The sequence below is a fragment of the Canis lupus genome, chromosome 2 (genome assembly GCF_011100685.1).
Source record: "Canis lupus familiaris isolate Mischka breed German Shepherd chromosome 2, alternate assembly UU_Cfam_GSD_1.0, whole genome shotgun sequence".
Classification (NCBI taxonomy): Eukaryota; Metazoa; Chordata; class Mammalia; order Carnivora; family Canidae; genus Canis; species Canis lupus.
In genome coordinates this window covers 64,574,988-64,647,076 of record NC_049223.1, presented here as the reverse complement: position 1 = coordinate 64,647,076, position 72,089 = coordinate 64,574,988, and the positions used below count along the sequence as shown (strand labels likewise).

The 72,089-nt window shown below is 42.9% G+C and overlaps 1 protein-coding gene, 1 long non-coding RNA gene and 1 other non-coding gene across 3 annotated transcripts; 2 read left to right on the top strand and 1 right to left on the bottom strand.

Annotated features, from left to right (window-relative positions):
* Positions 1-12,306: 12,306 nt before the first annotated feature.
* On the bottom strand, positions 12,307-64,245 carry LOC487290 (nuclear receptor coactivator 5-like). Its single transcript, XM_038531090.1, has 9 exons — positions 64,024-64,245; positions 29,829-29,909; positions 26,706-26,788; positions 26,430-26,556; positions 22,358-22,557; positions 19,294-19,587; positions 17,991-18,182; positions 15,090-15,236; positions 12,307-12,599 (listed from the first exon to the last, which is right to left on the bottom strand). The coding sequence occupies exons 2-9, from the start codon at positions 29,834-29,836 to the stop codon at positions 12,544-12,546; spliced, it is 1,107 nt and encodes a 368-aa protein (XP_038387018.1). The 5' UTR covers positions 29,837-29,909; positions 64,024-64,245; the 3' UTR covers positions 12,307-12,543.
* LOC119870338 lies at positions 34,777-37,398 on the top strand. The gene is made up of 3 exons (XR_005355819.1): positions 34,777-34,821; positions 35,681-35,807; positions 37,011-37,398. It is a non-coding gene; the product is annotated as an uncharacterized LOC119870338 (long non-coding RNA).
* Positions 40,255-40,460, top strand: LOC119870580. Its single transcript, XR_005356244.1, has one exon. It is a non-coding gene; the product is annotated as a small nucleolar RNA U3 (small nucleolar RNA).
* Positions 64,246-72,089: the final 7,844 nt, after the last annotated feature.

The window sequence follows — 72,089 nt, the reverse complement described above, 5'->3', positions numbered from 1 at the left end:
TGCCAAGTGAGCATGAGAGTCTGTACTGGGAAAATAATTCAACAAAAACTTAAATGTGTCCAGGATAGTCTATAAGCAGCTCATGCAATGTATTTTAACACTCTGATGTATAGCCAAGTGAGGCAGATTTTAAGGAAAACTTCAAAATAAAATGCAAGCAATGCTTCTTTGGAATCTTATTTGACATATCCGCTTTCTTTTTTTCCTTTTGCAAACCATTTGCTCATAGGGGAAGAAAATTAACCTCAATCCATCTTGAACAGAGAAATCACAGAATGTTAATTAAGCATCTACTATATATACATGGCAGGATGCTAGACAACAGCATAACTTCCAGCTCCTTAGGTAGGGCACATGATCCAAGACTAACCTGGGAAGCAAGATGAAAGGATATCTGGTGTGACCACAAGCTCCTGGGCATAGAAAAAAAAATCACTTGACAGAGTATATTATGCACCTGTTAGGTTCCAGGCATAGAAAGGCAGAGGGTTCAGGGCACTTGGGTGGCTCAGTCGGTAAGCATCTGCCTTTGGTTCAGGTCATGGTCCCAGGGTCCTGGGATCAAGCCCCACGTTGATCCCTCTTCCTCTCCCTCTGCCTCTCCCCTTCCTTGTGCTCTTCCTCTCCCTCTGCCCCTTCTCTTCCCTGTGCGCTCACTCTCTCTGTCAAATAATTTTTTTTTTTTTTTTTAAAGAAAAGCAGAGGGCTCAGGCTCAGGCCTGTCTCCTGGGGGTTCAGTCTGCTGCTGAGACAGACAGACCTTTGATGGCATCAATGAGATAAATGGTGTCGTCAAAGGCATTCCTGGAACAATAGAAACTAGGAAGGTGTCACCTCTGAGATGTCTGAGGAGGCTTCCAAGAGGATGGAACATTGTGTTGAGTCTTAAAGATGGAAAGGAATTGAGTGGGTATACTAAAGACTAAGGGTGGGGTAGTAAGGGTGGAAGTTCTACCATAGGATTCATGGGGCCAGAGACTGGGGAGGTGAATATGAGCCTACACATGGCGGTCTCTATAAGCTGGGTGTAGGAATCTGCCTTTAGCTCATGACCTAGGGCTTCTCAAAGCTCACACAAAGACATACACACACAGACACACACAAACACACACATACACACACACTCTGAGGAAAACACTGCATGAACAGTTAAACCCCTATAACTCTGGATGTTCTCTTGGCAACAAAGCCAACCAAACAGAAATGCAGGCACTTAAATCGCACAACAGGATCAGTTATAAAGTAGTGATCCAGATAATCTAGTGTAAGTTTATATTAAAAATGTCTTGAAGATTATCATGAAAACTGAAACACAAAATCAAAATATCCTCATAGAACTCACAGTCATCTTGGTACAATTTTAAAGACCCCCAGGAGTCTGTGCCCCTAATTTGAAAAACACTCCTATGGGCAATGAAAGGTTTTAAGTATATAATTGGGGTGGGGCAACGTACAAGCGGAACTGGATTAGATTTCCACCATTTCTCTAACACTGACTCAGTGTTATAGAACACTGCAGCTGACAGCAGCCTGGAGGGCTGGAGTGAAGGCACTGGTGTGGGGGTGCCTGTAGCCTCAGAGGCAGTGAGAATAGGAAAGGAGAATACAATTTCTAGACATCTTCTATGTTCAAGGTCAGGAGCTACCAAGGATCTAATAAATCATTAAACAAAAAAGTCCATCAACAGACAAATAGACAAAGAAAATGTGGTATATATGGGCAGCCCGGGTGGCTCACCAGTTTAGTGCTGCCTTCAGCCCAGGGCCTGATCCTGGAGACCCGGGATCGAGTCCCACGTCAGATTCCTGCATGGAGCCTGTTTCTGTCTCTGCTTCTCTCTCTCTCTCTCTCTCTCATAAATAAATAAATAAATAAATAAATAAATAAATAAATAAATAAATAAATAAATAAATAAAATCTTAAAAAAAAAACAACAAAGAAAATGTGGTATATACACACATATATATTTTTTTTCCTTAAAAAAGGAAACGCTGGGGCGCCTGGGTTGCTTAGTCCATTGAACATCCGACTCTTGATTTCAGCTCAGGTCATGATCTCAGAGCCGTGAGATCAAGCCCTGTGTCCGGCTCTGGGCTCAATAGGGAGTTTGCTTCTCTGCTTCTCCCCCTCTCCCTCCCAAATAAATAATCTTAACAAAACAAAACAAAACGGAGATCCTGCCATTTGCCACAATAGGGATGAACTTGGACGACATTATACTAAGGGAAATAAGCTAGTGCAGAAGAGCAATTACTACATGATCTTCCTTATATGACAAGTTTAAAGCAGAAGCTGGGGGAGGGGGAGTTGGGGAGATGTTGGTTGAGGACACAAAGTTTCACCTAGGCAAGAAGAATAAATCTTGGAGATTTACTATACAGCATAGAGCCTGTAGTGAAGAACACTGTATTGAATACTTACAAATTTGTTAAGAGGGTTGATCTTATGTTAAATGTTCATTTCCAAAACACTAAAAAAGAGGGAAGGAGTAAACTTCTAGAGGTAATATGTAAGTTCAGGGCATTGTATATGGTGACAATTTCATGGGCCCTTATTTATCTTCAGGCCCATTAAGACATGCACATAAATATGTACAGCTTTATTTTTTTTTTAAGATTTTATTTTTATGTGTTCATAGACACAGAGAGATAGAGGCAGAAACACAGGCAGAGGGAGAAGCAGGCTCCACACAGGGAGCCTGATGTGGGACTTGATCCCGGGTCTCCAGGATCATACCCCAAGCTGTAGACGGCACCAAACCGCTGTGCCACCGGGGCTGCCCTATGCACAGCTTTCTTGTATGTCAATCATACCTCAGTATAAATGCATATATACACATATACATGCAAAAACAAAACCAAAAAGTAAAATGCCCATTAGAAAAAGCAGGATTTGGGGCGCCTAGGTGACTTGGTAAAGTGTCCTGACTCTTCTATCTCAGCTCAGGTCGTTTTTTTTTTTCTTTTTTTTTTTTTAAGATTTTATTTATTTATTCATGAGAGGCCCAGAGAGAGAGAGAGGCAGAGACACAGGCAGAGGGAGAAGCAGGCTCCACGCAGGCAGGAAGCCAGATGTGGGACTCGATCCCAGGTCCCCAGGATCACACCCCAGGCTGCAGGCGGCGCTAAACCACTGCGCCACGAGGGCTGCCCTCAGCTCAGGTCTTAATCTCAAGGTCATGAGTTCAAAGCCTGCAACACCCAGCGGGAAGCCTACTAAAAATAAACAAAAACTAGAAAAAGTAGGATTCTATGAAGGGCAGACTGTCCTTCAGAAAACAAGTCCACTCTACACAGGAAAGACTTCAAGGTGAGTGAGAACTTAAGACTTTAAAGCCTGGAAAATTGGGACACCCATGGAAACACCATGCATGGAACGTGTTGGCAATCAAAGGAACAGGTCCTGCTTGCAGAGGCCAGCCTCTCTACCTGTCCTCCCAGAGTGCTCACAGAGCTGCACAGTGCATGTTCCCGGGCACCAAGACAGACTCAAGGAAATCTCAGTGCATCTAGGTTTGTTGTCACCCTCCCCCGGGGTCTGGTTTCTAATCCCAGAGAAGTTGCACCTCCTCTGAATGCAGAAATCAGGATGGTTTGGTATCGTGAGACCTGATGATGGTTCTAGCATGCAGACTTTTTCTCCACTCAGAAAAGCAAACTTGGGCAGCCCCGGTGGCCTGGTGGTTTAGCGCCGCCTTCAGTCGAGGGTGTGATCCTGGAGACTCGGGATGGAGTCCGACATCGGGCTCCCTGCAAGGAGCCTGCTTCTCCCTCTGCCTGTGTCTCTCATGAATAAATAAATCTTTAAAAAAAAAAAGAAAAGAAAAGAAAAGCAAACTCTTCGATTGCTTTTAAAGGTTGATTATTTTCCTCTGACTGGATGCTGAAAATAAATATTTCCCTTATGAAACCACCCTCAACTTTTAGTCTATAGATGTCTGCTTTCTCTCTTGCTAGAGACAGGTGGCTTTTTCCACTTGTACCTTCTTATCTGCAACTGAACATCACCGCCCAGCATCCTTCCCTAAGGGCATCCTAACCACGCTCCATAGCTTCCCTTTGGCAGCCCTGGTTGGATTTGAGCCCCAAGCACAAGTTCAGAGGTTGTTCGTACAGACTGGCAGAAAGGGCTCTCCCCACACCAGCCCCCAGAGCTGGATTCCTTAAGACCTATGAAAGGGGCAGAGTTAAGTTTAAAGAATTCCAGAGGGTATGTGCGGGCATGTGCAGATGGCAGTGAAGGGAAACAAGTATCCAGCATTGTGATTCTTCCTGCTGTATAGACTTTGTATCGAGGACTCCCTCCTGCTGCTGGACATGTCTTGAGAACCATTAGCAGCCCAGATAGTTGACTTGTAAGGAAAAGAACATGAGGTTTTAGGGTTGAAGGAGAGAAACAGAGAAGACTCTAACAGGAGAGATCCCTTCTGAAAAGCCAATGCTTTTGAATAAAATGGATGCAATCAAGGTGGAGATGAGAATCGCTCACCTGTCCACTGGGGTTTAGGGACAGTCTCACATAAAAAGGCAAAGCTTAATTATTGCCCAATTACTAATTCTTTGTGTAGAAAAAAAGGTGTAACAATTCTAGCTTACTTTCCCTATGACTGCAGCACTCACAACCATCCTCTGGGGTAGGCAGAAACCTAAGATGACCCCCAAGATTCCTGCCCCGCAGTGTACATGCCTAGCATAATCCCCTCTCTTCGAGTGTAGGCCAGACCAATTAATATTATGGGAGATCACTCTGAGTTCACCAAACAGATTATCTTAGGATCTTAGGTGGGTCGGCCTGACCTAATCAGGCAAGACTTTAAAAGGAAGCCTCCAGGGGCACCTGGGTGGCTCAGTCGGTTAAGCATCTGCCTTCAGCTTGGGTCAGGATCTCTGGGTTCAGAGATGGAGCCCAACGTTGGGGATCCCAGCTCAGTGGGGAATCTGCTTCTCCTTCTGCCCCTCCCCCAACTATAAGCCTGCTCTCTCTCAAATACATAAAATTTCAAAAAAAAAAAAAAAAATCAAGAAGTAAAAGGAAGCCTCCATCAGTCACTCAGTTTTTGTGGATGTGCCCCATGTATACAGGAGGCATACATGTTATTAAACTTACCTGCTTTTCTCATCAAAAAAAAAAAAAAAAAAAAAAAAAAAAAAGGTGAGGCAGGCTTCTCCTTTCTCCTTTGCTGTGCTGCCTGATGCTCCTTTGCAGTTTATTCAGTAAAATTCTATCTCCTCAGTCCTTCCTGGGATAAATTCTTTCACCACCCCCCACTGCGAACCTCCACCCAATTGGCTTGCCCCACATTTGGATCCCACTCAGGGAGACTTTGCCAGCCCTGGGGCTCTCCCTGGATTCTCTGGGTTACCTGGGCTTTCCCTCAGTGGACCAGCTCTAGCACTCCTTGGGGGAAGTGATGACCTCTGGCCAAGATTACCCTTCAGTGAGGATCCCAAGCCCCAGGGGGAACCCATCGGCCCACCCTTGCTGGAAAGGGTGAGGGATTTCCACTACTGCCCTTCAGAGGGGCCTTCTCTCCCTTTCCTTTCTATTTTCAGGCCTTGGGCAGTCTAACCCTAGTACTCCTCAGACAACTGGAGGTCTCTGGCTAGGGCAGCTCCCTGGTGTGGTCTGAAGGTCTGGGGACAAAGAGTTTGGACTGTCCTTTCCTATAAGGGCGAAGGACACCTTCCCTTCCACTCCTACTCCCTCTGCAGCTCCTCGAGGGCAAATCCACACACCTGATGGACTTAGCTAGGACCCTTCCTGATGCTGGCCGACTCTCAACCACCTCACTTCTTTGGGCCTCCTCCCCTGTTACTCCTTTGTTCCTGTGGGTCCAGCTGCCACCTTGATCTACAGGCAAAATACGTTCTTATGCGTCTGAGTGAATCCAACAACTCCACATATGAATGATGATTCAAAAAGGAATCCAACCTGGTCCATCACCCAGCCCAAACTCCATGGACCTGTCCACCAAGGAGTTTCACTCAAATTGCTCTCAGCACATTAATCTACTACCATGCTCTGGTCTCTACCTGCACAGAATCCCTGTTGGACTGACAAGTTTAGGTAGGGAGAGCATGGGCCCCCGACCAGCATGAAGCAATTACTGAAGACTTCACCCAAATTCCAAAGATTTGTCATTGTCTATCTGTCAATGGGGTTGTACAGACTGCTGGCTTGAGCAATGGAAACAGAAGCCTTAATAAGGCAAAAGGGCCCACACTGACCCCTGGGCTGAAAGCAAACAGGCCTATCAGGGTACACACCTCAAAAAACCCATAAGTCCTAGCTGACCAAAGGCCTACGTACAACTGAGCACAAGTACCAAAAGAGTGAAAATTCTAAATATTTCTATATTTCCTTATCTCCCCCGCGTAAGTACAACCCCCCACCAGTGCCTCCTGGCACGGTCTCTCCTTTGCTGTCCTGCCTGCTGTTCCCTTGCATTTTATTCAATAAATTTCTATCTCCTTTAAAAAAATTTAAAAAAAGGTGAACTCTCAAAGGCCTCAGAGGCTTTCCTGGTGACCTGAAGAAAGCAAAAAGCCATGTTATCTGAGGAGAGGCCACATGGTAAGGGACTCCTGAGAATCCCCAGGAGCTAAGAAGTGTCTCCAGCTAGCTGCCAACCAGTAAGAAAATGAGGCCCTCAGTCATACAGTCACACGTTAATTAATTGTCCACAACCAGTGAGCTTGAGGGGTGAATGGATGGCTCAGTGGGTTAAGCATCCAACTTTTAATTTCAGCTCAGGTCATGATCTCAGGGACATGGGATCAAGCCCCACATCAGGTTCCTTGCTCAGTAGGGAGCCTGCTTGAGATTCTCCCTTTTCCTCTGTGTCTACCCCTCCACAATCTCAAATAAGTAAATCTTAAAAAACAAACAAACAACCAGTAAGCTTGGAAGAGGACCCTGGGCCTCAGATGAGACCCACCTTTGCCCATCCATTGCTTTTCAGTCTAGTGAACAGAGGACCCAACTAACCTATACCCAGACTTATCCCTGTGGACACTGCAAGACAAGAAAACGTGAATTGTTTCAAGCTGCTAAGTTGGTGATAATTTGTTACACTGCAAGAGGAAACTAATATACCCACATATCAAAAGACCATGAAAAATCTGGTCAAAGCCTTTAGCCAGGTTCTGTTTTGGCTCACACAATAGCTCAGATGGACCTGCTTTGTTTCCAAGGCATTTGAAACAAAAACCATCATCCCCCCCCCCCCCCCGCCCAAAAAAAAAGAAAAGAAAAAGAAAAAGAAACAAAAATCACAGACCAAAGTGGAAAATAAAAATATATTCAACGGGTTGCAGAAAAATTAGTATTACCAGTTTCAATTTCATAAACTTTTAATCCAAAATCCATGTGGGATAAATTAGGGTCTATCATTATACCCAAAATTTCCTACTGTAAGGCCAGAAAGTATACATCATTAGACCTCCTTTCCAAATATTATCTTACCCTACTAATTTATTTATTTATTTTTAAAGATTTTATTTATTTATTCATGACAGGCAGAGACACAGGAAGAGGGAGAAGCAGGTTCCATGCAGAGGCTGATGTGGGACTCGATCCTGGGTCCCCAGGATCAGGCCCTGGGCCAAAGGCAAACGCTCAACCACTGAGCCACCCAGGTGTCCATATCCTACTAATTTAAAGCCTGAAGATAAGCGTAAATGTTTAGCCACAGTGATACACCTTTATTTGTAAAATTCACAACCTTAGTTTTCTTTATACTCCTAATAGCAAAAACCCACTTACATATTTCCTATTGAGTAAGAATTAGGAATATTTGAAACTGGCTCTAAAACTTGTTGCTTAAGCAGCACAGGATTAGAAATGACCTAAACTGTCCATCAGAAAGATCTGATGAAATAAATTAAGGCAAATCTATACTCCAGGATGATGTAATCATTAAAAAGAGGCAGTGATACATCTGGTTTTATAATTATTTTCAAGATACAATGGAAAATCTAAAGAGGTATGATAGTGTTGACAGGATGTTAGCATTTGTGTGTAAGTCTGTATAAGCTTGCTTCCACGTGGATAAATATCTATATAAATATCTGTGAGAAACTGTTACTAAGTTAAGAAACAGAAGTGAGAGAACTATTTCTTACTGTTTCCTTTTCATTTCTCTTGAATTTTGTATTGTGTATGTATCCTCTATTTTTTAAAATACTAATTTTTAAAAAAGAATAAGCCAACTTCAGAAAAATCTGTGCTTTTAAGAAATACACAAACTGTCTTCAAAACCTGAACACAAGTTACTGTTCTAATCTTGTTCTACTAAATTATTTATGTCACTATAAGAAAATAAAGTCTCCTCTGTAGATCCTAGTGATTCATCTAACAACTCTGATCATCTCCAGAAAGTTTATATATATTTATTATGTAAGGGAGGGCTCAGGTGCCCCTAAGGGAGTCTCTTAAAAGTGGGATGAGAACTTGATGATGAACACCAGCAGGCACATGAAAGCAGACTCACAGGACACAACACAAGGGCTCCACATGGATGAATTTCTCAACCTCCTGTCCCTCTACAATTTGGTATGTGGCCACTGGCTAGGGCTCCTACCTTGCCCTGTGTTACCCACTTGGTGGGGCAGGACCCTAATGTCAAAAAGCAAGCCAAAACACTCCCAGACAGATGTAAGCCTTCACACTCTGTAGGAAAAGACATGAATTCATGTCATCTAGGGAGATTGATGCCTTGAGACAAAGGGAAAAAAGGTTTCTTTTCAATGCTGTGGAAGGAAAAACCATGCACTGGGGACAGATAACATGGAGATACATGAGGAATGACCACCACATGACAATAGAGGGAGATATGGGAGCAATTCTTCTACAAACCAAGGAAAACCAAAGATTCCTGGCAAATGTCAGGAGCTAGAAGAATCAAGAAAGGATTCTCCCTAACAGGTTTCATGGGGGGAAATGGCTCAGCTTGATTTCAGACTTCTAGCCTCCAGAACTGTGGGACAATTTCTATTATTTTAAGTCACCCAGTTTGTGGCACTTTGTTACTAAGGCAGCCCTCAGAAACAAATACACTGGGGCACCTGGGTGGTTTAGTTGGGTGAAGCATCTGCCTTCGGCTCAGGTCATGAACTTAAGAGTCCTGGGATCAAGCCCCACGTCTGGCTCCCTGTTCAGCGGAGAGTCTGCTTCTCCCTCTCCCTCTACCATTCCCCCTGCCTGTGCTCTCTGGCTCTATCTCTCTGTCAAATAAATAAAATCTTAAAAAAAAAAAAAGAAAGAAAGAAAAAAGAAAGAAAAGAAAAGAAAAGAAAAGAAAAGAAAAAAAGAAAAGAAAAGAAAAGAAAAGAAAAGAAACAAATATACTCACAAAAAAGCCTCTGTAAGTCTTTAGTAGCCCATCCCTAAACAGATACTGAAAAAGAAAAAGGTGTTTAACATCATTAGTCATCAAAGAACTGCAAACTAAAATAATGACAAACATTTTATGTTCCTCAAAAAAACTGACAACCAGAGTTCTCAGCCACTGCTGGTGGCCACATAAAATGGTAGCAGCACTCTAACAATTCTTACTAAATTAAATATACATCTACACTATGGCCCAGCAATTCCACTCCTAAGTATTTACCCAAGTGAAACAAAAATATATGTCTACCAAAGGACCTGTATAAGCAAGGTCTATTTATAATAGTCAAATATTGAAAACCACCCAAAGTCTATCATCAGGGGGAATGGACAGCTTGTGGCAAATCCATACAATGACCTCCTGCTCAGCAGCAAAAGGGAACAATCTATGGGCTCATGCGATAGTAAGGGTGAACTTCTAGAACATTCTATTAAGCAAAGGAAGCTAGTCTTAATAAAATGCATACTGCTGAATTCTGCTTTTTATTTTTTTTATTTTTATTTTTTTTTGAATTCTGCTTTTTAAATAAAAAACATGTGTTAAAGATTTTACTTAAATCACTATTAAAGAAGAAATCAGTAAGGTGTTGCAAACAGCTGAAAGAATAATCCAAAGTCACATAGTTATTTATCTATTAAAGATTTTATCTCCCAGGACCCCGGGACCATGACCTGAGACCACAATTTGAGCTGAAGGCAGATGCTTAACCAACTGAGCCACCCAGGCACCCCTATTTATTTATTTTTAAAGATTTTGATTAATTAATTAATTTAAAAAAGATTTTATTGATTTATTCATGAGAGACACACAGAGAGAGAGGCAGAGACACAGGCAGAGGGAGAAGCAGGCTCCATGCAGGGAGCCTCATGTGGGACTTGATTCCGGGACTCCAAGATCACATCCTGGGCCAAAGGCAGGCGCTAAACCACTGAGCCACCCAGAAATCCCCAATTAATTCATTTTTTAAAGATTTTATTTATTTATTTGAGAGAGAGAGAGGCTATGCATGCATGCACACATACGCAAGTGCTGACAGGCACAGAGGCAGAGAGAGGGAGAATGTCAAGCAGACCATATCTGAGCTGAGCACAGAGCCCATGACAGTGAGATCAAGTCCTGAGCTGAAACCAAGAGTCGGACATTTAACTGACTGGGCCATCCTGGTGTCCTTTAAGATTTTATTTTTTAAGTAATCTCTCACCCAATGTGGGGCTCAAACTCACCACACCCACCTACTGAGCCAGCCAGGTGTCCCTACAGTCACATTTTTACATCAGAAGTATTGAAATGAGTGCACAAACCAAAGCAAAACTGGATCCTTCTACACTGGAGAAGGGAAGTCGATAAAACTTCCACTGGAAATAGTTTACTTGAATATCCATAAAAAATATTTCTATTTATTTTTTGTTGTTGAGGTATAATTGATATATTTGTTTCAGTTGTACAATACAATTCAGTATTTGTATACCGATGACTGTGAAATGATCACCACAGTTAACTACATGATTCCACTTACATAAACTAAAAGAACAGACAAAACTAAGATGACAGAAAGTCAGAAAGGGCTGAAGTGATGGGAATGTTTATACTTTGTTTTGGGTGCTGGTTACCTAGGTCTATACAATTTTTAAAACTCAGTAAACATAACATTTAAGATGTTATACTTCATTTAAGAGGGAGGGTCCAATATAATTACTAAATCAGGCAAGAATCATCAAAGGATACTAAAACAATTAGTTAAAGTTTTTGGAGAACGGGATATTTGCTTGATGCCAAAGCATCATGCCGCAAGGGAAAAATGTACCTGCTTCATGGCAGTCACTACCTCCCCCCAAGGAACCAGGATTCACAACATTCCCAGGACAACGGTTATGTGCCTTCTATTACAATGCAATAGGAATTAACACCACATATGAAACATCCTTTCCAAAATGTAGGACTTGAATGTAATCAAGCCTCTAGACCAAACTCCAGGATACAAAAAATACAAGGAACAGAAGAATAGTTAAGTGATACCATGAAGAAAATCAGACTAATCCAGAATGTAGGATATTCTACAAAACAAGTGGCTTAGACTCAAAGTCAGTATCCATGGGGGGTGAAGAGGCAGGGTGTGAGAAGACTGTTATAGATTAAAAGAAACTAGGCACACATAAAAACCAAATGTGGTGCCTGGCTGGCTCAAGAGGTAGAGCATGTGACTGTTGATCTTGGGATCATGAGTTTAAGCCCCACGTTTGGTGTAGAGCTTGCTTAATAAAAAAAAAAAAAAAAAGGAGGGGAAAGGTAAATTATTTAAAAACAAAACAAAAACAAAAAATGTAATGCACAAACTATATATCATAACTATATAGGAAAATGTTCTCATTTTTAGGAGATGCATGCTACAGGCTTAATTAAGTATTTAAAGGTGGGATATCACGAACTCTGCAACTTACTTTCATGATTAAGAACAAGTTTTTATTTACACAGACATATGACATTAAGAAATGGCAGATACGGAATATCAGTTGTTGATACAGAATATATGGATGTTCACTGTCCACATCAAGTTTTCTGTATATTTAAAATGTTTCATAATAAAAACACTGGAACATAATAAAGTTAAAGGAGTCTAAATGCAATGCAATATCTTCCTGAAACAGAAAGAAGACATTAACAGAAAAGTTGGTAAAATACGAGTCAAGTCTATAATATAGTTAGTGTTTCTGTACTAATGCAAATTTCCCAGTAAGATGCCATGGCTTTGTAAGACACCAGCATCAGGGGAAGCTGGATCGAGGGAACTACCTAGACTATCTGTGGGAATTTCCTGTAAATCTAAAATCATTCCAAAATAACAAGTCCTTGAAAAGTGGCAACCAATATGTAAAAGCTAAAAGTTTTATTGTATTTAACATGTATATAATCAAACAACTTCAAGATCCAATTTCTACTACAATGACCTTCCATATATCTCTAGTTTGGCACAAAGAGACTCTGAACAGGAAACAGGTTTCCATGGGACCACATACCAAACAGAAGGGAAGCACATTCGTACCCACTGCCCAGGCACCAGGGCTGCAGGTCCAACCGGGGCCTCGGTCCTTGAAGGAGGGTGAAGCTGCCATCTGGGCAGCAGCCACCTTGTTCTCCTGGCTCCAGGGAGCTTTCCTTAGTTGAGCAGAGACATGGGCTGCACCGCCTGCTTGTGTAGCACCGACAGAAGAACTACAAAGAGGAGGAACAAGCAGCATCAGTGTACGTGCCGTGCCGACTCCACAGAGCCCTCCAGCCGCACCTGCACTGACCTAGCTGCAGCCTCCACAGACGGACATCTGTGCCATGCTTGGGGCATGTTAAAAGCTGTTCGTGCACATTATTTCATTTAATCCTGGTGCCTGGTACCAAGCCTCGTCTGACAAAGGACTATGGGACACCTTCTTCATGGAGTATAAGCCTTCACCCAGAGGTCCCTCTCTATCCACAGGAGTCTCAGTGCCTTTTCTCTCCAGACACCTTAACACCTGACTTCCTCCAAGGCCAGCTCTTGGCTTTATGGCAGCCCTGCTAAACTATAACCACTCCTTCCTGCAAAATTTCTGCAGTGCTTACACAGTGAATGGAATGATATACTTGAAATCCAAGCAAAAATTTGGACTGTGTGTTGGGTAAGAGCACGGAGCATGGAGTCCCATGGTTGGTGTGCAGTCTCTGCCCCACCAGGTACCACTGTGTGGCCCTGGCAGGCTACTCACTGTGAGCCTTAGGTGACTCATGTGGAAAAGGAAGATCATCTCACTACGTAGCTCACAGGGTTGCTTGAAGACTAAGTGAAATTCCCTCAATGTCTGCCACATAATGATAACTCAATGCATAGTAACTATTATGGTTACACTTCACATAGGCATGCTTCATGTTTTCACTTTTTAAAAAAATATTTTCTCTATCAGTCCTGGAATTTGAGGCTTAGAGGCTCCTCAGACATCATAAATGGCCATCTTAGGGGTAAGGAAAATTCTCAAAATTTCCCTAAAATGTGGTCTGTCAGATGAGGATCTTTCAGAATGATGCAGACTGTCTAGGTTTCCAGGAGGGTCAGAGTCATTGACCTATGTCTGTTCCATGTCTTGCCACCATTTTCTAAACATACATCTTTCATACCACAACCACAGCAATGTGTATCTTACAGAATTATGTTTGACTAAAACATAGAGGACTGAAACTTCACTCATTTTTTTTTTTAAATTTATGATAGTCACACAGAGAGAGAGAGAGGCAGAGACACAGGCAGAGGGAGAAGCAGGCTCCATGCACCGGGAGCCCGACGTGGGACTCGATCTCGGGTCACCAGGATCGTGCCCTGGGCCAAAGGCAGGCGCTAAACCGCTGCGCCACCCAGGATCCCTCACTCACTTTTTTAAAAGTAAATTCTGTCTCTAATGTGGGGCTTGAACCCATGACCCTGAGGTCAACCAACTGAACCAGCCAGGTGTGCTCAGGAGTGAAACTTTAAAATGGCAGTAAATATCCTAATATCTCTTGCATGAAGAACAGAGAGGGACAAAAGGTCACCTTCCTAAGAGCGGGGGCTTTGGCACCAAATCTCGGAAGAGAACTCATATGTAACAGTGAAGTAAGAGAAACTGGGCAGTGCCTTTACTTAGGTTCAGTAAGCCTGAGTGACTAAAAATGAAGTCAGCAAAAATGCCTGCTTGGCTGCCTTCCACCCAAGCCAGAGTGCATCTCAGCTCTTACCACCACCTTTGTACCTTAGTGGGGTTGAGGGCAGATTGGGGGCCTCTGGCCTCATCTCTCCCAGACATACAGGAGGAAAGGCAGCATCAGAGAAGAGCTGGCCAGGTCTGCACTGGGAAGGTAGAGGAAAAGCCTCTCTTCCTGTGCTGCCTTGGAGCTAGGGCTGTGTTATCAATCAGTCAGTACCTTAAGTATGACAGGTCAGGTCCTGGGGAGGCTGTGCATCTCCCTGAGTCAAAAAGAAACAAAGCGCACACCACCAAATGCCATCAGGGATACACAGGCACACAATTATAAGACATTCAACCTCATAAGATACTCCCTGTGCCAATTTCTTCCAATACTCCTGAAGAGTCACAGTCAAGGAGGGAGTTTCTAGTAGCGCTGGTGTCCTATTACCACCTCCTTGACCCTTAGTAATCTCTTCTCTTAACCAGAGGGAAAGCAAGCCTTAAGCTCAGAGACTGATACAGGCAATAGTTTCTAGCAGGAATATTCTTTCTGTTCTCTTTATTAGGGTTACCTTCTTTTTTACAGCAACTGACAATAATATCCATTCGTGTTAGAGATATGTTTCCCTTTTTAAGTACATCTGCAGCTTTAAAAAAGGGAGAGAAAAAAACTAGGAAAGAATAGATTTCTACATGGTAAAAACACACTTACCTGCATATTGCTATAGCCTCTTGTCACCTCCAGTAGCCTAGAACTATGCTGACCATTACAGTAGCCACTAGCCACATGTGACTATGTGATCACTATGTGATCATATTCATTTAAATTAATTAAAATCAAACAATTAAAAATTCAGTTGTTCAGTCTTACCAGCCATGTTCCAATAGCCACATGTAGCCCAACAGCTACCATACTAGACCATATAGCTGTAGAATATTTCCTCCATTGCAGAAAGTTCCATTAGACAGCATGAGTCTAGAATACCATTCCCCCACTCACCTGGCTACTCACCTGTTGGTGGTACTAGAAGGCCTGGTTTCTCCCCAAGTAGGGGACGCTTGACACACTTGGGTTGGGGGCACCCCATAGGAGCAGGTCTCTTGGAGATGGCTGCTGGAAGCAGGGGAGGGGCAAACAGACCTTTGGGATTGACCAAGCCTGCAGAGAAAAAAAACCAGAACATAAACAGGAGATATGTGAACCTGGTTCCAGCTGCTCTCCGCAAAGGGACCTTCCCTTAATCTTCAGAAAGGGGCTGAGTGGGGAGCACCTGCCACACACACAAACCCCAGCTCCTCCAAGCTCTACCAAGTCCTCTCTGGGCCCAGACTGGGCCTCAGTGCTTGTCTAGGGGCTGGCAAACTACGGTCTGGGGGCCAAATCCAGCTAACTATCTGTTTTGGTAGGACCTATGAGCAGAGATAGTTTTCTCTCTCTTTTTTTTTGCGCGAGTAGGGGTGAGGGTTCTCATTTTTAAATGTTTACTTTTTAAATGGTTATATAAGTATGTACATAATATCCTTAATTTTGCTTCTTGGTCTATAAGCCCTAAAAATAACATATTGACTATCTGTCTTTTAAGAAGTTTGCAAACCCTTTGTCTAGTCAGTGCGGGCATGCATGCATGTCTTGATTATCCCGGTTCTCCACCCTCACTTTTTCGTAAGTGAGTTTTGTTCCCAGTGTTGTATTTGACACTTGGAATATATTTTCTCAAACATCCAAATCAGTGAGGTTCCCAGACAGGTCATAAAGGCAGATCCAGAACATACCTGAAGCATTCTGTTCCTGAGAATTTAACATCTGTCTGCCCAGAACCTTGGCCTGGACATAGTCACAGGGGTCTCACACATAGCCTAGCACGCTGTCACTCCCTCTTGGGCAGTCAGTCTGCCCTACCCCATTCTTAGGCTGTTGAACAGGGGCTTTTTTTTTTTTTCACAGCTCATGCCAAGGGCCTGAAGCAAGCACCTAGCCCTTTCCGAGGGTCTGAAAGAATTTTGTTTTTAAACTTTCAGCAAGGATGAGAAGCAATTCAGAGCAAAGAGATCTCCTCCTGGGCCCTTCTCTTTTTAATTCATTTACTTCTCACAGGAACCAGGTGGTAAGAATGTGTAAGGATGGATCAAGGGGCTGGGCTGAGGCACAGGGGAACATGGTGAGTGCAGAAGGAAAGGAAGGAACAAACACAGGGTACAAGAAAACCCCAACTATGTATGACGGGAATCCCTGGGTGGCTCAGCGGTTTAGCGCCTGCCTTTGGCCCAGCGCGCAATCCTGGAGTCCAGGGATCGAGTCCCACATCGGGCTCCCGGCATGGAGCCTGCCTCTCCCTCCTCCTGTGTCTCTGCCTTTCTCTCTCTCACTCTATCATAAATAAATAAATCTTTTTTAAAAAAATTGAAACTATATTCTCTCTCTCTCTCTTTTTTGAAACTATATTCTCAATCATCCCCAAAGTCACCAGGTCTGAAAGGGACAGGGGCATAGATATGTTTGTCCTGTGGGCTGTGGATCTTCAACACAGACTGACTTTGCCAATAAAAGACATCCACATGTACAGCGACCAAAGCAAAAGAACACATTCCCTTTATTTTGATCCCCAATATAGTCAAGGTAGAAATACTACTTGTAAGAAAGTAGTGCTTGTAAGAAAGATGATTGTGTAAAATAATCCGTGTTCATATAAAAGACCAAAGTAATATCTGACTCTTATGCACAAATGCATCCCAGGTCCATATGTTCTTTAAGGCCCACGAGAAAAGCCACCTTTCCACAAAGACTTCACTGCCAACTTTGTATTTAACATGGCAGACTGAAAACATGCTTTATCCAGTTTCTTCTCTGCTCCCACTGTTAATACACAAGGAGAACAGGAGAGGAGACAAGCATGTATGAACAATACTGGAAAGATGAGGAACACAGAAAATAGGGACTGAGTAGAAGAAGCTGCATTAGCTGCATTCTAGGTGCCTACAGAGTTCAAAATCTTTACCCTTGGGGCACCTGCGTGGTTCAGTTGGTTAAGCATGTTACTCTTTTTTTTTTTTTTTTTTTTTTTTTTTTTTTTAGCATGTTACTCTTGATTTCAGCTCAGGTATGATCTCAGGGTCATGGGGTCAAGCCCTGTGTCAGGGTCTGCACTCAGCAGGGAGTCTGTTTCTCTCCTCTCTCTACCCCCTCTCCTTGCTCCAATGCATGCACGTGCACTCTCTCTCAAATAAATAAATAACAAATCTTAAAACAAAATAAAACAAATAAATATAAAAACCTCTTTACCCTCAAGAGGCAGGCGAGGCTGTGATATTACACACCCAGGAACCAGAGGCATATGTAGGGTCCAGAACTGGACACTGGGCTTGACTGGAACTCTGTAAGTGGTTAGTCCAAGTTTTGTCCCAGAGGGAAGCTATGGATGTCTGATGAACATCAGAATTGAGCAGGAGGATCCAGTTTGGCTGGAAGTTAGTCAACTCTGGGGATTTTCAGCTATGTAAGCCAGTCAAGTCTCCTTGTTTTAAGCTAACTGAGTTAGGTCGCTGTCACTTACAATGGAAGGGGTCCACAGTAATACAACCTCATTTTAGGCAGATGTCAGACACTATTTAGTGCCAACTACTCAGAAAAGCCTCAAAAACACTATGGAATTCAGAGTGCATATTAAAGGAACTCCATTTAAGCCATTCTAAACGTGGCCACCAACCTTGATAGAAGAGCTCCTCTGTATTTCCCCCTCCCCATATTAAAACTTAAGCCACTCATTCAAGAGGAACAGCACCCACTGAACCCCCAAGTGTCTCTCTTGGTCTCCTAAAATCTTAACATTCAATAAACTGCCCTGCTCTCTCAGAGCAGAGCTTGTAGAGGCAGCAGAGCTACGGCTGTCTCTTATTACTAGAAGGAAGCACTGACCTGGTGGTGGAAGGAGAGCCCCTCCTGGTCTGTCCCCTAACAACGGGGACTTGGCAGGAAGGGGGAGATGAGAGCCCGGGAAGGACTGCTTTCCAGGGGTTGGAAGAAGTGGAGGCAGCTTGCCCACAACAGGGGTGTTCCTGCCTTGAAATGAGGAATGATTGCTAGCCAAAGACTCGGGAGTTTCAAAGCCTGGAAAAATGAAGAAAACGAATGGTCACCAGAAGTCTGCTGCAGAGGTTGGTGAGCTGTACAAAGGACCCAGGGAATTCAAGGAAGACTAGCATTTTTCTGACTTAGAGGTTTCTATGACCAAAGAGACAGGATATTAATTAGATTGTTGCAGTCATCATTAGATATATATACAAATATCAAATCATTACGCTGCAAACCTGAAAGTAATATAATCTGTCCATCATACTTCAATCAATCAATTAATCAGTTAATAAACTACATAAGCACTCAAGAAAAAAAAAACCCTATTGTGTTTTAATTTTAAAACCTTGACAAAGTACAACAAAAAATGTACAAAAAATAAAATATATTCCATATTTAATAAGATGAATGATTTCTTGAAAGCTCTGACATGGCCCTGGAACTTCAGCTATGTTTTCCCACAGGGACAAGTGGTTATTATTTTCTTCTCACCTACTTTAACTCAAAACAAGTAAAGTGAAGTCACCATTTTAAGGAGTTTGGCTCGTATCTGGAATGCTCATTACATCCTTCAAGATTAGGAACTTCTTTATGTTTACCCCACACTTAAAAAAAATCTACAAATGTATCAATTAACAAGCTGAAACTGCAAATCACAAAACTAACCTGATAGGGGAATAGAAACTATATAGAGAAGTCATTCCATTTATATATTAAAAATTGGATTGAAAACAAAGTTTAGTTGCGCCTGGGTGGCTCAGTTGGGTAAGCTTCTGCCTTCTGCTGAGGTAATAATCCCAACATCTTGGGATCGAGCCTTGCTCAGCCGAGAGTCTTCTTCTCCCCCCGCACCCTACTCTTGCATGCTCATGGTCTTTTTCTCTCTCTCTCAAGAAAATAAAATCTTTAAAAAAAAAAAAAAAAAAAAGGAAATTTAGCTTCAAAAGAAGCATTTTAGTCTATAAAGGTTACACATTAAAATAGTCTAGTTCCTACGTGGAATATGTTTCTATCAGATACCTTTATATTACAGAAGAATAGTCTCTCAATTAAATAAAAAGTTCTTATTTTTCTTTCACATACAGATTTTCAGGAAAGGATTTCCTGTGGTTTAAAATGGGGAAGGAGAAGGAACAGTGCCAAATACCTTCCAGCTGCCCTTTCCTGGTTGTCAGGTAGTCAATAAGCAGGTTCAACTCATTCCCATACAGATGCTTTCCCTCAGTCAATAGGAAGAGAAGGTGCTGAATGTCTGAAGGGACAGAGTAGCTGGTAAGGCGCTCCCGAGCCAAGAAGTCATCCACCAGATCTCCAGCCCGCAGAGCAACTCTAGTACGTTCCTGCTGCTCCCGTTTAGAGAAAAACCTCCTGTATTCTTTAGCCACCAGCACCAGGGCATCTTCCAGGGGCATATGGCGATGAACTAGGGATGAGAAAGAGCCTGCTTTATATCAAATGGGTGCCCTGATTCCTTTTAAAATCAGAAAATAACATAGTTAATCAACTACATGTTGTTTAAGCTGTGTCAGCTTTTGGTACAGATTTGACCATCTACTGATCCAACTGGACTGGGACCCTCCAAAGCAGGTGCCCTGTCGATTTCAAAATCAAACATAACATTGTTTCAAAATTATAAAATGTGCAGCTTAGTTTATAGTTTTCATACAGACCCACAGATGAGACAGAAAGGCGGTGGGGGGGGGGAGGGGGAGGGGGAAACAGGTGCCACGTGTACCAATGCGAATTCTTAATGCTAATTATATCTAGCTTAAAAAAAGACAGGATGCAACCTCAACCATCACTGGCTACTAGAAAAGTTTAAGGGGAGAAAAATCCTAAAAGTGAAGGTATTTTAGTTCCAGCAAACTGGGTGGACAACTTGAGATAAGACAGATTCACAGAAGAAAGTGGAAGAACAGAACCTTTAGAGAGGTGAGCAGGTGAAAAATGAGGCTGCTGGTTTTCATTACACACATTGTAGTGTTCATCTCTTCACTCTGTATAGTAATACTTTGATAATAGGCAGACAGACAGAGAGACAGAATGTGGTGCAGACTTCAAGATTATGTCACTGTAGGCTAAGGAGTAACCCACAATCCTCTACCTGGCTCTGCAGTCTTTAGCTCAGGCATATGGGATCTTAAATCGTGTTAAAAGCCTTTCCAGATAGGGTCAGTAGTGCTCTGGGCCCTAAATATTACATATAAAATAAATTCTAGACTCCAGGAATGACTTTTACATAACTTAATGGCTATAGTCAATGCACAGGTGTCTTCTAATCTCTCCTAGGTATACCTACTGAGAATAAGACTTCATAAAAGTTTAATTTTAGATGGGAGGCCCCTACCCTGTCTTGCCATTTTTAACTGACTTCTGAACAAATTTAGGACCCAAAGGACACTATGAAGTTTTAGCAGAGATTATGGTATTTGGTTAAATCTTAAACTGTTTATTAAGGTTACATTTAGGAAGAAATATGAATGTATATTTGCCTACAGGTGTTAAGGTTTCATTGTTTGACTGTCTTAAATGTTTGTCTTAGCATAGAAGCAGCTCCATGGGCTTCTTAATAATGGCTGCACGCAAGGTATAAAACAAACTGTCAGCAATAAAACAATGTGAAAGAGAAGCCAGCAAAGACTAATTTTGCTAAAATTATTAGCTTATAAGAGAAAACAGAGTGTCCTTTTTACGTATCATCTGAGTTCAATAATTAAATTCATGGATGAGAAATGAAATATGAACCTATTAATACTATTCTAGACATGAAAAACCCTTCTCTGAATTTGAAACATGGTAAAAATAGATCACATGCTTTTTTGAACTAGTGCTGGTTTTTACAAGTGTTTTAGTATTTAACAAATTATTCAACCTATCTACTTTTGTAGTAATTTCCTAAATGGTGTTGCACGAATGTAAACATATGTGATTAGTCTTCTGCACAACCTGTTAACTTAAATCATTCCCCATCCCCACCCCCACCAGGTTGGGATTTGTAATTTTGAAAGTATGCCTTTTCTTTCACATTTTCAGAACTTACATGTTACATAAATGTGATTTAGTCTTATTATTTGTTTAAAACACATTAGACATTTTCTAGTTTAGAAAAACCATAGTTTCACACTCTTGGGAACAGTACTGAACAAGAGCTGGCTAGGTGGGTATAGGTGGCTACAAAGAAGCAAAACAAATGGAATGGCAGGAAAAGATGTCCTGGCATCCCCCCAATTGTGGGGAGCCAACTGTTTCTCACTATTGTTTTTTCAAACCCAACATTATAGCTGAATTATAGGATATCCATCTGACAGACTTCTCTGAAGGCTCCAGAAGCCACAGGCAACTACTAGTGCTCCACTAGGTCTCTGCCCAGGGGAATGGTCTCCTGACTTAGCAGTGAGAATCTTACATTGCTATGGAGACTCAAGCTGAGATGGGCCTGTTGGAAAAGCCTGCCTGGCTGCTGCCTACCCAGAGAGGAAGGAAGCAGGGTTGGCTTGCATCTTGTACAGCCTGGCACACATGAGGAACTTAGTAAGTGTGGACTGCACAGAGCAGCATCAAGACCTTCTATAAAGACAAGAGGACTACAGAACTCATGCTCATCTGGGTCTGACTCTAAGGAAGCTACTGAGAGACCCTCCATAAGGCAGACCCTCCTCTCTAAAAGCAACAGATTTGACCAGCAGAGGAAAGATGAGTGTGATCTAGGATGTGTGCATCTGCCTAAGTCTATGTATTTTAGGGAAGAAAAAGGAGTCCATTTTTGTGCATTCTCCATTTTTGTGCATTATTTGAGCCTAAGAATAATGAAATGTTTGAGAGATCACAGGAAAGGCAAAGTCAGCAAGAAAGATAGTCTAAGAAAATGCACGAACATAACATCTTTTAGACTTCGATTGAGGGCAGAAAAGATGGTGGTGAGATTTGGTCAAAAGTTCTGCATAAGAGAACTGACTTGTTACATAATATTTTGGACAAAATATTCTAGATTCTTAAATAAGAAGCAATAAAGATGATTTAAGCTTTAATTACACTAATACACAAGAGAGTACTTTGTGATACCTATTCAAGTCACTTTATTCTCAACTAGATCCAGTTTAGTTACTGACAAATGTGAACCTTCAAAGTATACCAGCATACAAAGAAAAACTATTACATTTTTAAAAGCAGAATCCATTTTAAGTGATAGTTCTAGATTGAGCTAAACTTACTTTTGATAGACTCATGAAGCATAATTACGGTGCAAGAGGAAAGTTTTACATTAGACTGTTCAACAAGAATGCAAAACGGGGACCCGTCATCCTTAACTTCCTGGAGCGCTCGCATAAGGCTCGACTCAGAGGAGAGGTGAATCATTTCCACCACAAGGTCATGATCCTGCAACCGATGACCTATGCCTGTCGCATATTCCCTTAAAAACAAAACATACACCACACACAACACACACGTAAAAGGTAGGTTATTTTCAATTAAACAAAAGAAGAAAAAAAAAAAAGCCAATGTCACCAAGCAGCTGTGGAATAGATATTTTGATGACAAATTTAAGTGACATGTAAGATACTATATTTTTGCTGTACTTGGATAAGTGAAGTAGAAGATACTGTATTTTTTTTTTTAATTGTGCATACCCTGCAACTTGTTTTCATTCTTAGACACACTGAAAACATTAACAATAATACATTATCTCGGGCAGCCCAGGTGGCTCAGCGGTTTAACGCCTGCCTTCAGCCCAGGGCATGTTCCTGGAGACCCAGGATCGAGTCCCACGTCGGGCTTCCTGCATGGAGCCTGCTGCTCTCTCTGCCTGCTTCTCCCTCTGCCTGCGTCTCTGCCTCTCTCTCTCTCTCTCTGTGTCTCTCATGAATAAATAAATAAAATCTTTAAAAATAATAATAATAATACATTATCTGTTTGATGGAACAGGTTAAGAGAACTGGAGGCAACTCTAACCAAAGGAAACTTACTTTTTAAAAAATGTGGTGTTCTCATATGGTTGATTATGTACAGAATTTTACAAAGAAAGCAGAGTACGTCAAAGCCATGTTTTTGTGTGGCATAATACAATGGATAAGCACCACAAACGTGGCCCATGTTTTTCAAGATGGAATCATTCAAGTGTTATTCGATTTATTTCAATTTAAAGACCATGAAAGAAATATAAGATTGAAAGAACAGATAAGATTATCTTCAGAATAATAAGAATGCTCATCTACAACTAGTTCCTAGGACAGACCGATGTTGTTGAGATCACTACCACTGTGATAATTCCTTGCTAACAAGTAAATGGATGAGGGGTGCTTGGCTGGCTCAAACAGTAGAGCATGCAACTCTTGATTTGGGGTTGTTGAGTTCAAGCCTCAAGATGAGGGTACATAAATAAATAAACAAACAAATAATTAAGTAAATGTATAGACAAACAATGAATAAATGGATGATACTGGAGTTAACCATCTATCTCTACCATTATCAACTATCCCTTAACCAACCTTGGATCAAACCCCAGAGTCGTCTCACTCCCAATTTCTCAGCCTTGGTCTTCAACTCCCAAAGAATCTATCCCAGACCTCTCCTTTGGGTTAATGCTTCCCTCCTTGCCCAATACTTGCTTAGAAACCTGCACAGAAACTTAGAAGCCTCAAATGACATAATTCCCTGAAACATTGATTCACCTCCTTGGAGCCTACAATGGTAGTCTGTTCTTCCTCTTATGTATCCTCTGCTTAAAGCAGAAACAACTCTTAGCATATCCCTTCTTCCACTTGTTATTTTTGGATGTGTTTTACCTTACTAGGCTGAATGTGGTACAAAAGAGGAACTGTCAATTATCTGCATGTTCCTCACAGTGCTTAGCACAGAGTTTTACATATGACAGGTACACATTAAATGCATGTTCTGTGAATTAAAAATTAAAATCAGAGCCAGAAAAATGCTTTCCAGGCAATTTAGGAGTATGGGTGATTTCAGAAAACAAATTCAAGAGGTAAACAAGAAAAACAATACCATGGTTCATATTTACACAATGACAGCCCAGGAGTCAAAACTATCACAATAGGGCAGCCCAGGTGGCTCAGTGGTTTAGCGCTGCCTTCAGCCCAAGGCCTGATCCTGGAGACCCGGATCGAGTCCTGGGTCAGGCTCCCTGCGTGGAGTCTGCTTCTCCCTCTCCCTGTGTCTCTGCCTCTCTCTCTGTGTCTCTCATGAATAAATAAATAAAAAATATATATATATAAAAAAACTATCACAATAGGGGTGACTGGGTGGCTCAGTTGGCTGAGCATCTGTCTTCTGCTCAGGTCATGATTTCAGGGTCCTGGGATTAAGTCCTATATCTGGCTCTCTGCTCAATGGGGAGCCTGCTTCTTCCACTCTCTTTGCCCCTCCACCTGCTTGTGCTCTATCTCAAATAAATAAATTAAAATCTTAAAAAAAAAAAAAACCATCAACAGTAATAATTCATGTTGGAGGACACGATTTGAAAATTAATTATTGTTTTGAAGTATAAAGGAATGAATTAGCCAACCAGTGTATCACAAATCTTTTCAATATCAAAGACAACAGAGCAGGCAGCAATGCCTAGTTCTTTGACTCTCTGGCAAATGCATGTGGCAGAGGAATCCCTAAGCTACACCCACTGAGGGTCCTAATCCATGGCTAAATGCCAGAACTGTGAATGCCAGGCAGAGAAGCAGTTTCTGAATACCACCCCAGATGGAAGGGGAGAAGAAAAGCAATCTTGAGGATTCCTCTCCACCACACAACACTGCACTCCAGTCAACATCAGCCAGCCTGACTCTAGAGTTGGGAGACTGGCAAGGGCATGAGGGTGCAGGAGTCAAACAGCCACTGGAGCCCATCACAATTCTAAAAGAGCTATGAGGTACCACAGGTCTGATGTGATGCTACAAGTTCCAAGAAAGCTGATTTAGTCAAAGATTAAAATGTAGTTTCCCTGGCTGATGCAAACTACTATAGCAAAGTTGCTAAATGTTGAGGGAAAACCAAGCCACTATGCATGCTGAGTCTTTACTGCCTCTGGTTCAAAATTGGTTTATATTACCACATGATGAAATTAATCCAGGGCATGTCTGGTTGTCTTTCAATTATTAAAGGGAAATCCCATAATTTTCTAATGTAAAAGGAATTGGCCTCTCCCACCCTCCCCATGCTGTGACTGACCTCATTTCTTCTAGTATTCTGTCTCCCAAGATCCAACCCAAATACCCTCCAAATGAAATGAAGCTATAATTTTGCTTTCACAAACCTTACTGTAAAGATGCTATCTACACATAAGTTAGATGTCTGTAAAGCAAATATCACAGAATAAGAATTCGGAGTCATTTTAAGATTGCCGATTTTCAAATAAAGTGAGAATACCAATGTTGGCTTCATGCTGAGTTATATTTTGTGAGTGCTTGGTCTCTTGTTCAGGAATGATTAGTTATCATGGCTGAGTCTGCAGTATCATGCACTCAGCACCTAGCCTGGAGTAAGTGTGCATGCCTCCAACCAACCATTTGTCTACACATTCTTTGCCAAGCACTATGAAACCTGACAACCCAGAGACACAATTATCGTCACACATCACCCCTGTCTGCCTTCAAGTGCCAGCCAACAGTGCTCAAGATCAGGGCATTACACAGACCTAAAGGATGAGCTGGAGACAGCCATGAGGGCAGGAGACCAGGTTATAACTGTGCTTTAGTGGTCTGCATGAATTACAGGTATTAAGTGGCCTATACAAGTTACACGTTAGTTGGCCTGCACAAGTTACAGATGGAGAACAAGGTCTGAGCATCCCCCACTGAAGGAAAAACAGCAAGGACAAAGGATGAAAGGAATTCAACAAGTAGTTAAGAAATGAGAAAAACCCATCTCTGAAATTATCAGTGAGGCCAACTTGTGGTATCCCACACTAGACTGTCAATGCCCCAAGGCAAAGGTTGGTATGTTATTTTCATTAAAGTATCCCCAGATAGTCCCTGGCATATGGAACCAGGGCTATTTTCAGGTTGGGTTTTTTTCCCCTGATTATGAAATTGATAGATATTCATTGTAGAAAACTTGAGCAATTCAGAAAACTGAGTAAGGTAGTAATCATCAGAAACCTCCCCAGCCACCAGTTTGGTAAACCCAACAGCAGAGTCTTGTAATTCTTAGAGCAATGTTCTAACAGCATTTCAAGAGTCTTTCAACCCTGAGTGACTTTTATGTATGTAAGGCTGAATACTTATTATTCCATTTGTACACATTTTCATTTGGCAAGCTAAAAAAAAATAAATGTACCTCTGTTCGTTGTTGATATAAACAATAACGCAATCTGAAGGCCTTTCTCGATCACGTTCTTTCTGAACCACTTGATAAAAGTGCTGGAAAAGCCCCTCTTTCCGAGTGTCCCTAATGCTGGCATCATCTGAAAAATATTGACATGTTCATGCTCTTGCAAGGGCAAAAACAATCACTGAAGGTTTTCAGAATTTTTACAAAAGTGTAAATGAAAGGCAACACCTCTATAAAGAATAGATGAGGAAAACAGAAGGAGAATCGCAGCAAGACTCTTACCTAACTGAGTGGTCTGGGGTCGCTCATGGTTCTCTTCGTTCCTTTTTGAATAATCAGCCACATTCCGCCATAATTCTTTAATGCTATTGGATGCATGAAAATATAATAGTTTGTGCAAATGCAGTTTCCCTCTAAATGTGTCCCCAAAAGCCAAAAATAAATACCAGGTCACCTGGCACAATATGTATGCACCAAAAGAAAGGCTGTATTTACACAGACGTAGAAAGACGCTCAATAATCCATTCTCATTTTAGAAATATTATGAGTTTCTGGGATGTTTCTGCCCTCTCCTACTCACTTCGTCTTGCCTGTTATGACGAAACGTACTACATGGAGCCACTGATCTTTGTCAAGTCAGACTAAGAAACTCATACTTGAAGGTGTGTAATTTAAAGAAAAGGAGATAATTTTATCAGACATGTATATCTTTTGAAGAAGAGGTGCTTATCTGTGAGGGTCTTCATTGGATATGGGTAAAAAATGAGTCAACGAGGTCTGTTCACTTACTCCTAAACACTCTACAGCTCCTGTGAGCCAGCTATTTTCCCTTGCTAAAGGCATGCAAAATAGTGCACAGATGCTGGGTAATCTATTAGCCATCTAAAGTAGTCCCCTTTGCTGTGATTTAACAGAAGAAAGGGGGAATTCGCTGCACTCTGTACCCTAAATCAGGCATTTTTACTGCACCTCTCCAGCATCCAGACACCAATGTGTCTGTCCATAAGGAGTGTCCTGCCAGGGAGAGAACCACCTCGGCAGGCAGCAATTAGTTCCTTTCTCACCAGAGGCATCACGCTGCATGGCAAAGCAGCCACGGAACACGCTCAAACCATGACTATTCAGCAAGCTGCCAGCAAATGTCGATCCCGTTGCTCTTCCCCTGTATAATTTTCATTTGGGTTCTTGTCCACATCCAATTCCCTGACACAGCAGAGACACAGTTCCAGACTTTTAGAGGCAAAGCTCTTGCCTGAATCTATGCCTCCGCTACTGCCTGACAATCCTGAGCTACACGAGATGTTTCCTTCCCCCATGCAAACTTTATCTTTGTCTACTGTCTCTGACAAACATTAGCCATTGCCTCCAGAGGCCATTCCTCAAGCTGCCTTTCTCTACCTCTTGCTAGGCTGTGTTCTTGCTGGCTTTCCCTCAAACTTTAAATGTTTTCTTTTAATGAAGTAGTATGTAAACTGTTGACCACCACCCTAAGTAATTAGATGGGGATGGAGGGGTGCACCCGAGCCTGGTATGTGGTCATTCAGGAAAGGCAGTATGATGCTGAAATTCTTACTTCCTGGGTATGAATCTCAGTGCTATCACTTAGTAATTGAGTAAGCTCAAACAAGTTACTTAACATTGCTATGCCTCAGTTTTCCCACGCACAAAATGGGGCTATTAGAATCTACACGGAAGTGCTGCTATGAGGATTAAATGAGTTAATGCAGGTAAAGTCCTTAGAATAATGTCTAATGCACAACAAGCCTTCAATAGATGTAAGCCATTATCATCCATCTCTGCCTTTAGACTTCTTTCACACCAGAGTTAAGAAAATCCCTCCTTCAGAAGATCGCCTACTGGTGCAAGTATTCTGAGTCTCACTGTCAGGAAATGTTACCTGAGACAGACTAATCCCCATTAACAGTCACTCCTGAATTCTATACTTCCAAGTGCTTCCGCAGTCGAGGAAGGCATTTTTCAATTTTGAATTATTAATCTAATCTGACACAAATCTCATCTTTAATGCAGGCAAGAGAGAGGCCCTGTCAAGGTTCATACATATAAAAATCAATTCAAATACAGTTCAAGGAAAACTGCTTTTACCAAAACTAGAGGTAGATCCAAAGCAAGAATCCTGAAGTACCATGTTACTTAGTTACTCAGAACTCCACCTTTGAATGTGAAAGAGTAAACAGAGTAAGACCACCTTCAAAACTGGTCTATAAACTGTGGAATCCTACATGGTGGTCAACAATCCTCCATGACTTACTGTTACATGAAAGAAGCAAGTTCTAGAACAATATACCAGTGTGAGCTACTTCAGTTAGAAACAAAGAAGGGGGGCAGCCCTGGTGGCACAGAGGTTTAGTGCCACCTGCAGCCCGGGGTGTGATCCTGGAGACCTGGGATGGAGCCCCACGTCGGGTTCCCTGCATGGAGCCTGCTTCTCCCTCTGCAGGTGTCTCTGCCTCTCTCTCTCTCTATGAATAAATAAATAAATCTTAAAAAAAAAAAAAAAAACAACAAGGAAGGGGTGGGTGCCTGGGTGGCTCAGTCAGTTAAAGGTCTGCCTTCAGCTTTAGGTCATGACTCCTAGGGTCTTGGGATGAGCCCAGAGTCTGGCTTCCTGCTCAGCAGGGAGCCTGCTTCTCCCTCTCCCTCTGCCACTTCCCCTGCTTGTGCTCTCTCTCTGTCAAATAAATAAATTATTTTAAAAGAGGGGGTGAGTGGAACTGGGGAGGGCTCTGAAAGGGATTTTAACTTTTTATTATCAAACACTTTTACATCTGTTTATCCATTCCTGGGGGTTAGGGTAGGGGGCACGTGTGAGAGAGTGGGCGGGAGAACAGGCAGAGAGAGAGTTTCAAATACTCCTAGCTAAGTGCAAGCCCAACACGGGGCTTGAGTTCATGGCCTTGATATCATGACCTGAGCTGAGATCAATAGTCGGATGCTTAACCAACTGAGCCACCCAGGCGCCTCAAATCATTTTTATTTTTGACTTTATTTATACTGGAATACTAATTCACCTCACAACTAAAATAAATTTGCATTTTTAGAGCATATACCCATGGGCAGATGGTAGCACAAAAAAGGTGGGGAGGTGGGGAAGAAGGGAGTTGAGGGCCTGCTGCAGCAGGTCACTCACTCGGAGCTCACAGAGGGGCTCCAGTAGTCGAGTCCCTTCAGTCTGGGTCTGTTTTAGTTAACTACAGTCCAAATGACTATGGAAAGGGACAAGTTAAAGCAGAATGGCTTAATACAATTGAGTTGACCTGAGGGACTTCCCCAAAAGCAAATATTAATAGCATCAATTTTAACAAACACATAAGTCTGCACAGTAAGAATACATCTAAATTACTACTAAAGCTTTTAGCAAATTGAGCCACAACAATAAAACTTTACCTTAGCATGTCTTCACCCTCCTTTAAGTAGCCCTCTTGGGGAGAATAAGAAGTCGGCAGAAAAGGTTTATATGGCTTGCTGCTAAAAAACCAACAAAGACAAAATTACACTTAAGAAGAAATTATTTCCCATAGCCCACACGTTAGCTTCCAACGTTCTGGTATACTCAAAGGTGATTAAATCTTCAGTTAAACTGGATTTTTAAAACTCGAACAGTGCTTTTCTCCAGACTTTTTTTTTTTCCAGAATTTCTATTCTATTTTGTAATGCCTATTTCTATTTTTGTCTAGTTTGTTTGTTCAACTGCTTTTCCAGAGTTGACAACTGAAGGCACAGCTCACAAGAAAAGACCACTATAAATTCACCAGCAGAAAAGGGCTTCAACATAATGAACCAGATTTACCCAAATGAACTGAATTAAACGTAAAAGAAAAGTAAGAATGCAATGCTGACAGTGTTTGGTAATTTTAAAAAGTCTATTTTTTTTTTAAAGCTTCTCTTTGATAGATGCTCTACCAACATCACCATAAATTTTCATTAATTATCTGCCACCTATAATGTATCTGACACTAACTCCACAATGGCGCTTATGAAAGAACGTTCCTGAATGATCTGTGTGCATCGATTCTAAGCACTCAAGGTCCTCGATTAAGACCACTGTTATGTTATATGCCAAACGCATCTGACACATGTCAACACCGTCTTCCTCGTTTAAAAGTTGTGTGGCTAATAAATAACACAGATTGAAATCTAAGACAAAAATCAGGGGCAAAATCTAAGAAGAAAACGTCTCCTCCAAATTGTTAGCTGAGAAACAAGAGGTTGAACAAGATTAATTATTATGAATTTGGACCGAGAGGGTTAAAGAGTTATTAGAAAGCTTTCCTTTTCCAAAAAGGATCAGGAGCACAGATGCTCCACTCGACCCTCTTCTCAATGATCCTAGCCAAGTTTGAAGGCCATGAGAAGGAATAAGCAGATGGTTCAATGTGAGTAAGTCAAAAGGAAGTTGCATTTGCCTTATTCGGCTTCCTAGCAACTAGACTGAATGATGCCAAGAAAGCCAGCCGGCTCTAAGGAGAAACGCTGCAGGACACTTGGAACCCAGCGGTCGGGCAGGGGAGAGAAGGCCCCCAGACACCCTCACCTGGCAAAACAAATCCAGTGCCTACTGACACCCACACTTCCCACCTTATCAGGACCTTCCCCTTCCCTTGTAGTTCTCACTCCAGCCTACCCTGGCCACACTAATGACAGCCACTTGACTACCAGGACAACCTTTCAAACTCCAGTAACATCAGATGAGCAGTCTGGCCCAGCCATCAAAGAATAACTTCCCACTTCTCCATGGGAGAGAAGGCCCAACGCACTCAACACACCTCAGCCAGCTGGACAAAGGATTCTGCAGGCCAAAAGACCCGCGTTCAAACACTGCAGCCCAAGCACTGAGAAAGGCAGACGTGTACGCTGGCTGGAATCCCAGAGACCTGAGAAACATCCCTCCAGAGCCACAGTGTTCCTTTTCTCCTCCCTAAAAACATCCCCTAAGTACCAGGACGCTGGGGGGTTCCCAAATGGGCTGCTTAGAGGAATCACATTCAGGCAGGAATTGTCTTTGTGTAAGTACATAAATTGAAACATGAAATATACCCACAATATGACACAAATGGCCAAAGGAAGGCTTAGAAATTATTGATCGTTGTAAGGTTACCCTAAGCCCTGGCAATACCACTGTATTTTACCATATACTCTGGGCCCCTAACTGGTGGCACCCAATAAAACTTTAGTTCTGGGATCCCTGGGTGGCTCAGCAGTTTAGCGACTGCCTTCAGCCCAGGGCGTGATCCTGGAGTGCTGGGATCGAGTCCTGCGTTAGGCTCCCTGCATGGAGTCTGCTTCTCCCTCTGCCTGTGTGTGTGTCTCTCATGAATGAATAAAAAAAATCTTAAAAAAAAAAAAAAAAACTAACTTTAGTTCCTCTCCTACTCAGTGGGTAGTAGGTCAGTCTCTGTCAAACAGAAAATGGGACTTAGAAATGTATCTTGGGAAATGATTACGGTTCCCAAGATGTTCAATGAAGATGTTTTCAATGTATTATATTTAAGCCTTATAACAACCAAAGCTGGGTATTATCAACCTCCCCATACTTTTTAGAAACAGATGAGGAAACCAAGGGTCATGGCCCCCCGACTTTCTACACAGCTAAGCTATAAAGCACAAATTCAAATCCAGATGTGTCTGACTTTAAAACCCAGGCTCCCTCTAATAACTCCTACACCAAAAACTCTGGGCTTAATGCAGGAGGTCTGCAAGTAAAAGAAACATAGGAAAAGAAATGAAAGGAGGACAAATATAAGGGATAGAGGTGTTAAGTCATTCTATCTCTTTATGGAAAGTAAATTCATGTGGGCATAAAAAACTCGCATTTGAGAACATAGAGAGTATGGCAGAGGGCTCCACGGTGAAATGGCTGTCTGCCCATGCCTCTCCTGGCCATGCTCCAGCAGGCCTTCGCCTCCTGCACACATCTGGGTGGACCACCTAAGGAAGAGCAATTCAAAATTCAAGCCTCAAGACTGATGTGGAGGAACCAGAATTCTTATACACCACTACTATGAAAGTAAAATTGTACAATCACTTCAGAGAATCATCTGGCAGTTTCCTAAAAGGTGAGACACACAATCCAGCCAGTCCATTCCTAGATATTTACCCAATAAAAATGAAAGCACAAATCTACACAAGAACTTGTACATGAACCTTCACAGCAGCTTTATTTGCAACAGTCAAAAACTAGAAATGTCTAACCCACAGGAAGATGGGAAAACAAACTGTGGTATACCCACAGGTCGTAAGCCTGCCCAAGTCACCATAACAAAACACCATTGTCTGGTTGGCTAAAACAATAGAAACTTATTCTATCATTCTTCTGCAGGCAGAAGTCCAGGATCAGGATGTCAGCATGGTCCAGACCTAGTGACGGCTCTCTTCCTGGCTTGCAAAGGCCACCTCCTTGCCGGGCCCTCACACAGCCGTTCAACACTGCATGCGCATGGAAAGGACTCTTCTTCTTACTTTTAAGGCCACCAATCTTACAGGATTAGGGTCCCACACTTGTGACCTTATTTAACCTTACCCAGCTCCTAAAAGCCCTATCTCCAAATAAAGTCACATTGGGGATTAGGGCTCCAACATGTGATTATAGGGAACACAATTCAGTCCATGGCACCATAAAATGGAGTACTACTCGGTAACAAAGAAATGGAAGTACTGATTCGCCCAAACAATACGGATAAATCAAAATAATTGTACTGAAGGAAACCAGAGACTTCTTTATAAAAATATAACTATATGATTCCATTTAAATAATTCAAATCTTATACACAATATATAAAAATTTATAGAAAATGCAAGCTAATCTTTCGTGCTAAAAGTGACAGACCAGTTGTTGCCAAGAGAAGGGGGAATGATAATGACGAATAAGTAAACTTTGGGGACAGCTGTGTTCATTACCTTGACTGTAGTGCCTGTCATCCACATGTCAAAACTCAAGTTGTACATTTTAAATATGTGTAGTGTATTTACTATATCAATGTTACACATCAATAATCATATATTGATAAGGCTAAAAAAATCCAAGCCTTTCTCCCCCAGCTTTGTTTTCTCACTCTTTATTAACATGTATTCTCTTTCTTTCCTTTTTTTTTTTTTAAGTTTACTTATTTACTTTTAAATAATCTCTACATCCAATGTGGGGCTCAAACTCACAACTCCAAGATCATGAGTCACATGGTTTTGACTAAGGCAGCCACACACCCTAACAACAACATGTTTTCAGTGTGTTTCAAGTTTTAGTGTTGGTCAGAAATCATGCAGATTCTGAGGTCTTTACATGGAGAGAACCTTACACAGAACTTACACATCTATGGAAACAGCCCACCGAAACACTTTCTCGTTATTTCATTAAATGTACATGTCAGTCCCAAAGCCTCCAGGAATGCTAGTACGATTATTTTTAACTTGTTACTATTGTATCTCAATTACTTTAACTTATTAGACAGCTGATCTATTAAGTTCTCAGGGTAGGACCCACTGGGGATAAATTTTAAAATTAAAAAGATTTTTAAGAATCTACTCTTAGAAGTTCCATCATAATTTCAAATTTCACTGAAAACAATTTGAATTTTAACACTCCTCTGGAGAAATTTCAATCGAGCCTCCAGAAATAGGAAAAGAGTAGTATCATGGCATTGTCAAAGGACACAAACCAAAAAAATGTCAGATTTCCTCTATGATATTCTAAAAGAAACAAAAAACAAAAAAACCCCACAACTCAGGGTAAATACACAGCTAAACACAGTGTCACCATGCAATTCAGCAATCACACCCAACTGATTTGAAAACGTACATCCACACAAAAACCTCCACATGAATGTTTATATCAGCTTTATTCATAATGGCCAAAGCCTGGAAGCAACCAAGATGCCCTTCAATAGGTGACATAGATAAACAAGCTGGCACATCCAGACAATGAATATTATTAAGTGATAAAAAGAAAAGAGTATCAAGCCACAAAAAGACTTGGCTAAATCTTAAATGCATATTGCTAAGTGAAAGAAGCCAGTCTAAATAGGCTACATACTATATAGTTCCAATTATATGACATTCTGGAAAAGGCAAAACTATAGAGATGGGTGAAAAGATCAGTGGTTGCCAGAGGTTTGACAGGATGGAATTGAAAAGGTGAAGCACAGGGGTTTTTTCCAGGCGGTGAAATTATCCTGCATGATACAGTGATGGTGGATACATGACACTATGCATTTGTCAAAACCCACTGAACTTCACAGCATAAAGAGTGAGCCTTAATGTATGCAGATTTTAACAAATCATTTAGGAAGTCAAGAGAATCCCAGGATGGAATACAGAATGTGACAAAACAATTACAAATGGTCTATGAATGTATGAAACCACCTCACGGAAGGGAGGGAGGGAAAAGGTAGGAGCTCACCTTTGTACAGCTTTGCAGAGAACCCAGTGGGATAGGATTTGGCCCAGGGCTGTAGTTTCCAACCCTTGCTCTAAAGCCTAATGAGGCCCTCAAGTGGTAACTTTCAGAAGCCTGTGAAAGGAGGACCATGTGATGTGGGATCTGTGCCACAGGGAAGAAGGCCAGACCCATGGCTTTGCCTGCATCTGGTCCAGAGTCGATGCCAAAGTCCTGATCCGGACTTAAAAGATACCTAACACCCAGCCCCCACCCTCCCCCAGCCCCCATCCCCGTCTGACCTAATTCTCTACCTGTACTCCTGGGGAGCTCTCCTCATGGCAACTGGCATGCCTTCTAGCTGCTTCCTCCAGTGCCTTGCCCCTTGCAGGTCCCTGTCTTCAACACCCCCTCCCCAAATACCCACATGGCTGGCTCCCCTGCTTCCAGCCAGGGCTCTGCCCAAATGTCACCTTCTCTGTCAGGCTCTCCCTCACCTTCCCCACCACCTGTGCTCCCTGCCCCTCTGATCCAGCTTCACTTTTGTCAGCATCATTCACACACACTCACACACACACACACACACACACACACATTTTAAAAATAAACTTTACTTTTTACAACAGTTCTAGATTTTCCGAAAAATTGTAAAGATGATACCATATAAGAAAGTTCCCATATAACCTACACTTAGTTTCCCCCATTATTAACAGCTTACATTTGGGGTACATTTGTTACAACTAGTGAACCAACACCGATACACTATTATTAAAAGAAGTCCATAATTTATTCTGATTTCCTCAGTTTTTACCTACTGCCTTTTTTTCTGGTCCAGGATACCACATTTCATTTTTTGGTCCTATCTCCCTAGGCTCCTCTTGTCTGAAGCAGTTTCTCAGACTTTCCTGGTTTTTGATGGCCTCGACAGTGTTGAGGAGCACTGGCCACATACTACATATTTTTACTTCTTTGTGTATTATCTCACTCCAAGCAGGAAGGTAAGTTTCTAGAAGACAGGGCTTTTGTCTGTCTGTTTATGGTTTCTCCGGCAACTGGAACGGGGCTTGCCACAATATAAGTGTTCAACAAATAACTGCAGAATTTATGAATTTGCTCAAAGGAATTATTTTTTTCAACTCTAAAACTCTCTAGACTTTCAGGTTTCATAGAATCCAGTCCTTCTCATTTAACACACGAAAACAATTAGGTCTCAAGGGGTTAGGTAACATTCTTTTGTTTTTTAAGATTTATTTGAGAGAGAAAGAGTGAGAGAGTTCATGCAAGCAGTGGGGAGGGGCAGAGGGAGAGAATCCTCAAGCAGATTCCTTGCTAAGTGTGAGCCCAACATAGGGCTCAATCCCATGACCCTGAGATGTCCACCAACTGAGCCACCCAGATACCCCAGGTTAGGTAACTTTCTAGTTACAGGAACCAGAACTAGAACTTCCTCAACCTTTTGTGACTGTCACACCCAGAAAATCCATACTTCATTGTACACAGGACCCTACAATCAGTGTCAGTCCAACACTTCAAGTTGCCCACAGGGAACTTGGGAGCTGATACTCATTCTCAGCAACCTCAAAAGATTTTTCTGCAGAATGGTATTTATTTGGGTCAATGACTCGAATATTTTATTGCATTTTGCCCTTATTATTTTATAAACATTAAGTAAAAAAAATGCCAACACCAATACTTAAAGAAGTCATCTAGCAAGTGACAAACAGGACTGAAATCTTTCAGGTCAAATCAGATTCTTCTGATTAGGTCTTGGCTGATCACCTGAAACCACACCAAGTGCTAGAAAACCTCATGAATGGCAGTGTGTAAATGGAGAGACATGAATAGCCTGTCACATGAGATAGACAGTTCTATTTTTTACTCATTCCTTCCTCTTGAGTATCTTTTCAGGAAAAGATATCAAGGAATCCCCCCATTCACTATACTTGTTTGGCAACTTTTAAACATGTGCTTTAGCAATAACCAAACAGGAATCCAGTAATTGCTAAATAAAATGTAATAAGCATGAACTTCAAATGTGTCCTTTCTCAACTCACCCAGTGCCCAGTATATACTATGCTCTAAATAAATACTTACAGAACACATGAAGATGAAGTGATTCAAAACCTTATTAGAAATGAACAATATGGGGGATGCCTGGGTGGTTCAGTTAGTTAAGCATCCAACTTTTGATTTTGGCAAAGGTCATAATCCCAGGGTCAAGAGATCATGTAGTGTGCTGGGCTCCACAATGGGCATGGAGGCTGCTTAAGATTCTCTCCCTCTCCCATCTGAAAGAAGCGAAGCAAGAGAAGAGAAGAGAAGAGAAGAGAAGAGAAGAGAAGAGAAGAGAAGAGAAGAGAAGAGAAGAGAAGAGAAAGAGAGAAAGAGCTACATAAACATGGAAAATTTATTTCTAGTGCTTCTACTCTTCTATATATCCCATGCAACTACAAGATATTAAAACAAATACTCTTTAGGAAGTATTCCTTGCCAAATCTATATTCTGGGAAAATTTATGAATTTTAAGTGTATCAAACAGATAGCCTTGGGAAAATTTTACTTTGTGTTTTTTATTCTGTCTTCTTCCAAAAACCTTACAGGTGCTACCTAACAAAGTCGACTGACATATGTTAACCTCTCATTAAGCAGTATCATTGGGGGATCCCTGGGTGGCGCAGCGGTTTAGCGCCTGCCTTTGGCCCAGGGCGTGATCCTGGAGGCCCGGGATCGAATCCCACGTCAGGCTTCCCATGCATGGAGCCTGCTTCTCCCTCTGCCTATGTCTCTGTCTCTGCCTCTCTCTCTCTCTCTCTCTGTGTGACTATCATAAATAAATAAAAATTTTAAAAAAAGCAGTATCATTGGGATATTAAGACAGTTCATACACACACACACACAGACACACACATACGCACGTAATGTCAAAGCATTTCACTTTACACTTTTTCTAATGGGCCTTTCTAAAATGTACTAAACTCCCCTTGTCCTTCTTCAACAGCTGAAAGTCTTTCATCCTTTGTCTGTTTGTTGGCTATTCAAGGTCAATTATGACCAACATGACCATATTTTCTCAAATGTAAGACCTGCACTTTTTGTTTTCCATATATGAAATTAGGGATCCTTCTTATAATAATACATACATTTGATGTTGTGTATTTTCCTTTTAAAAGTTACTATTAAGGGGTGCCTCGGTGTCTCACTCAGTTAAGTGGCTGCCTTTGGATCAGGTCATAATCCTGGAGTCCTGGGATCAAGCCCTGCATCAGGCTTCCCTGCTTAGTAGGGAGTCTGCTTCTCCCTCTCCCTATGACCCTCCCCCCTTACTGATGCTCTCGCTCACTCTCTCAAATGAATAAATAAAAAATCTTAAAAAAAAAAAAAAAAGAAGCTACTATTAAGATGAATGATTTTTCTTTCCAATTGGAACTATATCTCAGAATAACCAAACTGTTTACAAGGGGATATTATAGAAGTAGTCCAACTAATAAATAATGAGAAAATAATGGAATAAAAAATTATCAAACATCCTGCAACAACCAGTAAATAAATGGACCTAGACAAAAATCAATGGTTGCTAACAACATATACAGAAAGACAACTAGGCATTAAGATTCTTTTTTTTTTTTTAAGATTTTATTTATTTATGCATGAGAGACACACAGAGAGAAAGAGGCAGAGACACAGGTGAGGGAAAAGCAGGCTCCATGCCGGGAGCTGGACGTGGGACTTGACCCCAGGTCTCCAGGATCACGCCCTGGGCTGAAGGCAGTGCTAAACCGCTGAGCTACGGAGGCTGCCCAGCATTAAGATCCTTTTCAATAGAAGTGCAGATCACTTTTGGAATGAATTATGTTGCCAAAAAAAGAACATGAATCCTGTCACAACTCTAGACCTGTCTCTAATTTGCTGGAAATACAAGAGGGAGAAAGACAAGTTAAATGACTCCACAAGGTGTGCCTTCATGGCTCAGTTGGTTAAGCATCTGAGCCTATAGCTCAGGTCATGATCCTGGTGTCCTGGGATCAAGCCCCATGTCAGGCTCCCTGCTCAGAGGGGAGTCTGCTTCTCCCTCTCCCTCTGCTCCTACCCCCTGCTGTGCCTTCTCATTTGCTCTCTTTCACAAATAAATAAGTAAAATATTAAAAAAAAATGACACCACAAGATGCAACTGGCCTAGATTGTGGGAAACTCTATCTAGAAGACAAAGGACTTGCTTCTTTAATAACAACAAAATACAAAAAAAAAAAAAAAAAAAAAAGAGGGAACCTATAGGTTTTAGACGTAAGAGACATCAACCACTACAGAACATTGCCAAGGACAAACCATGTTAGGTCACAAAACAAGTCTTAATAATTTTAGAAACATTGAGATCATAAAAAGTATCTTTTACTGGTCATAATAGAATGAAATTAGACATTAATAACTGAAGAAAAACTGAAAAATCCTAAAAAACAGAGAAATTCATACCCTTTTAAACAACAACAGGTCAAAGAAACCACAGTGAAAATCAGAAAATAGGGATGCCTGAGTGGCTCAGTGGTTGAGCGTCTGCCTTTGGCTCAGGTCGTGATCCTGGGTTTGGTATCAAGTCCAGATCCAGCATCCAGCTCCCTGAGAGGGGCCTGTTTCTCCCTCTTCCTCTCTCTGTGTATCTCTCATAAATAAATAAATAAAATCTTAAAAAAAAAAAAAGAAGAAAATCAGAAAATACCTTGAGACGATGAAAATGAAAATACAACATAGCAATACTTCTGAGATGTAGAGAAAGTAATGCTAAGAGAAAAATGTATAGCTGTAAACATTTACATTAAAAAAAAAAAATCTCAAATCAACAACCTAACTTTACCACTTAAGGAACTAGAAAAAGAACAAATAACCCAAAGCTAGCAGAAGGAAGGAAATAAGGTTAGATCAGAGATAAATAAAGACTAGAAAAACAATAGAAGAAAATTGATGAAATGAAGAGTTGGGTCTCTGAAAACAATCAACAAAATTGATAAGCCTTTAGCTGGATTAAAAAAAATAAAAAACACACAAATAATTAAAAGAATATAAAAAAGAGTTTTACCAGTTTTACACAAATAAGAAGGATTATGAGTGTACTATGGGGGCACATTGGTGGCACAATCAGTTGAACTTCCAACTCCTGTTGTCAGCCTAGGTTGTGATCTCAAGGATGTGATCTTGGAATCAAGAGCCACGTGGAGCTCAGCGCAGGAGTCTGCTTGGTATTCTCTCTCCCTCTCCCGCTTGTGAGCACATTCGAGTTCTCTCTCTCTCTCTAAAATAACTATTAAAAAAAAAGATTACTATGAGCAATTATACAAAACAAATTGGATAGCCTAGAAATACACAACCTACAAAGATTGAATTATGAACAAATAAAAAACTGAATAGATCTGTAACTAGTAAGAAGCCTGAATCATTAATTAAAAGACTCCATAGAGGACCTCATTCAGGGATCATTTCGATAGTTTGTTACTAGAAAGGTTTCTCTGAATGTATAGAGTACCCAAAACCATGAGGAGGGGGCATAGGCATAGCATTTTCTCCCTAGCGTGAAGCCAACATTGGGTGGTGCTTCTGCAGCTTTCTTTTGCCACTGAGGACTGTTCTCTCACTTGAGACAGCAAGAGAAAAAACAAACAAAAAATCTCCTTAAGGAACAGTTCAAAACCAGATGGCTTCACTGGTAAATTCCACCAAACATTTAAAGAATTAACACAGATCTTTCTCAAACTTCCAAAAAACTGAAGAGAAGGGAACAGTTTCTCCCTCATTGTATAAAGCCAGCATTACCCTAATACCAAAGCAGGACAAAGACACAAGAAAACTATACACCCCTGTGATTTATAAACATTGCTGTAAAAATCTTAAAAAAAACACAAGCAGGATTTAACAGTATAAAGAAAATGATTAAACACCATAACCAAGCACAATTTATCCCTTCAATGCAAGGATGATTCAACATATATATATATATATATATATATATTTAAAATCAATCAATGTGAAACTCTGCACTAACAGGATGAAGGAAAAACTCACATGAACATTTCAATTGGTGCAGGAAGCATTTGACAAAATACAACATACTTCCATGATTTAAAAAAAAATTACTATACAAGCACTCTACAAACTAAAAATACAAGTAAACTACTTCAACATAATAAAAGCTACATATGAAAAGCCCAACGCTAACATCATGCTCAATGGTGAGACTGCAAGCTCTTCCTCTAAGATCTGGACCAAGACAAACATGCCCACTTTCACTACTTCTTTACAACATAATGCTGGTCCTAGCCATAGCAAGTAAGCAAAAGAAAGAAATAAAAGGTATCCAAATTGGAAAAAAAGTAAAAGTATCTCTGTTGATAGCATGATGTTATACATGTAGGGAAAACCCTATAGAGATTGCACCAAAAACAACTAAAAAAAAAAAAAAAAAAAAAAAAAAAAAACCCTGTTAGAACGAATAAATAAATTAAGCTAAATTGTAGGGCACAAATTCAACTTGCAAAAACCAGTTGCAGTTCTATACACTAACAATGAACAATATCAAAGGAAATTAAGAAAACAATTCCATTTACAAGAGCAAGATAAAGAATAAAATACTTAGGAATAAAACAAGGAGGTCAAAGACTATGTATACTGAAAACTATTAAGTGCTGTTGAAAGAAATGAAGGAAGACACCAATAAATGAAAAGATATCCCATCTTCATATATTGGAATATTTAGTACTACTAAGATGTATAGTACTACTGTAAACAATCTATAGATTCAATACAATTTCTATGAAACTCCCAATGACTTGGGTCCCTGGGTAGTTCAGCGGTTCAGCGGTTTAGCGCCTGCCTTTGGCCCAGGGTGTGATCCTGGAGTCCCGGAATCGAGTCCCGTGTCAGGTTCCCGGCATGGAGCCTGCTTCTTCCTCTGCCTGTGTCTCTGCCTCTTTCTCTCTCTAGGTCTATCATGAATGAATAATAAATAAAATCTTTAAAAAAAAAAAAAAATCCCAATGACTTTTCTGCAGGAGTCGAAAACTCCATCCTAAAATTCATATGGAATTCCAAGGGACCCAAAATAATCAAAATAATCTTGAAAAAAAGAACAAGGTTGGAAGTTTCATACTGCCTAATTTCAAAACTTATAAAAAGTACAGTAATGAAAACAGTGTGGTACTGTCATAAAAACATATATAGACCAAAAGAACAGAAAAGAAAGCCCAAAATATACTCTCACATATAAGGGTTAAATAATTTTTTAAGTGCCAAGACCATTCAATGAGAAAAGGACAGTCTTTTCAACAAATTGTGCTGGGAAAACTAGCATCCACATGCAAAAGAATGAAGTTGGAGGGCAGCCTGGGTGGCTCAGCGGTTTGGCGCCTGCCTTTGGCCCAGGGCGCGATCCTGGAGACCTGGGATCGAATCCCACGTCGGGCTCCCGGTGCATGGAGCCTGCTTCTCCCTCTGCCTGTGTCTCTGCCTCTCTCTCTCTGTGTGTGTGACTATCATAAATAAATAAAAATTAAAAAAAAAAATTAAAAAAATTAAAAAAAAAAAAAAAAAAAAAAGACCTGAAGCTATTAAAGCCCTAAAAGATGATCCTGGAGACCTGGGATCAAGCCCCACATCAGGCTCCCTGCATGGAGCCTGCTTCTCCCTCTACCTCTGTCTCTGCCCCTCTCTCTCTCTGTGTCTCTCATGAATAAATAAATAAAATCTTTTTTTTTTAATAAAAAAAATCTTAAAAAAATAAAGCTTTAGGAGAAAATGGGGGAAAGCTTTCTGACACTAGATCTGGCAATGATTTCTTGGATGCTACAGTAAAAAGCAAAGACAAAAGAAAAAAATAGATAAATTGGACTATATGAAAATTTAAAAATTTTGCACATTAAAGGTCACAATTACAGGCAACCCACAAATGGGAGAAAATATCTATAAATTATATATTTGATAAGAGTCTTTTTAAAAAGATTTTATCTATTTATTCACGAGAAACACAGAGAGAAGGCAGAACATAGGCAGAGGAAGAAGCGGGCTCCTCACAGGGAGCCCAATGTAGGACTTGATCCTGGAACTCCAGGATCATGCCCTGAGCCAAAGGCAGACGCTCAACCACTGAGCCACCCAGACATTCCTGATAAGACTCTTATATGCCAAATATATAAAGAATTCCTACAACTCAACAGCAACAAAAAAAACAAACCCAACCCAAAAATGTGCAAAGGACTTGAACAGACACTTCTCCAAGGTATACAAATAGGCAGTCAGCAGCTAAAAAGATGCTCAACTTCACTAATCATCAGAGAAACGCAAATCAAAACCACAATAAGGTGCACCTGGCTGGCTCAGTCTGTAGAGCATGCAACCCTTGATTTTTGGATTGTAAATTTAAGTCCCACATTGGGCATAGAGTTTACGTAAAGAAAAAAACCAAAAACCAAACCAACCAACAAACAAAAAACACTACCACTTCACACCCATTAGGATGGCTACTACCAAAAAAACCGAAACAAGTATCGGTGGGGTTGTGAAGCAGTTGGAACCTCTGCATTGTTGGCGAGATTATAAAATGGTGCAATAGCTATGGAAAATAATCTGGCAGCTCCTCAAAAAATTAAAATTAGAACACTCATATGATCCAGCAATCCCACTTCTTGGTATATATCCAAAAGAACTGCAACATGTAAGAGATATTTGCACATCCATGTCCATAGCAAAATTATTCATAATCGTCAAGAAGTGGAAGCAATCAAAATGTCCATCGATGGAAGAATGGAAAAACAAAATGTGGTTTATACATACTGTATTTGTTAGTTCTCCAGAGAAACAGAACCAACATGATGTATGCACACATATTTATTATAAGTAACTGGTTCATTTGACTACAGAGGCTGAAATGTTTAAAATCTGCAGGGTAACATGACAGGCTGGCAACCCAAGAGAGGCAGTGTTCCATACTGAGTCTGAAGGTAGTCTGCTGAAGAACTAGCAAGAGCCTGATGTGGCAGATGAAGTCCAATCGAAGTCTACTGGAGAATTCTCAATTGCTAAAAGAGGTGGATCTTTTTTGTTCTATTCAGGCTTTTAACTGATTGGATAAAGGCCATTCACATTTTGGAGGGCAATCTCCTTTACTCAAAGCCCACCAATTTAAATGTTAATCTCATCCTAAAATACCATCACAGAAACAGCCAGAACCACGTCTGATCGAATACCTGGGCACCCCATGATCCAGCCAAGTTAATACATAAAATTAACTGTTGTATATACAATGGAATATCCTGCCTTAAAAGGAAGGAAATCCTATAACATGCTACAACATGTATGAACCTTGAGGATATTATACTAAGTGAAATAAATCAGTCACAAAAGTACAAATATTATACGATTTCACTTACATGAGGTAACTAAATGTAGGGTAAGTTCCTGACATTAAGCTTCTGATTGTCAAGATATCCATTTCAAAAGATATCCCTCTTGAATAAACATATTGCCAAATGTATGACACAATCACTAGGTAAAACAACCAGATTAGGAACTAGGTCACCCACACCCGTTAAGTTCCTCTTACAGAAAATCCTGGGTGATTTGGATGACTGACCACTTGAGTGACCCTGCTTCCACTCTCCCATGCCCTCATTTCTGCTTTCTTGATTTTATAGTCTGGTGAGACCCAGGTTGCACTTCTGACCTACAGAACTGTAAGGTAACAAATGTGTTCTTTTAAACTGCTAAATGTAGGATAATCTGACACAGCAGAAATGGAAAACTAATACGTGGTCCAGAATATCTATGACTTTTAATATTTCTGTCTGCCTTTTACATTTTTCCCCTACTTTCCTTTCGTTTGAGGCTATAGTCTATGATTGCTGCTTATTCCCCATTTCAAATGTGCTATGGGAGTGGAAAGCAAATATATGTTTGTTCATTTGTTCAACACCAATTAGCAGATATCCAAGGAGTGCCTGCTCTGTATAAGGCAGGCAGTAAGCTGGACACCAGGGCTGTAACAGGGACCATCCTAAGAGATTAGTGCGTGTACCCAGACCTCCAGTAGCACCCACACTAGTCAGGCACCCTGACTCCAACCAAGCACAACTAGTGATTGGTGGTGGGTATAGCTAGGCTCAGCAGGCTGCCAAGTTTCTCAGATAACTGATACCAGCAATTTGATGATACAAGATTCTTGAAGTGGTTCCAATACCAACAGCTGAGTAATATATAAACGTGCATCTCCCTGGGCCCGAGGTTTCAAAATCTTGCAGGCCCAGGGCCTGGGAATCTGCATTTCAACAAGCTCTTAAACTCACTCTTAGGCAGCCCTAAGTTTGAGAAGCAAGGCCACAGTGGGTCTTGGGGGCCCAACCCCGGCTCTCTGGAAGTAACAAGGCTCTGAGTAAGGGCCATAAAGCCTCTAAGGAATGTCTAAACATAACATTGCAAGAAAAAAAAAGTGCAAAGATTTGATGGTAACTGTTTTGGTGATTGCAGAGGTAAAACACTGAGTATACAATTAAATTTGCAAACTACCATCAAACATGTAAAAATCAATAAGTTAGTTTGTTCACAGATTTCTCTAAGCAATATAACAAAAAGCATAAAGAGCACATACCAAGCTGTTAACAGTGGCAAATGCTCAGGAGTGGGCTTATAGAAGATTTGCACTTTTCTGTGTTATGCATGTTGTTTGAATATTTAAAAACAAATACTTACTGCACTTCCTATGAGTATATATTTCAAAATAAGAAGTTTAAAAAAAAAAGCATTATTTTTGCTCTTAGATTGAAAAGAATGTCATTTTGTAAATTATATAAACTAAAAGCAAACTCAGCAACAAGTGCTAAAATTAAATCTTGATATCTGCATTTACATCTTCATCTAATTTTACTATTTTACCCTAGGGACACCTAAAAACCAAAGAACATTTCACTTTACCTTTTAGCTACTGAAGATCTTCCATATTGTCTTCTGTGAAGCCTAGCTGATGAAGACATCTTAAGTCCTAGGAAAATAAATTGCCTTTTTTTTTTAGGATTAAATTAGAAAACCATTTCACAATATCAATAGCACTGTGAAACATTAATGAGCAGCAATGTTAAGGTCCTCCACCCTGCATCCCATCATACCAATTTTCAAGCAAACACAACAAGAAGCTAATCACAACCCTGAGATACACTCCCCAGCTCTATTTCTCTGCTACAGAAAAAGTCTAAGTCAACACAACACCTAGGGAAGATGCAGGGAGGACTGGGAAAAAGGCTCACAGATTGGAGAAAAGGAAAAGAAGTAAGTAAGAACTAAAACTTACAGTGGAAATGTGAGTTTTAGTTCATACAAACTTTATTCAACTTGGGTGTCCTGTCTTCCTTTAGAACCATGTGATGCTTGTTAAAGAGACATGGCAAAGCCAAACCAACACAAAACATACTGTCCAGCATACTGGCCAGATCTGGGGCCAGCAAGGATGGCTTTCCATTATTTTTTTTTTAAAGATTTATTCATTAGAGAGAAAGCATGCAAGCTCACATGTGTGCGTGCATATGGTAGTGGGGAGGGATGGAGGAAGAATCTCCAGCAGACTGTACGTTGAGCACAGAGACCAATGTGGGGCTCTACCTCACAACCTTGAGATCATAACCAAAGCAGAAATTAAGACTCAGCTGCTCAACGGACTGTGCCACCCAGGTACCCCTCCATTATTTTAAATGACATAATACACACCATAAAATTTACCTTTAAAAGGGTAAATTTTATCATATGTGTTTTTCAGTACATTCACATAGTTATGCAACCATCACCAGTTACATAATTCCAGAACTATCTCATCAACGCCCACCTCCCCCCCACCCCTGACAAAAAATTCAGCAGTAGTCACTCACTCTCTATGCTCTGGCAACCAGTAATGTACTTCCAGTCTCTCTGGAATTATGTATTTCAGACATCTTATATAAATGCTGGGTGACACGGTAATTATGTTTAACTCTTTGAGGAACTGCCAGTTTGCCACATATGCTATACTATTTTACATTTTCACCAATAACCCATGAAGATTTCAATTTCTCCCCAACCTTGCCAACACTTGACATGAATCTTAAGCAGCGGTCTTCAAACTGGGTACATGGAGCTAGGGAAAGGAAGACATTCTGTGGAGAGCATGAGCATAATGGATACTCTGAATACAATTTCAGGCCCTCTGCTTCCATAATGCCCTTTCCCACATGGATTTGATCTAACGTGCCGAGAAAAGACCTGTGACCTCCTTCTCCTCTCCTGTTGCTCAATCACCCTATCCCACTGCACAAAAGAAAGATCCAACTGCTCACCACCCAGAATCTTACTTGGATTGCCCCAGCGTAAAAAATTCAGAATGAGATTAAAGTAAGTGGAGAAGGCAGAGTAATGCAAACAATTTCAATAAGAGATACTGAAAGGAACAGAGCCTTATTTCATCTAATTCCTAAATGGCTCTAAGCATTGTCCATCCTAGAAGAGTGGAATGTTCAACATAAGGATGGATAAGTTTGATTACACCAAACCAATAATCAACTAAAAATGAAATGGACTAAAAAAAAAAAAAAAGAAATGGACTGCAGACCTAAATGAAAAAGTCAAAAGTATTAAACTCTTGGGAAAAAAAAAACACAGGAGCAAATATTCACAACCTTGAGTCAGAGAAAGATTTCTTGGATATAGCACCAAAAGCACAAGCATTAAAGAGTTGACAAGTTGGGGGGAACATAGGTGGCTTAGTCAGTTAAGTGTTCAATTCTTGATTTCAGCTCAGGTCCTGATTTCAGGGTCATGAGATCAAGCCCCACGTCGGGCTCTGCGTTGAGCGTGGAGCATGCTTAAGATTCTCTCTCTCCCTTGATTCTATCCCTTCAACTCTACCTCATGCTCTCTTAAAAGAAGGAAAAAAAAAAAAAAAACACCTTAAAAAATTGAAAAGCAGGGATCCCTGGGTGGCGCAGTGGTTTGGCGCCTGCCTTTGGCCCAGGGCGCGATCCTGGAGACCCGGGATCGAATCCCACGTCAGGCTCCCGGTGCATGGAGCCTGCTTCTCCCTCTGCCTGTGTCTCTGCCTCTCTCTCTTTCTCTCTGTATGACTATCATAAATAAAAAATTAAAAAAAAAAGAAAAAATTGAAAAGTTTATTTTTTTCAAAATTTTAAAATTTGGGGCTTGAAAAGATATCATTTAAAAAGATTTATAGAGCAGCCCAGGTGGTTCAGCAGTTTAGCACCACTTTCAGCCCAGGGCCTGATCCTGGAGACCCGGGATCGAGTCCCACGTCAGGCTCCCTGCATTGGAGCCTGCTTTTCCCTCTGCTTGTGTCTCTGCCTCTCTGTCTCTGTGTCTCTCATGAGTAAATAAAAAAAAATCTTTATAAATAAATAGATTTGTAAATCTTATAATGATAAACAACTTGTGTTCAGTACATATAAGGAACTCTTACAATTCATTAATAAAAAGAAAAATAACCGAATTTTAAAATGAGCAAAAGATTTGTTTTTTTAAAGATTTTATTTAATGAGATGCTTGGGTGGCTCAGCAGTTGAGCGCCTGCCTTTGGCCCAGGTGTGATCCTCGAGACCTGAGATCGAGTCCTACATCTCCCCGCATGGAGCCTGCTTCTCTCTCTGCCTATGGCTCTGCCACTCTGTGTATCTCTCATAAATAAATAAGATCTTAAAAAAAAAAAAGATTTTATTTATTTATTCATTTATTTGAGAAAGAGAGAGAACAAGAGGAAGGAAGAGTTGAGGAAGAGGGACAAGCACACTCTGTTCTGAGCATGGAGTCCAGCTTAGGGGCTCAATCCCAGGACCCTGAGATCATGACCTGAGTCAAAACCAAGAGTCAGACCTCAACCGAGCTACCCAGGCATCCCTAAAATGGGCAAGGGATTGGAGTAGACATTTTTTCAAAGAAAATGTACACATGGCATAAAACACATGAAAAGGTGCTCAACATCAGTCATAAGGCAAGTGCAAATCAAAACTATAATGTTGTCACACCCACAAGAATGGCTATCATTCTTCAAAAAACTATCAAAAAACAAAATAATAATCATTGGTTAAGGTGTGTAGGAACTGGAATGTTTGCACACTGTTGGTGCATGTGAAATGGTGTAGCTACTATAGAAAACAGAATGGCAGTTCCTCAAACAATTAAAAATAGAATTACCATATCATTCAATAATTCCACTTCTGGGTATATACCCAAAAGAACTGAAGGCAAGGTCTCAAGAGATGTTTGTACACTCATGTTCATAGCAACATTGTTCACACATAATAGCCAAAAGGTACAAGCAACCCATAAAGTCCACCAGTGAAGGAATGAATACACAAAATGTGGTATATACACACCATGGAATATTACTGAGCCTTAAAAAAGGAAGGAAATTCTGACATATGCTACACCATGTATGAATCTTGAGGACATTATGCTAGATGAAATAAGCCAGTCACAAAAGGGCAAATACTGTATCAATCCATTTATATGGGATATGTAGAATAGTCAAATATAAAGAAACAGAAAGTAGAATGGTGGATTAGGAGGAAGAGTAGGGAGTTGTTTAATGTGCAAGGAGTTCCATTTTTACAAAATGAAAAAGTCCTGGAGATTTGACTGCACAATTAGGGGAACATACTTAACACCATTAACTAAACACAAAAAAGTGGTTAAGATGGGGGCACCTGGGTGGCTCACTCAGTTGAGCTTCTGACTCTTGATTTTGGCTGTGATTGGCAAGTAATCTGCTTGAAATTCTCTCTCCCTCTCCCTCTGTTCCTCCTTCCTCATGTGTGGTCTCAACACATGCACTCTGTTTCTCTCTCTAAAAATAAATGAACATCTTTGAAAAAAAAAAAAAACAGTTAAGATGGCAATTTTGTCATGTGCGTTTTACCACTATTCTTTTTTTTTTTTTTTAACATGATTCTTTAAATTGAAGTGTAGGTGATACACATTACATTAGTTTCCGGTGCACTACCCCGTGACTAAGTGACTCAGAAAGTCTATATGCTGTGCTCACCACAAGTATAGCTACCACCTGTCACCATACAACACTATTACAACACTATAGACTATGTTCTCAGTTTTTGCTTTGTTGTTTAAATCACAATGAGAATGCAATTCACACTTACTAGGATGGGTATAATCAAAAGGACAAGTGTTAGGGAGGATGTGAAGAAACTGGAACTCTCACACATTGTTGGTGGGAATGTAAAAGCCACTTTGAAAGCAGTCTGGCAGATTCTTAAAAAGTTAAATAAACATAAATAGCAATTTAACCTACCTAGCCAAGAAAAATGAAACACAAGTCCACACACAGACTTGCGTGTGAATGTCCATGGGAGCATCATTCACAATAGCCAAAAGATGAAAACAATTCAAATGTCCATCAACTGGTGAACAGGTAAAAAGAAAATAATGTGGGATATTCATACCATGAAATACTATTCACCAATAAAAAGGAATTAAATACTGAGATGTTACAACATTGATGAATCTCAAAACCAGTATGCTAAAGTGATAGCCAATCAAAAAAGACTACATATTATTGGTGTCGGAGGTCATTGAGAGGACTTGACCACAGGCTGAGGCTCCTTACCCACTTCCCTATCCTTAGGCTGTGCAACCAGCTTCTCGTTCCCACTTCTAGAGGATGCCCTAACAAAGCCTTAAGATAGTGATGTGGTATTGAGACCATCTGAACAGTACACAGAACTGAATGCAGGTAAGATCTTTATAGATACTGTAGGGGGCAGCCCGGCTGGCTCAGCGGTTTAGCGCCACCTTCAGTCCGGGGCCTGATACTGGAGACCTGGATGGAGTCCCCACGTTGGGCTTCCTGCATGGAGCCTGCTTCTCCCTCTGCCTGTGTCTCTCATGAATGAATAAACAAAATCTTATAAAAAAATAAAAAGAAAGAAAAGAAAGAAAGAAAAGAAAGAGAAAGAAAGAGAAAAAGAAAGAAAGAAAGAAAGAAAGAAAGAAAGAAAGAAAGAAAGAAAGAGAGAAAGAAAGAAAGAAGAAAGAAAGAAAGAAAAAGAAAGAAAGAAAGAAAGAAAGAAAGAAAGAAAGAAAGAAAGAAAGAAAGAAAGAAAGAAGAAACAGGAAGAAAGAAGGAGGGAGGGAGGGAGGGAGGGAGGGAGGGAGGGAGGGAGGGAGAGATTTGGCAGCTGGGTGAGAGATCTACTTATCTTGTAGCTGCCCAAGACACACCTTGTATCTTAAGTTCTTTTACTTACTATACCTGTCACTTACCAATCTGGAGTGGCTCACCTTTCTTTGGTCTCTCTCTACCCTCAACCGGTTTCAGATTATACAGAGAAGCTCCAAAGAAGCTTACAAACCAACATTTATATAATTATGTTCCATTTATATGAAATATACAGAAAGTGTGAATTCATGAAAAAAAGAAAAAAACAGAAAGATCACTGGTTGCCTACGGTGGACTGGGAAGGGAATGAAAATGGGCATGGGGCATCTTTCTGGTGTCACAGAAATTCTCTAAAAGAACTGTGGTAATGGTATTATGTAAATTTACTAAAAATCATTAAATTTTAGGCAGCCCTGGTGGCTCAGCGGTTTAGCACCGCCTTCAGCCCAGGGCCGGATCCTGGAGACCCGGGATCGAGTCCCACATCGGGCTCCCTGCATGGAGCCTGCTTCTCCCCTCTGCCTGTCTCTGCCTCTCTCTCTCTCTGTATCTCTCATGAATAAATAAATAAAATCTTAAAAAAAAATCATTAAAATGAGCAAATTATGTGATATGTAAATTCTATATCTCAATAAGCTGTTTTTAAAAAGCGAACTCAGACTTCTGGGTTGGACAGTGAGGGACAATTTGGTCAGATAGGTGTTCTGCCATAAATACAATTTCCATAAACTAAACGAGTGAAATCTACAATTTCTAGATTTTACTCCAATAGGATTAAAACACCGCACATGAAAACCACAGAACAGGATGGTCGTGATAGCCTTTGCAACTCCTTAGAAGTATAACAAAAAAAATTCTGTAGTTGTCAATTGACAAATATGTAAGGAGGAAACAAATTTTCCCACCAGGAGCTCCTGAACAGGGTCATACCACAGGTCAGCCTTGCCACGGGAACTAGCAAAATAAAACCTCACCCTAGAAACTACCCACACTAGTGGGTAGTGAGAACGCAATGGCGTTGTCAACACTTAACTAAGAGCAGAATTAGAAAACCAGCACTGAATTGCAGGCAGCCTCTTGTCTGCTCTCATTCCTCCATTATGGCCGATCCAAGGCAGCAGGCATTTACCTTGCAAAATAGGTAGCTTCTTGGACCCTACTGCCCCCTAGGACTGGGACAAAGTTGAAATACAGAGATGACCCCAAAAAACGAACGAACCAACCAAAAAACCCAGAAATCTCAGTTTGGAGCTTTCAAGATTCAATTCCTTCATGAGTCGCATTTTTTTAATTCAAGTTTATTTAAGTATTGTCTACACCCAAAGCAGGGGCTCAAACTCAGGATCCCTGAGGTCGAGTCACATGCTCCTCCTCCTGACCCAGCCAGGCACCTTTCCTTCAAGAGTAACATTAACCTTAACTGATTTTTTTCCCCAGACACTGAGCTCCCCAAATAAGACCCAACCATGCCAGACCCGCTCCAATGCGCCTTTCGGACTGAAGGCGCAACCCTGATCACCCCTGTATGTACTCCCAGCCCGGGCAACCCTGGCTTCAGACTCCCCGACTCAGGCAACCAGCTTGGTGCAGGGAACATAGGGCGAGCAAGTGAGCGCGCGGCCCTGCCCTCAACGGGAATAATTTATTAACCACGAACATTATGGGATCCCTGGGTGGCTCAGCGGTTTGGCGCCCGCCTTCAGCCCAGGGCGGCATCCTGGGGTCCCTGGATCGAGTCCCACACGGGGCTCCCTGCACGGAGCCTGCTTCTCCCTCTGCCTGTGTTTCTCATGAATAAGTAAATAAAGTCTTTAAAAAAAAAAAAAAAATTAACCAAACATTAAACAGCCAAAAACGGTTATTAAATAATCCCTGAAGCAAACTTACAACTACATATGGTAACGGGCAGGGGAAGTGGAGGCGCTTTGGAAATGGTGCGACAGGAGACTGTGTCTGCTCTAAATCTTTATCCATATTAACTCATTTAATCATCAAAAGACCCTATACGGTAAGTTCTAGGATTATCCCACTTGGGGGATGAGAAAAAGTGGGCACAGAGAGGTCAGGGGACGCGCCCGGGGTCACCCCGCCGGGCGGTGGCCCGCCCAGGCGCACGCGCGGCCCGACTCGAGACGCCTGAGGTAATCCCCTAATCTGCCCGTCGGTAAATCCCGGAAGGAAGAGTGAAGCCGGGGCAGGGCCGGCCCGGCTCGTCCCACAGCAGCGCGGCGGGCCCACCAGCCGCTTCTCAACTGGGCAAACTGAGGCCCCTGAGGAGCCGGAACGCGGGTTCTGAGCACCGGACTCCTCAGCCCCCCTCAGCTCTCCTTGCCGGAGGTGGTCAGCGGCACAGGGAAGCACCGAGGCGGGGCCCAGCCGCTGCCCTCGGCGCGAGGCACTCACCTGGCCTGACCAAGGCGGACAGCCGCGGCCCCTCAGGCGGCCTCTCAGACGGCCTCTCGCGCCTCCTCTCCAGCCTCTCCGCTCCCGCCTTGCCCTGCGCGCCTGCGGCCCCGCCCCCCGCAGGCCCCGCCCCCGCAGGCCCCGCCCCCGCCCGCTCGGGCGGCCCATAGCGCCCACAGCGCCCCTGCCGGCTGGGAGGCTGGGAGGCTGGGAGGCTGCAAGGCGCAGGCTCGCTAACTGTCTTCTAGGCCCTTCTTGCGGCTTTTCCCCTTTCCTCCCTCCCTCCCTGGCTTTTCCTTGGTCTTTCAAGTTTTCAGTCACACAGTCATTCTAGTGCTCATTCTTACACTTAATAATTATCTGTGTGCCAAAAACAACAGCAACAACCCCCCAAAAAACAATTAAGTGTGTGCCAGAAACTGTTCGCAGGATAAAGCAGAGAAGACAAAATGCCTGTGCCCATCAGCTTACATTCTAGGAGAGGACAGCAGAGGAGTGGCTTTCCAGCCTTGTTACTCCCAGCTGCCGTTGCGACTCCTTTTACCCCGTCCCTTCCCAGGACACTTACACACACACACACACACCTAAAACTCAAGCTCAGGCTTCATGGAGCAATACTTACCCAGGAGATTGGCAGCTCCTCAAAAGACAACCAGAAAAACTTGCGACCAAGCACAATTAACTCTGTAAGGCTTTTGCTGTAGTAATGGAAAGCGCTAACCTTGACAATCCGGGTAGGATCTCGGAATGGAGGGACAAGGAAAGGAAATTGTGAGGTTCAGGGGGAACCCTGGGTGGCCCAGTGGTTCAGCGCCTGCCTTTGGCCCGGGGCGCGATCCTGGAGTCCCGGGATCGAGTCCTGCGTCGGGCTCCTGGTGTGGAGTCCTGCTTCTCTCTCTGCCTGTGTCTCCGCTTCTCTCTATCAAGAATAAATAAATAAATAATCTTAAGAAAGAAATTGTTAGGTTTTACATGGTCGGCCTGAAGAATTAGGGACTGCAGAGCCAGGCAGCGCCAGGTTCGAGAGTGCTTTAACATGAAGCACTCTGGGTGCTTAGGGACATAAGGTTTTTTGTGATAGGGTGAAGCAGGGTGCATGCTCTTGCTTTTGGCTGATTCTGGTGTTCTTCCTCTTTTAGGCGGGTCTCGGTAGGTCGTGAGTTGTTTGTGGCTTGAGGAGTTCCAGGACCTTATCCGTAGTGACATCTAGTGGAAGGGTGACCCCACCTAGTAGCCTTAGGTCACCCATTTTGGAGAGGCCCTACCTCAGTCTGCCCAACAGAAATGTATATAGGGTCGGGGTCTGGGCTTGGGTAGTTCAAGCAGGTCTTTCAAGATAAGGAGTGACTGGGAGTCTGTGAGACCTAACAAGCAAGAAAGATGTTATCAAGAAAGCGGAAAAATTGAATTTTAAAAGGACATTTTTAGTTCCTTAAGTGTATTGGCTATCAATGAGTTTAAAAGGCTATAGAACTTCCTCTTTAGTAATATAGCTTCTTCTTGTTCTTGTCCTTCTTCTTCTTGTTCTTGTCCTTCTTTTTTTTTTTAAAAGCAGGCTCCAGGGCTTTTTAGGTGGCTCAGTGGTTGAGCAACTGCTTTTGGCTCAGGGCATGATCCTGGGGTCCCAGGATCAAGTCCTACATCGGGCCCCCATGGGAGCCTACTTCTCCCTCTGCCTATGTCTCTGCCTCTCTCTGTGTGTCTCTTGTGGAAAGAAATAAATAAAATCTTTAAAATACATAAATAAAGTAGGCTCCACACTCAGCACAGAGCCCCCAACATGTAGCTCAAACTCATAACCCCAAGATCAAGACCTGGGCAAAGATGGAGAGTCAGACTCCCAACCAACTGAGCCACCGAGGCACCCTATAGTAAGTAGCTTTAGTAAATAACATCCTTCTAATTTTAAAGAAATGTTAAATGTAATTTCCTTGATATTTATGTACTAAATAAATTATAAATTTTGAAATACTTTTTAAATATTTTATTTATTTATTTATTTATTTATTTATTTATTTATTTATTTATTTGAGAGACAGAGACAGAGAGAGAGCAAGTACATAAGCAGGGGGGAGGGGTGGAGTGAGAAGTAGGTTCCCTGCTGAGCAGGGAGCCCATGTGGGGCTCCATCCCAGGACCCTGAGCAGGATGCAGACACAACCAAATGAGCTACCCAGGCACCCCTACATTTTGAATTATTTTTAAAAATAGGGATTGTTTGGGATTGGGCAAACGTCTTGGAGTAAATTTTAGGATTAGTGAATACAAGGCAAGGATCTTAAAGCAAGTCTCAGTCAGTAAAATTGCTATTTGACAGGAATGTGTTTTCCCAGACGAGTAATCTCAATGAGATTCCTAGTTCAAGAGCCCATCCTGCAAACTCCAGAAAAATAGGTCTGAACAAATTCCTAAACCAAACAATTATTTATTGATTTATAGCCTTATCTTACTGAGCACAGCATCATTTTTGCTGTATTCTACAGGTCTAAGCAATAGCAAAGAGCTCCCAGACTCAAGGAAAGGGCAACAGACCACATCTCTTGATGTAAGGAATATCAAAGAGCGTAACCATCTTAAATCCTCCACATTTGAGGGCACCTGGCTGGCTCAGTAGGTAGAACACGTGACCCTTGATCTTGAGGTTGTGAGTTCAAGCCCCATACTGGGTGTAGAGATTACATAAAAAATAAAATCTTAAAAAAAAAAAATCCTCCACATTTGGATGATGTAGAAAATAAGGAGTCCCTTCTTCTGAGCTAAAGAAAGAAGAGGAATACAGGAGAGGCAGCCCAGGTGGATTGGCTGATCATTGCCAATTAAACTTTCCTCCTGGCAGGGAAACCTAAATATAACTTTTCTTGTACTCTCTAGTGCCAACCTGGGGTCTCAAAGTTGGGCCCAATTTCCCCAAACGCATTTTCCTTTTATGCAAACCACATCATAACATGAATTAAGCTGGTGTTCCTTAGGTCTTTGACTGTATCAACTTCCAAAAAAGTCATTTTCCCCCATGTTTTTGTCTCTGAAAAGGTGTTTTACCTGTTTTGGCTAGGAAATGGGAAATATTAGAAAGTAATCAGCATATACAGCAGAATAGAAACATGCATAGTGATCGATTTTCTCTGAAGATTGGGTATTGAGTGAGCCATTTGTAACCAGCTATAATGTCGTACTCAGAAAAAAAAATAAATAAACCTTAAAAAAAGGTTAACATAAAAGCAATTTTCCATTTACATATTATAGTAAATGGGCAGAGAATGAAGAGCAACATGACTAGAATAAACCAAAGATTTGAAGAGCAAAACCAGAAAGATAAGGTGGAAAGTACTCTTCATTTCATCTACTTGGTCTGATGGCTTGGAGTAGCAATTTTTCTTTTCATACTGTTTGCTTTTAGAGGAACCGAGAATCTTCTAATTATAGCCCAATTGTCAAAGGGTAATGAATTGATAACAAAATGTGGTAGATACATACAGTGGAATATTTTTTTAAAGATTTTATTTATTCATTTGAGAGAGACAGAGATCACAGGCAGGGGGAGGGATAGGAGAGGGAGAAGCAGACTCCTCACTGAGCTGGGAGACTGACGGAGGTTTCAAACTCTAGACCTGGACATCATGACCTGAGCCAAAAGCAGACGGTCAACCATCTGAGCTACTCAAGCACCCCCATACAGTGGAATATTATTCAGCCTTCAAAGGGAAGGAAATTCTGACATATTCTGCCACAATCATGACAATGTGGATGAATCTTGAGCACCAAATGTTAAGTGAAATCAGTCATTCACAAAAGGGCAAATACTATTTTATTCCACTGACATGAGGTACTTAAAGTCAAAATCATGGAGACTGAAAGTAGAACAGTGATCACCAGGAGCTGGGGAGGGCAGGGAGTTAGTGTTAATGGATAGAGTTTTAGTTTCTCAAAATGAAAAGTATTCTGGAGATGGATAGTGATGATGGTTACACAACTATGTGAATGTACTTAATGCACCAGAATTGTACACTTTAAAAAATAGTTATAAAGTGTTAAAGAGTCTCTCCCTTATATCTTCAATGAATTCACCTTTCTTGCTTTTGTGTCAAGGTAAGATCCTAATCTATATTCACAGGAAATTGTCTGCAGAACACCAAACATCTAGCAGCAATGTCCACAATAGCCAAACTGTGGAAGGAGCCTCGGTGTCCATCGAAAGATGAGTGGATAAAGAAGATGTGGTCTATGTATACAATGGAATATTCCTCAGCCATTAGAAACGACAAATACCCACCGTTTGCTTCGACGTGGATGGAACTGGAGGGTATTATGCTGAGTGAAATAAGTCAATCGGAGAAGGACAAACATTATATGGTCTCATTCATTTGGGGAATATAAATAATAGTGAAAGGGAATAGAGGGGAAGGGAGAAGAAATGGGTAGGAAATATCAGAAAGGGAGACAGAACATGAAAGACTCCTAACTCTGGGAAACGAACTAGGGTCGGTGGAAGGGGAGGCGGGTGGGGGGTGGGGGGAACTGGGTGGCGGGTACTTAGGGGGGCACTTGACGGGATGAACACTGGGTGTTATTCTGTATGTTGGCAAATTGAACACCAATAAAAAATAAATTTATTATTAAAAAGAAAAAAAAAGAACACCAAACATCTGCAGCTTCACTAACCCCCTTTGGCTCCCTATGCAATTTGAGATGTTTTAGGTCATCTTCAAGGGTATGAAAATTAATAAAAGGAAATCTCACTAAAATAAAGCCAGGAGGCCAGAAGGGGGAGCTCTTATGCCATACCACTTGATGTCAATCACAGGAAGAATGATCAATTACAGACCCCAACAGAATAGTCACAAGGATCATCAATTATAGGCCCCAAAAAGAAAAGACGTTCACTGCATCACCTACAAGAAATCAACAGCTCCAGCAACTCAGCCAATGAGAAACATCATCACCCTGAAATCTTGCTCTTCATCAGTGGATTTTTGTTCAAAATAACTCTTCCTAGTTTCCTCCTCCTCCATAAAATAACATTTCTCATTCCTTTATTTGTTGTACTAGCTAGCCTATGGTTTTTACTGTAGCCTGCCTGTCCAGAATGGCAATTTTTTGTGATTCCCAAGTAAAACCATATTTGTTGGTAAAATAACTGTTTAATGAAATTACATGGTGTCATAAGTGGGATCTGGAGAGGACACCACCCCACCCCCAACTCCAAGGATGGTGAGCAAACAGGTGCTGGTACCTATAGAGCCCATTGAGCCCACTGCTTTCCTGCCCATCCTGGAGTCTGAGTGAGTAAGTCTCTCCTGAATTGCTAAGTCTACTCTGCGTTTTGAGCTCCCTGGCCTTTATTTGGGATCTATTTGAAGGCTCTGTCTTTTCTGAGAGTACTCATTTGGCCTTTAGTCTGACTCCATTTTGGAATTGTACTGTTCCTATCAGAACTGTGCTGGCCTTTGGCCTGATTCCTTTTGGAAATGGGCCATTCCTATTAAAGTAGCAGTTTAGGAATTTTTCTTTTCACTCTAGAGAAAAACCTCTAAGGGGCACCTGACTGATTCAATCAGTAGAACATGTAATTCTTGATCTCAGGGTTGTGAGTTCGAAACCCCATGGGGGATGTAGAGAATACTTAAAAAAAAACCCAACTCAACTGTAAGAAATGGGGTCCAGTCAGCAAAATGTTTTGAGGCATCCCCCTTCTGGATTCCAGACAGTTTTATGTTTAAAAACTGTGATCCCGGGGTGCCTGGGTGGCTCAGTCAGTTAAGCACCTGCCTTCCACTCAGGTCATGATCTCAGGTCCTGGAATTGAGTCCTGTGTTGGGCTCCCTGCTCAGTGGGGAGCCTGCTTCTCTCTCTCTCTCTCTGCCATTCCTCCTGCTTGTGCTCTCTGGCTCTCTCTCCCTTTCTGTCAAATAGATAAAACCTTTAAAAAGGAAAATAGACCAATCAACTTTATAAAAAAAAAAAAAAAACAACCTTTGGTTCCTCGTACACATTTCTAAGCAAATGGACCGACTTAACCAAAAATAATTTCAAACACCGATGCCCATTATAGGTAACTTTCAATCTGGACGAACTTATTTTTCTCCAAACCAAATTGGACAGCCACAGGTTTAAAGTTGTCAAAGCTGAATGGGATGCCTATTTTGATTGGTATTTTGAAGCTTCCAAACGTCATCAGGAATCTAAAATTGCCTCTCTGCTGAATACAATTTCTAGACTAAGTGAGGCAAACAATTAGGAAAAGAGAAAAAGGCTTCTGGGGGACAAACAAATCCCAAATTTCTTATGTTCCCTGGACTAAAGCTGTATTGTGAGCCATAGTTAAAGAGTTTCCTAAAGTGACTGAGGACCCCCATAGGTTTGCTGAAGAATTTAACACAGTTATTCGAACTTACCAACCCGGTTTCTCAGATTTCTATCACTTAGCCCACATGCTTGCCAGTGACAGCCAAGCCAAACATTGGATGAAATTTGCCCATGGGAGCATGCTAAATGGGATTTAGAAAAACAAACCCCTAACTTTTTGGCAAAATACTAAAAACACATGCTGAAAACCTCCACCGAAAAATTGCAGTAGCTTTCTCCAAACCAGTCAAATTTTGACTGGAACAAAATTCAAACTTGCACACAAAATCTGAGGAACCTGTTCATGACTATTTTACATCAGATTTTCAAAGAAAATTCTGGTCTTCCTTTAGATGTTGAATCCACTTGGGTAAGCCTTTAACCCCATATTTATTAATGGGCTGAGCCAGGAAATTTCTTTTTGTTGAAGGACAGGGGGAAATGGGAAACTGTGTCCACTCCAGATTGAGTTAATTTGGCAAACTGGCTCACCTGCATGCTAGATGAGTCACCTAAAAAGAGAGACCACTAAAATTCTGAATTTTTAACTCCGGCAAATAGAAGTCCCTAAACAAAACTGCAAAACCTCATGATCTCTGCTGTTATTGCAAAAAGCCAGAACATTGGAAAAAAGACTGTTACCAACTTATAGCGCCATCAGCCCTCCAGCTAGCCTTTCTAGCCTTTCCAGCGGCCTCCTAATTCCCAATGATGGGGCTCCGGGGAACTATAGAGGATTTTCCCAATCCTCCCTCTTACTCAGGTTGAAGAAAAAAGTCTTCAGATTAGGAATGAATCTCTCTGTGTTCTTATTGATACCAGAGCTACACACGCAGTGCTTAACCCCACTGCTACACAGCAAGCCCTGCCTCAGAATATTAAAATATTTCAAATAGTAGGGGTCTCTAATAAACTTCAACAGGTTCCTAATTTTGAATCTATTCCCCCTCTTTTTTTAAAGATTGTATTTATTTATTCATGAGAAACAGAGAGAGAGAGAGAGAGAGAGACATAGAGGAAGAAGCAGGCTTCCTGTGGGGAGCATGTTGTGGGACTCAATCCCAGGACCCCAGGATCACAACCTGAGCCGAAGGCAGACATTCAACCATTGAGGGAACCCAGGCACCCTGAACCTATTCCCTTTTGATTAGGCTGCTTAAATTACCCATCCTTTTCTCCTTAGTTTCTTTTCCCCTATTTTTATTGGACAGAGATTTCTTAGAAAAATATCATGGTAGGGGATGCCTGGGTGGCTCAGCAATTGAGCATCTGTCTGCCTTCGGGTCAGGGCGTGACCCAGGAGTCCCAGGATCAAGTCCCACATCGGGCTCCCTGCTTGGAGCCTGCTTCTCCTTCTGCCTAGGTCTTTGCCTTCCTCTCTGTGTGTCTGTCATGTTTAAATAAATAAAATCTTAAAAAAAAAAAAAAGAAAGAAAAATATCATGGCAGAATTTATTTCTCCCAAAAGGGGGAAATAATTCTAGAAACTGACAGAAATAATTCTAGAGAGATGCCTAGGTGTCTCAGCGGTTGAGCATCTGCCTTTGGCGCAGGAGTCCCAAGATCGAGTCTCACACTGGGCTCCCTGCATGGAGCCTGCTTCTCCCTCTGCCTGTGTCTCTGCCTCTCTCTCTCTCTCTCTCTCTCTCTCTCGGAATGAATGAATAAATAAATAAATCTTTAAAATAAAATAAAATAAAATAAAATAAAATGAATATTTAAAAAAAATATAGAGGGCAGCCCAGGTGGCTCAATGGTTTAGCGCCGCCTTCAGCCCAGGGTGTGATCCTGGAGACCTGGGATGGAGTCCCACAAGGGGTCCCTGCATGGAGCCTGCTTCTCCCTCTGCCTGTGTCTCTGCGCCCGCCGCCCCCCCCCCATGAATAAATAAAGAAAATATTAAAAAAAAATATATATATATATGAAATAGAGGGGAGCTTGGGTGGTTCAGTCAGTTAAACATCTGACTTCGGTTAAGTGTCCGAGTTTGGTTAAGTATCCGACTTTTGATTTAGGCTCAGGTCAGGATCCCAGGGTCCTGAGATGGAGTCCTGCATAGGGTACCCTGCTCAGCAGGGAGCCTGCTTCTCCATCTCCCTCTGCTGCTCCCCCTGCTTGCATGCCCTCTCTCTGTCAAATAAACAAATCTTTAAAACTTAATTAACTAATTAAAGTGAAATAGAGTAGTATAGAAAATGCCAAGGTGCCTCCCCAAAAATCAGGATAAATATATGTGTGCGTAATGGGTCAGGACATAAACACAGAGAGGAATATAAGGGCAAAAATGAAGGCCACTACTCACAAGAAACCCTTATAGGAGTGCACCAAGAGACATGTAGAAGTACTGTTCAAAATAGGAATAAGAGGGATCCCTGGGTGGCACAGCGGTTTGGCGCCTGCCTTTGGCCCAGGGCGCGATCCTGGAGACCCAGGATCGAATCCCACGTCGGGCTCTCGGTGCATGGAGCCTGCTTCTCCCTCTGCCTGTGTCTCTGCCTCTCTCTCTCTCTCCCTCTGTTACTATCATAAATAAATAAAAATTTAAAAAAAAAGGAATAAGAGAAAAGATACAGTAGCAATCAAAATGTCTATCAGTAGTAATAAGAATAAAAAAATAATGCATCTTACCTTGGATTACTAAATAGCAACAGAAATGACTGTCTCATAGCCATATACATCGACACAAATGAATCTTAGAATTAGGACTAGGAAATAAGCAAACCAATTTGCGAAGGAGTACTCACAAGTTGATCCTATATTTGTTGTTGGGGCCAGGCGGGAAGGGAAACTCCTCAAGATGGCGGATACGCCAAAATGGCTGAGGTTCCTGTCACCACCTCCACTTGGGACGCCAATGGACCAATGACCTACTGACAGCTTGAGCAGACCCTTACACCTCTCCTTTGGACTTCCCCAACCTAACCCAATGCCCTTCAAACCCCAGAGGACGGAAGTCACCTTTGACTGGTCGAATTGCAATCCTTCCTTTGCATAGCGAGGGTCACTCTGGTTGGATTGCAATCCTTGCTTTGCATATGAGCCAACCAATAGGAAACCGTTCTGCCTTACAAGGTTATGTAAGCCCCCGACCACCTTGTCTTGGCGCGACTTCCTCGACTCACTCTCTTTCCCCCGTGAGTCGTGGAACCTCGCCCGAGGGTGCCTGCAATAAAATCTGTTCTTGGACCCTCGCCTGCCTTGGCGGTCTCATTTCCATCTAGTTACTAAAAAACTTAACATTTGGTGCCGAAACCCGGGAGGAGATCGAGCCCCTGCAACAGCACGGAGGCTCTCTCCTCCTCCGTCGGACTGGGACTCCGCTCTCTTTCTCTGCTGGGGTCACCGGACTCCTTGCGGTGAGTGTTCCCTGGTTTCCGACCCTCTCCCGGGGCGCCCTGTCCTAATCGCGGCCGTGTCAGGGCAAACCCTCCTCCGCCACCTGGTGGCTCCGCGGTTCCGGGGAGTAAAGGAGACCAAATTCGATTCCAAAACGCCTTTAGGATGCCTACTGGCTAATCTCCGAACTCTGGAGTTAGACCAGGACTTACGAAGGCAATGCCTTATCCATTACTGTACCGTCGCTTGGCCTCAATATCGGCTGAATAACCAATCACAATGGCCACCTGAAGGCACTTTTGATTATCAGATACTTACGGACCTTGATAATCTCTGTAGACGCCAAGGCAAATGGTCTGAGGTGCCCTATGTCCAGGCTTTCTGGACCCTGCGCTCCAGACCAGAACTCTGCTCTAGCTGCTCAACCTCTCAGGTACTCCTCGCCCGCTCTCCCCCGCGGACTCTTCCCCACTCCACCTCTAGAGACTCCAACTTGGCCCCTCCATCCCCCCTCGCCGAGCCTCCTGAAGATCTCTCCAGGCCCCCTGTAAGGGCCCCACACCTGTCTCCTCCTCCCTACCAACCCGCTCCCCAACAACCTGTGTCCCCGACTCCTTCCTCAATCTCCGACACTCCAGGCCCAGGCCCAGCCTCGAGCGTACCCTCTCCAACCGTTCCTCTCCTCCCAGCCCCAGAACCTCAACCACCTTCCAGCCCCCTCCCTTCCCCTCCTATCTCTGCCCGTACCAGATCCAAAAACTCTTCCCCAGACCTGGTCTGCCCCTTGAGGGAGGTTGCAGGGGCTGAAGGGGTTGTCCGAGTCCATGCGCCCTTTTCTCTACAAGACCTATCCCAAATAGAAAAACGCTTAGGTTCCTTTTCGGCCAATCCCGACAACTACATCAAGGAATTCCAATACTTGGCGCAGGCCTATGACCTAACCTGGCATGACTTACATGTCATCCAGACCACCACCCTCACCATTGAGGAGAGGGAACGTATCCAGGCTGCTGCCCGGGGACACGCTGATCAGGTCCACCTGACCGACGCCACAATGCCGGTCGGCGCTCAGGCGGTCCCCGTAGAGCCAGGCTGGGATTACCAAGACGGTCAAGATGGCCGCCGGCGCCGCGACCACGTGGTCCGATGTCCCATCGCTGGCGTGCGGGCGGCCTCTAATAAGGCCGTAAATTATGACAAGATCAGGGAAATCATACAGGCCCCTGACGAAAACCCAGCTATATTCCTTAACCGGCTGACCGAGGCATTAATTCAGTACACTCGCTTGGACCCGGCCTGTCCCGCGGGGGCCACGGTTCTAGCCACACATTTTATCTCTCAGTCAGCCCCAGATATCCGCAAAAAATTAAAGAAAGTCGAGGAAGGCCCTCAGACCCCCATTTCTGACCTAGTGAGAATGGCATTTAAGGTCTTTAACTCCCGTGAGGAAGCCGCAGAGCTGAAGCGACAGGCCAGACTCCAGCAGAAGGTTCAGCTACAAACCCAGGCCTTGGTAGCAGCCCTGCGGCCGCGGCTCCAGGAGCCAGCAGAGAGGGGGACCCACCCGCACCCCTCCGGGGCCTGCTTCAAAGGCGGGGCTGAAGGCCATTGGGCCCGTCAGTGCCCCACCCCGAGGGCACCAACCCGACCATGCCCTCTCTGCCATTTGATGGGCCACTGGAAATCCGACTGCCCTAGCCTCAGGGAATCCTCGGGCCTCAACGCGGGGGAAGACCCAGACGGTGAGTCCAGGCTTCCAACTGCTCGGGCTGGAGGAGACTGACGGAGCCCAGGCCTCGGCCGCCCCTCTCACCCAGGCCGAGCCCAGGGCCATGCTCCAGGTAGCGGGCAAGTCCATCTCCTTTCTGCTGGATACGGGGGCTGCCTATTCTGTTCTGCCTTCCTACGCGGGACCTACTCGACCCTCACCAGTCGCTGTTATGGGGATCGACGGGAACCCCTCCACTCCTAGGGCCACACCTCCCCTTACTTGTAGCCTGGATGGGTTCCCCTTCTCTCACTCATTCCTGGTGATTCCCTCATGCCCAGTGCCCCTGCTGGGTAGGGATATCCTCCAAAAGCTAGGGGCAACTATTCATTTGTCCCCCTCTCCTCCCTCCTCACCCTCAGCTCGTCTCGTCCTATATCTCTCCACTCCATCTTCTCCTACCCTTCGTGAACCCCCAAGTATGGGATACCTCGGAACCTGTAGTGGACTCCCACCACCCTCCCGTCAAAATAAAACTCAAGGACGGTTCCAAGTTCCCCTCTAGACCCCAGTTCCCTATCTCCCTCCTCCATCACCTCGGCCTCAAACCGATCATAGAACGACTAAAGCGTCAGGGACTTCTGATTCCCATAAGCTCTCCCTGTAACTCCCCCATCCTGCCGGTCTGTAAACCCTCCGGAGCTTATCGATTGGTTCAGGACCTCCGACTCATTAATGAGGCAATAGTCCCTCTCCATCCAGTGGTTCCTAACCCTTATACCCTGCTATCCCATATCCCTCCAAGCACCACTCACTGTATGGTGTTGGACCTGAAGGATGCCTTTTTTACTATTGCCCTACACCCCGATTCCTACTTTCTTTTCGCCTTCACCTGGGAAGACCCAGACACACATACCTCTGAACAATTAACCTGGACTGTCTCACCCCAGGGGTTCCGGGACAGCCCCCATATTTTTGGTCAGGCCTTGGCTGCGGATTTACAGCAATGCCTCCTTAAGGCTAGTACCTTACTACAATATGTAGACGACCTCCTCCTCTGGAGCCCTGCCCTCACCATCTCCCAGGATGACACCACCTCCCTACTTAACTTCCTAGGGAGCAAAGGGTATCGGGTCACACCCTCTAAGGCACAACTCTGCACCCCTTCGGTCACTTATCTGGGAATCCACCTGACCCCCACCTCTAAATCTCTTACCGGAGACCGTATCCGCCTCCTACGAGAGCTCCAACCCCCTCAGACGGCAGATGAAATACTTTCCTTCCTCGGGTTGGCTGGCTTCTTTAGACACTGGATTCCAAACTTTTCTATTTTGGCCCGCCCCTTATACCAAGCGGCAAAGGACACTCCCCAGGGTCCTCTCATTGATCCCTCTTCGGTCCGCCACCTGTTTTCCAAGTTAAGAGACTGTCTCACCGCTGGGCCGATACTAACTTTGCCTGACCCTTCAAAACCATTCCACCTTTACACTGAGGAGCGGTCGGTTTCAGCTACTGGCCTTTTGGCCCAACCGGTTGGACCTACTTACCGGATTATAGCCCTATCTATCTAAGCAGCTAGACAGCACCGCCCGCGGATGGCAGCCCTGCCTTAGGGCGCTCGCAGCTGCTGCCTCCTTAACTAAGGAGGCTCTCAAATTGACTTTGGGACAACCCCTCGTGGTTTACTCCCCCCATCGACTTGGGGATCTTCTTAGCCACCGATCCCTGGCCCACCTAACCCCCTCTCGTCTCCAATTCTTCTATCTGCTATTCATCGAAAACCCTCAAATCACCCTCTCTACCTCTCCCTGCTTAAATCCTGCAACTCTGTTGCCTACACCTTCGCCCACCTCTGAACCCACTCACTCCTGCACGCAGCTCATAGAGGATCTCACCTCTCCCCACCCTGGACTCTCTGATCAGCCATTATCCAACCCTGACCGTATACTCTTTGTAGATGGCAGCTCCTTCCTGGCTGCGGATGGTCGGAGACACGCCGCCTATGCTGTAGTCACCCCAGAGATGGTAGTGGAGACAGTCCCCCCTCCCAATTGGGACTACTTCCCAAAAGGCTGAACTTATAGCTCTCACCAGGGCTCTACATCTATCTAAGGGACAACGAGTCACCATCTACACCGACTCAAAGGCCGACTCAGTGGCCAGGGAAATGGCCTTAAGTAACACAATATCTCCCATCCTCTTCCTTAATACCCCTCATCGACCTTCCTACTCTATAAAGGAAACTCAAGCCCTCCAGGCCCTGGGAGGAAAGGCAGAAGGTAAAGGATGGATTTACATCCGAGGGAAGATTGCCCTCGCAGAAAACCTGGCCCATACCCTAATTACTGATATCCACCAATCTCTCCATATTGGCCCAAGGGCACTGAACCAGTTTCTCCAGCCCCTGTTTTACTATCCATCCCTACCTAAGGTGATTGAGGCTGTCCATAAGGCTTGTAAAACCTGCTCGGCCGTAAATGCACAGGGAGGAATCCACAGGCCGGGGCCATCAGCCCGGTGAAGACTGGCAGCTGGACTTCACTCACATGCCCTGCCATAAAGCCTTTCGTTATCTACTGACTTTGGTTGATACTTTTACAGGATGGATTGAGGCATACCCCACACCCAGAGAGACTGCAGATGTGGTGGCCACAATCCTCATCGAGCACATCATCCCGAGGTTTGGGTTACCCGGACCCTACCGTCAGACAACGGGCCGGCATTTATCTCCAGTGTGACCCAACAGGTGGCCGAGAGCCTCAACATTACCTGGAAGCTGCACATCCCCTACCACCCTCAGTCTTCGGATAAGGTGGAAAGGGCAAACAGGCTACTTAAGGCTCAACTCACTAAACTTACCCTGGAGACTCGCCTGTCGTGGCCCACACTGTTACCTATAGCTCTCACCAGACTCCGGGCGTCCCCGCGAGGACCATCAGGTTTGAGTCCCTTTGAGTTACTGTTACTGTACGGTCGGCCCTTCCTTATCAACCACAACCTCCCGGCCATTCCTCCACCTCTTTTATCCTATCTGACTTACCTTACCCTCCTCCGGGCTCTCTTGAGAGCCCATGCCGATGCTGTCATTCCGGCCCCGACCGACAATGCCTCCGAGGAAGCCTCTCCATGAGACTTATCCCCAGGGGACCAGGTCCTTCTCAGAAATCTGCAGCCAGGCTCCCTGCAGACCCGATGGACCGGACCTCACACGGTCATGCTCACCACCCCAACCGCAGCAAAATTGCTGGGACATACGGCATGGGTGCACATCAACAACCTTAAACGGGCACCCACAGGTATCGAATGGACCTCCCAGATGGTGGGACCCACCAAACTCCGCCTGGCTAGGGCTCCTTTTCATACTTCTCCTGAGCCCCCCGATACAAGGGGTAGAATGTGATTGCATGAAAGGCAGCGGTACCTCGCGCTACTTTTCATCTTATACCCACATGCCCAGAACTTGTTACTCAGTGAAGACACCCATCACCTGTACTTCAAGATATGCCGAAGGAACCTTTTGGATGTCTGAACTTTCTCAAACCAGCCGATCCCCTAGCAGCCGGTACCCCAAGACTGGAACGCCTGCAAGAACTCACCCGGGTATCTGTCAACCAACTTTTACTTCACCCATACTCTCGTCTGCCCACATCCGACTACCCCTACAACGACGCCCCACCGTCAGCAGGAAGTAGCCAGAGCAGAGTTGACGCCCCCGACACCATTATATAAAACAAAAGGTCGGAATGTTGGGGCCAGGCGGGAAGGGAAACTCCTCAAGATGGCGGATACGCCAAAATGGCTGAGGTTCCTGTCACCACCTCCACTTGGGACGCCAATGGACCAATGAACTGCTCACAGCTTGAGCAGACCCTTACACCTCTCCTTTGGACTTCCCCAACCTAACCCAATGCCCTTCAAACCCCAGAGGACGAAGACACCTTTGACTGGTCGAATTGCAATCCTTCCTTTGCATAGCGAGGGTCACTCTGACTGGTCGAATTGCAATCCTTCCTTTGCATATGAGCCAACCAATAGGAAACCGTTCTGCCTTACAAGGTTATGTAAACCCCCGACCACCTTGTCTTGGCGCGACTTCCTCGACTCACTCTCTTTCCCCCGTGAGTCGTGGAACCTCGCCCGAGGGTGCCTGCAATAAAATCTGTTCTTGGACCCTCGCTTGCCTTGGCGGTCTCATTTCCATCTAGTTACTAAAAAAACTTAACATTTGTAAAATTTACAAACAAAAGCAAGTAATAAATCGCTCAAGAATACACACACATATATATGGTAAAACTATAAAAGAAACAAGGATGGGGTGCCTGGCTGGGTCAGTCGGAAGAGCACGCCCCTCTTCATCTCAGTTCAAGAGCCCAAGTTTGGGTAGAGATTACATAGATAGATAGATAGATAGATAGATAGATACTTAGATAGATAGATAAAAGAAAGCAAGGGAATAGTTTCAAGCCAACAATTTTTTTTAAAAGGCCAAATTCCCAGTAGTGTTGAGGACACTCAGGACACCAAAGCATTTGGGACTGTTCCCTTTCCTAGGTAGGGAGGTAGGCCCACAGAGATTGTTTTGTTGCCACGCTTCCTAACCTCCACATGCAGTTCTTTTAAATGTCTGTACATATCAAACATTTTGTCGTTTTAAGAGAGAAAAGTGGTCTCTTGGAGTGCACTAAGTGACGTGGGAAACAAAAGCAGAGGAAAAATTACTGAATTTCCTTCCCGCCTACAGCCCGTTGGCAAGCCCTTGGAAGAGGCAGAGTGGTCTTCCTCTGGGGGCTCAACTACCTCCGCCCCGATACCGTGGGGCGGCGGGATCAAGGGGGACGGACCCAGAGGCACCGACAAAATGGCGGCCGGCCCGCCATCTTGTCACCCTCGCCTCGGGACTTTCCCGCCACTAGCGGACCCGCAAGGACACGTCATCATGGGAAAACAGGACCCTCGCAGGAAACAGAAACCGAGCCTTGCCCAACCCCGTACCACATATAGACAGCAGCAGCTATCCCCCGCTCCCCGCGCCACCCTGCCCTTCCCTGTAAAAGCCTGCCTGTGTTCCCCACGGCCACTCCCCCGTCTCACTCCCTTGTGGGCCCAGAAGCTCGCCTCGTCCACCTTTGCCTGGCCTCTCTATCTCACTTCGCCAACCGGATCAAACCTGACATTGATACTTTGCTAGGGGCAAAAGGAAATCTTAGCCCACCCCCTAGGACCCTGTAAATGTACTTTAACATAAAATTCCTTTCAAAACTTCCTTTATCTCTACCCTCCCCAAGATATATGTTGCAATCATCCCCCAAGCATATGACTCATCGATTTACATCTCGTGACTCAGATTTTATTGGACAGTAATAAATGACCAACAATAGCTAGTCCCCTCAAGGCCCTGGAAACTTTGCTCCCAAAATTCCTTAGAGACTCACACTATCCCTAACCCCTCCCAACTTGAACGTATATAATGGGCCACTTCTCGTGACCCCGGTGCAGCTCTTTCTGCCCACGGGTCCTGTCCCGATGCTTTAATAAAACCACCTTTTTTCACCAAAGAACTCTCAAGAATTGTTACATGGCCGTCAGCTTAGAACACTAACATCTTTCCTATATTGCTAAGGAGAATGGCCAGAGGTAGGAGAGTTCCAGAGAGAAAGAGGTGGGTAGGCAGTAGATTGGAGCCATTCCAATCGTCTCTCTGAGAAATGACAGCAGTGTGGCAATGCAAGGAGAAGACAGATTTGAAAGCTATTTTGGAGGTAGAATGGACTTGCTGTTGGGGTATCCGTAAGGAACGAGGAAAAGGGAAAATCAGTAATGACGAGCCAATGGAACAGACTCCAAACAACAGGCCCTTGCAGAGGTAGAAACTTGATATCAGATGGCACTGCCCAGGTAGATCACAGGGAAAGAGGATGGGCCACGAGTAAATGGCGCTGGAACAACTGGTAGACCACGTAAAAACGAAGAGACTTTGGATAGGTTTCTGAACAGGTCAAAGAGTAGTAGGATAGGCAAAACTTGAGAATATTTAGAAGAAAAAGAAAACGGTTCTAAGATCCATTCTGAAGAATGGAAATAGGGGAAAGAAAGAGCATGAACAACTCCTAGATTTCCGGCTTAAGTAACTGGATGGATAATAAAAATATTAATAGCTAACGTTTCCATAGCGCTTACTATGAACCAGGGCGGGACTTCTCTAAGCATTTTCGCATGCTTTCTCGTGCTCAGCGCTTATGCTAATCCTGTAATAGAGTTTTCTTATTGTTGTTCACATTTTTTTTTAAGATTTTAGTTATCTATTCATGAGAGACACAGAGAGAGGCAAGACACAGGCAGAGGGAGAAGCAGGCTCCTTGAGGGGAGGCTGATGCAGAACTCGATCCCCAGGCCCCAGGACCATGACCTGAGCCAAAGGCAGAGGCTCAACCACTGAGCGAACCCAGGTGTCCCTGTTATTAACATTTAAAGAGGAAAAACAGAGGCACAGGAAGCTTAGGTAACTTCCTTGACTCACGCGGTGGGTTAGTGGCACAGTACTGATTGGCTGCAAAAACTCTGTCCATGGAAGAGTGACAAAACCCGTGTGTAAAGCTTAGCCTGCAGAGGTTTCCCTAAAAGTACTACTTGAAAGAAGCTGAACTCTTCTCAGGGCATTCAACCTCGGAGGCAGAGTTCCCAGGATTTCCTGTACCCACCTCCACTCACCTTCCCAGGAGGGCGTGCATGCTAATGAGTGCAATGAATAGGAGGAGTGTTATGTTAAAAAAAAAAAAAAATCCCTGAAAATCGCAATCACAGACTACTCCCTCTCTGAGTGGCTAACCATTCCTAGAATGCTCTGACTTGGCATCATTTACTTTCTTTTTTCGTAGCTAACAAAGCTATCAAATATAATGGGGCAATAGTGTTTATTTTCTAACTGTGGTAAAATACACCATTTAAGCCATATTTGAGTATACAAATGAGTGGCATTAGGTCCACTCACATTGTGAGCAGACATCAAGCTTCATTCACACTTAATGCGTCTTGAGCTTTTGATATGTGCCAGGCAACTATCCTAGGCACTGAAGGACAAACCAGATCTTCACCTGGATGCAGCTCATATTCTAGTTAAAGACAAACAATAAACATGAAATAAATATGCAAATGTGATTGTACCAAGTATTGACAGGTGCAAGGAAGAGAACAAGATGGGGCAATAATCACAGTTGCTATGAACATTTACTACGTTTCAGCAGTGAGATGAGGCATGAGCAAGGGGTATCCCATTGTATCCCCCACTCCAGCCCTTTGGAAATAACCTCTGCTCCA

What these genes read in the sequence shown, in the direction of transcription:
- LOC487290 (XM_038531090.1), bottom strand. An exon ending in TATATCAACAACGAACAGAG is followed by an intron (nt 22,558 to 26,429) that starts GTACATTTATTT and finishes TTTGTTTTTAAG; the next exon opens with GGAATATGCGACAGGCATAG. An exon ending in GCTTCATGAGTCTATCAAAA is followed by an intron (nt 19,588 to 22,357) that starts GTAAGTTTAGCT and finishes GATATAAAGCAG; the next exon opens with GCTCTTTCTCATCCCTAGTT.